Source organism: Prunus avium, chromosome 7 (genome assembly GCF_965620075.1).
Source record: "Prunus avium chromosome 7, drPruAviu1.hap1.1, whole genome shotgun sequence".
NCBI lineage: Eukaryota > Viridiplantae > Streptophyta > Magnoliopsida > Rosales > Rosaceae > Prunus > Prunus avium.
This window is the reverse complement of record NC_142290.1, coordinates 6,717,059-6,789,147: the sequence shown is the minus strand read 5'-3', so window position 1 is coordinate 6,789,147 and position 72,089 is coordinate 6,717,059. Positions and strand designations below refer to the sequence as shown.

The 72,089-nt window shown below is 38.7% G+C and overlaps 4 protein-coding genes across 7 annotated transcripts; all 4 read right to left on the bottom strand.

Annotated features, from left to right (window-relative positions):
- Window positions 1-369: 369 nt before the first annotated feature.
- LOC110761409 (Protein kinase superfamily protein) lies at window positions 370-6,230 on the bottom strand. The gene is made up of 2 exons (XM_021963875.2): window positions 5,972-6,230; window positions 370-3,134 (listed from the first exon to the last, which is right to left on the bottom strand). Exons 1-2 carry the CDS (start codon window positions 5,976-5,978, stop codon window positions 1,045-1,047), a joined length of 2,097 nt encoding a protein of 698 aa, XP_021819567.1. The 5' UTR covers window positions 5,979-6,230; the 3' UTR covers window positions 370-1,044.
- A 14,042-nt stretch (window positions 6,231-20,272) lies between these two features.
- On the bottom strand, window positions 20,273-23,950 carry LOC148292915 (uncharacterized). The gene is made up of 2 exons (XM_088244501.1): window positions 22,292-23,950; window positions 20,273-21,655 (listed from the first exon to the last, which is right to left on the bottom strand). The coding sequence occupies exons 1-2, from the start codon at window positions 23,948-23,950 to the stop codon at window positions 20,273-20,275; spliced, it is 3,042 nt and encodes a 1,013-aa protein (XP_088100627.1).
- A 16,769-nt stretch (window positions 23,951-40,719) lies between these two features.
- Window positions 40,720-43,890, bottom strand: LOC110761410 (uncharacterized). Of its 4 annotated transcripts, none has more exons than XM_021963877.2 (7): window positions 43,480-43,890; window positions 43,231-43,390; window positions 42,633-42,725; window positions 42,331-42,429; window positions 41,748-41,789; window positions 41,437-41,668; window positions 40,720-41,314 (listed from the first exon to the last, which is right to left on the bottom strand). In XM_021963877.2, the coding sequence occupies exons 2-7, from the start codon at window positions 43,357-43,359 to the stop codon at window positions 40,947-40,949; spliced, it is 963 nt and encodes a 320-aa protein (XP_021819569.1). In that variant the 5' UTR covers window positions 43,360-43,390; window positions 43,480-43,890; the 3' UTR covers window positions 40,720-40,946. The 4 variants fall into 4 exon arrangements, with proteins under 4 accessions (XP_021819569.1, XP_088100368.1, XP_088100367.1 ...); XM_088244242.1 differs by having other exon boundaries at window positions 40,720-41,275; XM_088244241.1 differs by having other exon boundaries at window positions 43,231-43,890.
- A 112-nt stretch (window positions 43,891-44,002) lies between these two features.
- On the bottom strand, window positions 44,003-48,580 carry UBC22 (ubiquitin-conjugating enzyme 22). The gene is made up of 8 exons (XM_021963880.2): window positions 48,400-48,580; window positions 46,728-46,866; window positions 46,376-46,514; window positions 45,652-45,796; window positions 45,422-45,499; window positions 45,046-45,158; window positions 44,827-44,930; window positions 44,003-44,560 (listed from the first exon to the last, which is right to left on the bottom strand). The coding sequence occupies exons 3-8, from the start codon at window positions 46,376-46,378 to the stop codon at window positions 44,194-44,196; spliced, it is 810 nt and encodes a 269-aa protein (XP_021819572.1). The 5' UTR covers window positions 46,379-46,514; window positions 46,728-46,866; window positions 48,400-48,580; the 3' UTR covers window positions 44,003-44,193.
- Window positions 48,581-72,089: the final 23,509 nt, after the last annotated feature.

Here is a 72,089-nt window from a genome sequence, read left to right as displayed (position 1 = left end):
AATTCATGTCCACAGTGACCCGATCCAACATAGAAGAATGCAAGCCCTGACAACAGCCATTCCAATAAGTTCAAGATACCATTTGGGCACACCAAGAATGGCGGCATCAGGAAAGACTCAAATGGTACTGTTGGTCATGTATGTGGTTATGGAGGTTGTCGAAAGCAATTGAATACGATGGATGCTCGTCTAGGGTTTACAGGCAAATCCACAGCAGGTAAGTGTTCAAGAAATTTAGGTTACATTTTTGCGGGAGAGTATATGGTTGTGCAAGGGAGATGACTCTATAGAGCTTAATGGATAAGGTTGAGAGGGTTCTGATTTCAAAAAGATAGTCGAAAGACCAAAAACAATAGTGGAAATTCAAGGTAGAAGCCCAACAGAACAGATAATGCATTAAAATGGGTTTTCCATACGGGCAAACCAAAACACTAATACATTTACAGAAGAGAATGATGCCCTGGACACAATGGACTACTTATGTCAACTCATATGTAGCAATTACACAAACTTTCAATGGTTTGGATCTTTACAAACAAATGGTAATAAATACATCACATATTCTCTTATAAAACAAACTCTTCAGAAGTGCAAAAATAAATGATTTTCTTTTTTTGAGGTCCCCTACTGTACTAGGGAACTGCATGCAAACATATCCATATAATTTTAAATTCTCGGTTCCACCACGGACACTCTTACCACAAAAGCTCAAAAAATTCTTGAAAATCATGCTCATCTGTGCAGATCCCCTTGAGAAGCAATCCCAAAATCATTTCCAGAGCAAGGAACAGCACAAACATCACCATAAACGAGTTTCCATGCTTGAACTTCTTCAAGCGATGCAGTCATGCCAGTCTCCGAAATTTTAAACAAGAATTCTGTTTCAATCAATGGACTCCAGATCATCACATTGGACATTTGGCATTAGGTATCAAACACTTCCAACAAAATTTCATGTCATTGCAGCCAGGAATTGTTAATGCTCCAGATGATCCAGAGGGATCATTTCTGATGGAGTGGCCCTTGAAAAGGAAAAAATAAACCTTAGCACGATGTATCAATTTCCTTCCCATGATCATCCTCATTTATATTTCTCCTCAACCTTCTTAGCCATATATCATAGTCCATGGGATACGGTGTCCCGCATAGACTATCAACATAATCGGCAAATGCTTTCAATATAGTTGACGCATCACCTAACTTCTGCTGAATCAATCTCCTAGACCAAGAAGTCTCTCTCCACTGTAGTGCCCCCTCAACCGAATCAAGATCAGGTAAAACTCCACCACAGGAAATATAAAGCATATAAACAAGGCTCTCTGCATCTGAAGCTGAGCACAGCTTTCCCTCCTGGAGAGCATAAGTTGAAGAGAAATGAAGGTTCATTGCAGGGCGGTCCCTATCTTCAAGTATAGCACGTCCCCAACCGATAAGAACAAAATAAGGTTGCCTCACAGCAGATCTGACACAAACCACGTTCTCTGGCCTGATGTCTCCATGGCGAATCCCTGCAGAAGCAGCAGTCGAAAGTGCAGATAAGCAATCATGGCAACACCTAACCGCCTCCTCCATACCAAATCTGGCCTCACTTATCAACTGAGACACTGTTTCACCAACTGGGCTGGTCACAAGAATGGGGGTGCCACACCAGGGGTGATCACAGTTCCCACCAGAGCTGGGTCGCTGACACTGACCAGGGTGAATAATCCTGCCAGAAGCACTCAACTGAGGTAGATACTTGCTAGATAGTCCTTTCTGTTTCATAATAGTCAAAATTTTGGTCTGCCTCTGAACCTGATACCACAGATTCATATCCTCCCACGCAGGCTCCAGCTGGGAAGGATGAGAACCAACATACAGAAACAGCCTTTTCTGAGGATCTTCAACTGGAGATGCAATATAATATGGATGTTCACTGTTATTCAAGACTTGATTGATCTGGTAACCTTTTTGCCAGTTAGAATCCTCCAACCATAATACAGATCCTACTTCTAGCTTCATTAACTGTTCAGTCTCAATTTTGACAGAATCATCCTGAACTTCAACAATTTCAGGGGATACACTGCGTTGCTGGAACCGAAATAGACCATTTCCATTCACCCGGGCATCCCCCAACTGCCTCTCACCCCTTCTTGCTTGGAGACGAGGACCATGATCAGCAGCTAAATCCTCTACTGAATGCTTGGGAAATCCAGCGAATTGCATGATACAATGGAAGGTGGCAAAAAGTACTTGTAAAGCACCGATATCTCCCCAGTTGGCATTTCCAAGCTTGTTCCAGATCCTATCAACCGAAGAGACTGCAATCCTAGAATGTTTTATAATCCATTCAGCAGCACATTCATAAACATTATTGACATCAAACACCAACTTATTTACATCTCCTTCAACCTTTACTACCCCACCATACTGAGAATCAACAAGAAGAATAAAAACTGAGTTTGAACTCTGAGAGTAGTTCAGTCTGCTCAAGCTTCTTGATAATAATACACGTAGAGCATAGAAAAGGGCCTCACCTAAAACAGATAGAGGGAGCTGCCTGTCACTATCCATCGCAAAGTTTCTGATATCAGGCCTTAAAAGAGCCAGTTCAAGAATCTGATCCCACTTCCCATGGGGATGTCTAGGGTTTGTAAGCAATATACCAGTAGCACAAAGACCTCCAAGCTTACCATCAGCAACTGCTTTCTCAGCCTGGTAGAATTTTAAGTTTTCATCGTATAAACAAGCAACAGAGAAAGGCATCGGCTCATCCTGACTCCAGAATGCTTCCCACAAGCCCTTCACACCGGCATGCAAAAAATCTTCAATAGCAAGATAAGCAGTTGCTTCGACAGCATCAGATGTTGAAGCATAAACGGCATTGGGCATCCTAATCACCTGCTGAAATGAAATCCCTTCCAATGCATAGTCAAACTTTTGAAGTTCTATCAACTCAAAAGGCACATCAAAGGCAGGTTTCTTCGGTTCTGATTTATTGGATATAGATTCAAACCAGTCCTCAAGTTTTGCAGTCAGCATGCTACTGTCCACAAATCTATAAAGAAATTCCTTGCGATTACGAGGCCTACTGCCAGATGATGCACTAGACCTCTTTGTCCCAGACCCAACTGATCCCTGGTCTGGGGACCCACCTGCCAAAGACAGTGTAATAATGTTGATCAGCTAATTGGGATTCTAAACAACTATATGGACATGCATCTGCATGTGCGTGTTTGTATAGCATGTTTTCACAAACACAACGACACAGTTGATATATATCTTTGAACAAAAACAACTTTAAATAATCTTTTTTTAAATGATACAATAACTGTAAATGTCCACATCATACAAAGAAAAGTACTTCCCCACAAGACTTTAGCCCTCTTCCCTCTGGCCAAACAGAGCAGACTTTCCAACCAAATTACCCTTATATCACTGCCAGTATACAGGTCATATATAGCTACTGAACTCCAACTGATAATTCGGACAATTCAAAAGTTCTAACACTGACAAGTTCAATTACTGATAGAATGGACAACCATAACCATAAAACTTCGCAAAGCCTGCAAAGAAAAAGAAATTCGGAAACTCTCGCATGAATGATTGTCACAGGAAGCCAAGGGTGAAACAATGGCAGATTCACTACCAAACCAGAGAACAGGCGGCTAGGAGGGAGTTCCAGGGGCTTAGGCACAAGAGGAAATAATCCAGTCCAATAAGCATCAGGGAGAATCTTCATAATGCAGAAACAATTATTGTTAAAGGAAAATAAATTTCATTGGAAAACTTCAATTTGTCAGATCAAGAAAGTAAGCTAATGAGTCAATGATTTTCTGATGACAAACAGCAGTAGTGAAGACAAATAAACAATAGCAGAGTTGCTTTGTTATAGAAATGATCTCACAACAAAGTTTGTCCTTGTCCAAGTTGAATATTATGGTATTTATACCATAATCACCGCCAGGGACGGAGCTGGGATGGGCTGAACTATGTAGGCTGTGGGCTTTAATGCAGTCCTGGGCTGCAGTCCTATACCTAGTTTCATGCTTGATGATCACTTACTAACTAATTGGCTATAAAAGAACAGCTGACTTGCTAAACATATAGCTTAAAATTGAACAGGTTTACCATTCCCAAGTATAGTCCACTTCTAAAAGTCCAGTGCATAAAACTGCATATTAAACCTTTTATTTGATGTTTCAGTGGTGAAGTTTATTTCCAAAGTAGCAGTTGGGTGCAAGTCTTTTCCTTTCCACAGGGATTCATTTTAGTTATTAAAGAAACAGATTAAAAAGGATATCAAGGTAGAAAACTAAAATTTTATTAGGACAATGCAAATAAAAGAAGGTAAGTTCATATCACAGAAAATCCACCCTCCTCACCCCTGAAGCTATCAAAAGTTCCTCCTACTTCTTTTCCACGAATAACCCAAAATATAGCCACCACTCCACACCTGCCTAACATTTCAACTCTCTTACCACCACCAAAATCTTTCACAAAGACAAGCATATAACATGATTCCAGACACAAATAAGTTTACTTAAATAATCTTAACCACAAAGATAAAGCAAAAGGGAAATGCGAGATAAACTGATCTGCACTTTTTACCTGACTTTTACACATAAGAAACTGATACATCAATGAGGATGAAAGCTGCATATCCCTTAATTGTGATGCAGAATTTTATTTTTTTTAAAAGTAAAGACTTGAGTTATGAAGAATTCAAAGTGTAATTCTCTGGGTACCATTCCTTGAGAATCATAATGTGTATGTGTCACTATTATATTACACTCTGCAACTGCAATCATTTGTTGTCATCAACTGCAAGGTGTCATATACATTGAGAAGTAGTTGTCAGGTTTTTCTTGTGATTCTAGATAGAGAATAACTAAATGTAACCCCAGATTATCAAAGTTTTCAAAAATTGACTATCAGTGCTTTGGTACCTTTTCTATTCTTTTTTATAAGAATCACAAGATCTATTAAAGACAAATGATGAAATATACAAACAAATTGGAGCATAAATCCATCATAAATGTTTTTGTACCCTAATTATAATCCATGTCAACACTTCGTAGCTTTTTCTGGTCAAATGTTGTACCTTGGATATTTATTCTTTGTTTCGTTTTTCTTTTTTGTTCTTGGTCAATCCTTATCAAAGATATGTAATGCTTTTTCTCTCACACCAGCCACTAATAATTTTTCTCCCTGTTGACTCGCTCAACCAGTATTATATAGCCTACATCCAAATTTCTATCCAAATTCAACCAACAGCAATATCCTTCCTCACATGGTCATCCATGTCCTCCCCTCCGGCATTAGACTCGCATGGTTCCAAATCTGCCCAAAGAATATTGGTCTCTGAGCCTGTCTCTTTCTCTCATGCATCTAAGCTATTCACCCTCTTGCATCGAATTGTGGTGACATTTTATATCTGGACCAAGTTTTTTTTTATAAAGAAAAACAAATTAAATAAATATCAAAAAATCTGTTCATTAAAAATCCTGGGAAATTATAAACCAGACCACCACAAATTGGATTAGAAGACACCAACCAAGGGAAAGAAAAAAAGAAAGGAAGCAGAACAGAAAGCCCAGGATAAATTTTTTTTGCAGAGTGCAGTTGCAACAATGTGAACCCAATTTAGACATTTCATTTATATCCTAAACTTTCAGAGAGTATAGTCAGAAATCCCAACGCAATTGCGCTCATTGTACAAGGAAACCAATAATTTATCCACCAAAGACTCAGTTGGGCATATCAATTAATTATATCAAACTTAATTTCACTTCCTTTTGGGGAAGAAGCTTTTTAATTTACTATAAAAAATAAAATTGAGCACAAACAAACACTTGAATAAGAAATTGCCTAACATAGAAACCCTAGAGTTGACAGAGAAACAAAGCAAGAGAGACAGAAAGAGAAAGAGAAAGAGTCAAATTTGATGAGCAGCGAGAGAGAGTGTGTGTGGAGGAGATCGAAGGCTGACCTTCCATTGCGCTTAGGGCTACAGTTTATACGATGTACGGACAGTCCAACGCAGCTCATTGACCAGCCATGCCTACGCCTACTCCTTCGCCGATCAACGCTGGCAGGCAAAGCAGAGACTTCTCAAATAACCAAACTCTCTCTGCTAATATTATTATTTTCTTTTACTTTTACTTTTATTTTTTACGAATATCAAGGGATTTGATTTCGGGATTGGTTTCCAGGGAATTTATTTGAGTGTTTGGTTTTGCCGGCCAAGTCTCGGATTATTTCAAACCCGCACCATGCCCTACAAGTATTTGGTTTTCCTTTTCCTTTTTATTTTGGCTTTTTATCACAAAACGTCCCTGAGGTTTGCGAAACTATCAGATTGCATCCTTGATGTTTTTTTGTGTCATTTATGGTCCTTAAGGTTAATACGTGTGCTCACAAATAGTCCTTGCCATTAGGTTCCATCTAAAAATCTGTTAAATTGATGATGTGGCACACATGTGGATCTCACATATCCAATGATATGATGCCATGTGGATTAAATAAAAAATTACATTTTAAAAAATAATTTCAAATTATAAACCATTAAAAAAACTTTAAAAAATTTAAAACCCAAAAAGAAAAACAATTCACCACCTCCTCCATTGCACCAAACCCCCACATCCAGCCTCCTTCCAACCCGCTATCCCAAATTAACACCCATAACAGCCAACCCAAACCTAAACTCCCCATCACCCACTGCCTATCTCATCTCAACAACCAAAGACCAAAATTGTATGTTGTAATTATTTATATAATACAAAAATATGGTGAAATTACATGAATTCTTGCTTGTTTGTGAATTTTCAAGGATAAAATTTTGGTACTCGATTCTATTTTGCTGCTGCCTTCTTCGGAGTCGTTGGTAAAGTCGAGGCCTTCACCGGAGGAGATGGTGGTTAGTAAGGCCAAATCTGGAGTGGGTTGGGTGGGCTTAGTGGTTGTCTGAGTTTGGAGGGGGGGGAGGGGGGTGGGGGGAGGGGAGAAGAGGGGAGTGGAGTTTAGAGTTGGTTGCTGTCAAATAAAGAGAAGAGGGAAGAGAGACAAAGAGGGAGAGAAAAGGAGGAGGGCGGGGCAGTGGTGCGGAGGGTGGGTGAGGATGGGGTGCGGCTGTTGGAGGTCTAAGAGGAAGGGGAAGACTGGTGGGGGTTGGGGTTTAGTGCGATGGAGAAGATGATGGTGATTTTGTTTTTTGGGTTTTTAATATGTTTTCATTTCTTTTAAGTTTTTTTTAAATTTTTTATAAGTTTCAAATATATTTTTTTTATTTAATCCATGTGGCATCATATCATTGGATATGTGAGACCCACATGTGCGCCACATCATCAATTTAACAGATTTTTGGACGGAACATGACGGAAGGACTATTTATCAGTACACGTATTAACCTTAAGGACCACAAATGACACAAAAAAACGTAAAGGACGCAATCTGATAGTTTTGCAAACCTCAGGGACGTTTTGTGATAAAAAGCCTTTTATTTTTATTTTTATTTTTTTCATGAAAGTGAGGGAGGGGAACGGATTTTCTCACACTCTCTACGCTTCAAGTTAAGGTCTTTTTTCATTGATCTAAGGTCCAGTTTGGGATTGCTGTCACTTTAAAAAAAAAGTTGTTTCTACTATGCTTTGAAAATAATTAGCTGTAAAGTAAAACAGCTCTATGTTTGGTAAACAATACTTTTAAAATGTTGTTAGTACAAAAAAGCAGTGTCAAAATCGTTTGGTAAATTTTAATATAAAATTGTTGTAACTATGAATAATGACTAAAATAGATAGGATCTTAAAAGTGCTTTGTACTAATCATGTGGTGGTAGTGGTAGTGATGGAGTGGAGGTGGTGGTGGTGATGAATGTGGAGTTAGTTGTTGTGGTAGTGGTGGTGGAGGAGGTGTAGGAGGTGGTGGTGTTAGCGGAGGATGAGGAGGAGGAGGATGTGGTGGTGGTGGCGGTGGCGGTGGTTGTGGAGGTAGTGAATGTGGTGGTGCAAGTGGTGGAGTTGGATGTGGAAGTGGAGGTGGTGTCATTTTTTAAAATGAATTATGGTATTTTGGGAATTAAAAAAATTCATTAAAGGTTCATCTTAGCTTCTTTTGAAAGCAGCTTTGAAAAGCAACCCAGAGCCTACTTTTAAAAGCTGCTGTCAAAAGACCACTGCTTTTAAAATAATCGGGATATTTTATTTTTACCAAACACCTTAAACTGCTTAACTTTAAAGAGAAGCAGGATTTTAGCAAAAAAAATAATCCCAAACGAGGCCTAAACCCCATTGATTCACTATTGCTTTTACAATTTCTTCTATGTAATTTTTTTTATTAGTTTTCAATTTGAGAAAATTCGTTTTTAGCTACAAGAGAAAATAGAATTTAGTAAAAAGCCAAAATATTTCTTAAAATGAAATAAAGGCCCCTTATCTTTAAAACTAAAGACATGCAAATCCAAGCCCACATCTCTTCCACAAAAGACCAAAACAGCACATGTAGCCTTGTTTCAGATTACTTTGTTTCTTTGCCATGTGAAAACTTTGTTTCTTTGCCATATGAAAACTTTGTTTGTTTTCTTGTATACATGTGAAGTGTAAGAGTGCATGTAAAAATGTGTGTACAGAACTGAAGAGTGCATGTGAAATGTACAAAAGTGTGAAAGTGTATACAAAAAAGAAAGAAATCTCTTCTCATACTTAGCAGAAAGAATGGAGTCGGCAAAGTAGTGTGTATAGCTTGTAGCTCCGAAGAAGAGAAGTACAACACCAGAGAAGAAAAAAACCTCAGTACTTCCTCCTTCAGTTTTCAATCAATAAAACTCCCTTTGTTCATATTCTTTCTCTTATTCTCCATACACTTCAAACACTGTTAAATACCACCAACAACTGATTAATATCCAGTGAATAGCAATTCTAGCAAAAGTAATTAAGTAAGTCTTTTTCTCTTTTATTTTCTTGGTTTTCTTAGTAGACTTCTTGTCCAAAATAGGGAAACATTTTTTATAATTATGTTATTATCTTGCTAAACTGACGATCAATACTTTGTTTGAGCACTTGGTCATGTTTTATATTTGCCATAACGATAATTGGATGTCTGTTAGGGAACCTCTGAGTTCAAAGGACCTCTGAGTTCTGCTCCATAGCCCTTTAAGTTGGCGTCTTTGCAGTTCCATGTTCTAGGCATGGTGTCTGATTGTTATTTTGGCCTTTAGAAACCTTGACCTAGCCCGCTGTGAAATAATGGTATCAGAGCTTTAGTTTAGCACCTTCATAATATAATTATACTAGTAAAGTACCTTGAGGACAGAAGTCAATCCACACAACTGATCCAACATTTTATAACCTATTAAAATTTTGTTAATTACCAAAATCACCAGTTAAAAACAGTAAACCCTTTGTATGTTTGGCCCTTGGTGGACACCTATTAGAATAAAAGAAAGGTTATAAGAATTAAAGAGACAAAAAGTTGAATACCAAATAGAAATTAGGAATCTAGAAGAATGAATAAAATCACCAGAAGTAGGTAATTATCCTAGAAGAAAATTAGAAGTACAGAATAGCATAATAAGGATTCAATACCATTTTGAAGTTTGTAAAGAATCCATAGAAGCGTTTTAGAAGCATTTAGGCATCTTTAAAAAAAAAAAAAAGGCAGACTTAGATAAAGTTAATTATATGATAAAGTACCTTAATCTAGAAATCAGTGAACAACAAAAGAAAAAATTAACTTTAGATAATAATATATTAGTTTGTTACTTTCCACAAAAAGAACACAAACACCTTTTACATAGCAGTAATAATCCCTTAGAAAATATCTTTTAATAGTCAAGCAAAAAGTGTAAAATTTGAACACAATAAACATAATAGAATAATTCTACAGTTATTAGCATATTTTCAGAAAAATTCTTTAAAAACAATTAGACAAAACTTAGATTATATAACATCTCAATTAGAAGATAATAATAAGAATATTCAAAGATTTCCTAGTAAGAAAGAAATCAAAGACCTCATAGCTCTTATAGATAGCAAGCCAAAACAAATAGAACTTCAATCATTAGAAATTATTGAGCAATTAAAAATAGAAGTGCAAAAGATACAACTAGTACAAAAAAACATTAATTGAACAAGTAGAAAAGTTACATAATAAAATAGATAGACTTTTAGCTTAATGACATATTCTAATAAAATTAATAATAAATATATCAAAGCATTAGAAGAAGTTGGTAAACTAGATTAGGAACCAGTAGGTCTTACAGAATTTGCAACATCTGTAGTAAGTAGTAATATCCTTATAAGACAAAATAATTTAATTATCCAATTAATTTTAAATCTAGCTGAAAAAGTAGATCAATTAGAAGAACAGATAACAGAAATCAATCAAGTAGTGCACAATACTACTTCTACACTACCCAAAGACTTAGTTGATAAATTAGAAAATTTAACCTTAGGAAATAATCCTTATAAAAGAAAAAGTATAATAAATCCATTTGATAATAGTAAATGGAACTCTTTAGAAGAAAAGGAAAAGAAATAGTTAGAACATAAGATATATACCCTAGGGAACAAGAAGCACAAGAATTTCTTAGAAAAGGTTTTGAAAAATCTTAGAAAAATAAATATAATTTATACCAATTAGGAAGATTTGAAAATAAACATAGTATTGTAAGTAGCATTAGTCAACATGAAGTAAGCTGTATAGATAAAGAAGTAACTCTCAATTTACTTAGTAACACAACAATAGAACATCTCAAAAAGTCACACTATCAACAAATTCATATGGGAACAATTATGATAGGAATATCTGGACTCACAAGAGCACAAGTAGGAACTAAAGTATTAGTATACATATATGATGACAAATGGGATAACCATCAGCAAGCAGCTATAGCCACAGCAGAGGTAGATCTTAGCACTAACCTAGCAGTTATAGGATGTATTCCTAATTATGTCATGAATATTAGAGAATTTAGTAAACATATTAAAATTAGCATAAGAACGAAAAATTATAATATTGTTGAGGCCCAAAAATTCCGCAGTTGGGCCCAAATAAATTCCTAGCCCAAAATGATATATTATTGGAAAAAGACCCGATTTGGAGTACACAAAAGTCTACCATGCACAAGCCATACCCTGCATGCCATGCCGAATAAAAATCTGTCACGCTAGGAATTGAGATTAAAATCATAAAGATGTATTTAGCTCTGCAAATCCATGTCAATTATCCTATCAAGCGTCATAATTAAAAGCATGTCAAGCGACATGCCACACCAAGCGGGAAATTATTATTTCGCACCCAAGCCACTCAAATGCCCGGGGCTTGCTTGAGTGGGTTGTGGTATGAGTGGTAACAAGTTGTTATGGGGCCCACCGATGGGTTGAGAAATGGAAGTCTCGGGTCGCTTGGGGGCCTCGGGACTCAAGCCCATTTTCTTAGGCCCGAACGTGGGTAAGCACAAGAGAGAAAATAGAACATTGCATCAACTAGAATAGCCCAACCAAAATAGCCCATCACCCTAGTAAAAAAAACAACTCATTACCTTAGATAGCCCATAAAGCCCAAATATTTGGTGAATTTAACCCACTTATTAGATGACTTGGCTTTCTATATTAAAAGGCCCATACAATTTGAATAAAAGAAGTCCAAGGCCCTCAGCACTTGGCTGAAGCAGAGGGCCACGAAGAAGCCAAAGGATCCACATGAGGAGGGGCTGCCGGGAGGTTCCACATGGAAGGAGCAAGTTCCAAGTGAAGGCATTAAAGGGACCAAGGGATATTGGCACGCAGGGAAGGATGCCATCCCTTGAACCAGCATGCACACCCATTTTCTTTCCTTCAGCAGACTTAGCCATGGAAAGAGGAAGAAAGGAGAGAAAGAAGATGGGTGAAAATGGAAGCTCTCCTCTGAAGCAGCCGTGGGAAGAAGCATTGGGCTCCCAAAAATCTCTGATTTTGTGGGATTGGGTAGAGCTGATTTTGCCACCATGAGGTAAGTCAAGAAGGAGGGGAAGAAAGGGAGAGGAAAGCTTAGCTAGATTGGGAAGAAATGGGTTTCTTGGAGAAGAACCATTCCCAGCAGCTATAAATAGGACCCCTTCTACCCAACACAACACAACCCACAACCTTCAGAGAGCAAGCTTCCTCTCTCACATGCAAACCCGGTAATTTTCGTGCTATCCTTGCCCATTTCCCCTATTTCCCCTGTTTTGGTAGATTGATAGAAGTTTTGACAGAGTCACTATCAAGCTGCTGGAAACTGCTAAGGTCACCCAAACTCTTCACCATCCTTCTCCCTCTTTATCTAACCTCCTTAGAACTCCTCTCTCTCCCCATTAGAACCTCTGTCCCTCATAGGAACCCACAGCTCTCTCTCCTAAAGTGCTAAACCTATGATAATTTTTGCTCCCATGCCATAAATCCCTCATGCCAAGCTAGAAGATTTATCTGTAATTTGTTGTTATTTTCATTGGTGAAGGTAACCAAGGAGTTCCTTAAGGCGTCATCACCCTTTCAAGACATCTTTGGGGCTTAATCTTCGAACTCAGACACAAAGGGGACACTTGCATCAAATTGCTCCCTGCAGCAGCCCAGCCCACTCGCTGCCGGAAGAAAAAGGCCCCTACAAATATGAAAGGAGAATACAAAATTTTAAGTATTAGTCTTATGTATGTAGGAAAAATTTCAAATAACTATAATGATAACTATAAATTTAATGTAGAATTCCAAATTTTAGTACAAACTTTTGGTAGTAAACATGTTAATATGATAGAGGCAAAACCAGTAGATAATAGCTTTTTAGAAGGAACAAAATGGATTTTACCCAATTTACAAGTAACAAAAAATAGACAACCTGATAAAGCACAAATTTTTGAAAATCGTATAGGTGAAGCAATAGTAAGATTTACTAATTATAAACAAATAAATGATATAGAAGACTTAGAAAGTGAATTAGAAGAAGAAATTCATATGGCATTTGATAATTTAAAAATAAATATGATTGAGCATAATTTTGATAATATATTTGATAAACTCATAGATGACATAGATAATTTAAATGAAGAAAAATATATAGAAAAATATAAGACTTATGATTTAGGATTACATAGATTATCCAATAAAGAAATGAAAGATTTAATATAAGATTAGAACATATTTTGGGAGAAAAAGAATATCAAAATATGTTAATTGAAGTAGAATGCATGCCGGTAGAAGACCAATGTAGTTCAACTAGACCATTTGTAGCTCCTGCAAGTAGAACAGACTAGCAAAATCTTAGACAAACTAATGAACCATATAGAGAAAATAATGAAGAAACTGTTAGAAGTGCTTTTCAACAAGAAAACATTTGGACTAAGTAATAATAGAATCCCTTATAAAGGAATTGAACAAATCAATTTAGTTGGAAATATATTAAACTTAGATCATGTAGACCCACAAGATTGGGAAAAAAAACTATAGAAAGATGGGAAAAATGATGTGTACATGCAGCATTAATGCTAGATTTTAGTAATAATAAAGATATGTTAGATGACTTTGAGCATACTTTAGATGGAATGGTTTTTGATTACTTCCAAGCATGGAAAACTAAAAATCCAAGAGAACATCAAGCAACAAAAGAAATGTTTAATATAGATTCTTTTGTTAAATTAATTAAATATGAATTATTAAATCATAATAGATTAGATGGTAGAAATGAACAAGAACAAATTAGAGCCATAAGAAATTTAGAACAACTACAAATTTGTGATTTACAATATATTAGTGAATATACTTCAGATTTTTTCAAGTATTTAGGAAGAACATGCAGAATTGATGATCTTAATTTATTAGATATTTATATGACAAAAATTAAAGGACCAATAGGAGAAAGAATTTGGAATGAATGGCAAAAACACCCTAGGAAACTAGATGTATCCATAGGAGCAAGAATACAACATTTATATGATATATTACGATCAGAATGTAGGAAAATAAAAGCAAAAAGATAAATTTGAAAATAGTTTTACATGAGCTGTAAAAATATAGATTTACCTAAACAATATGGATGTCATAGAAAATTTAGGCAGAAAAAGCCATATAGAAAGAGTTATAGAAAATATAGGCCTTACAAACAACAATATAAAAATTTTAGAATTCAACCTTCAAAAACTTTTAGAAGAAGAAAATATATCCCTAAACAATTTAGGGAAAGAACAAATAAACCATGGATTAGAAAATATAAAGTACCTAATAAAAATACATGTAAATGTTATCTTTGTGGTGAAGTAGGACATATTAGACCTAAGTGTCCCAAATTAGGAAAGCAACCTAGAGAAAAAAAACAATTAATTGAGCAATTTCAACTAGAAGATTATGAAGACTTAGAATCAATTTATAATATTGATGATAATTTAAGTGATAATGAAAGTATTTATAGTGTTAATGCCTTAGACTCAGAGTCAGAATCAAATTACTCTAGTAATTTTGATAGTGAATTAGATGAATATATGTGTGTGTTTGAAGAACAAAAAGAGCATGAGGAATTTAAATATGTTAATTTAGGATGGCCTCAAGAATGTAATCAATGTAAGAAAATAGTAGTAGAAAATATTACACTGAGACAATAGTTTATTGTAAACCTAGTTTTCATAATAGACCAATAGAAATAAATACAGTTGAAATGATAAATAACAATAATCAAAAGAATAATTGCCCTAGTGTAGAGAAACAAAAGACTAGTTCATTAATAACAATTAATTGTGAGTTAGAATTATCAGAAGAAAATACAATTCAAACAATAGCTATGACAGATACAGGAAACACAAAAAATATAATAAAAGAAGAGTTAGTGCCAAAACAATTTAGGCAAAAACTAGCTAGACCAGTAAATATTATATAGTTTGATACAAGACCCGTATATTTAACATACTGTATTAATAATATACCTATTAGGATAGAAAGACAACAGTTTAATTTACCCTTAACCTTTATATCCCCAGTAATATCATATCCTTTTATTTTAGGATTTAATTTCTTAAAAAGTTTACAAGGAGGATTTCTATATACACCTCCAGACATTACATTTTTTAAAGAAATGTGTTGACGCCAAAAAGTGGTTCTTTGACTTAGAGGGTCAACTTAGTAAATTTGTGTCTTCGGTAGACTTGATGCTTCGGTAGGCTGTGCGATCTGCAATAAAAGCAAGCGCACGGTAAGACCTAGGGCACCGGTGTGGTACCGGCCGAAGGCTCTCCGATGCTTAAGTAAGTTCGGGAATAGAAAGTTCAACTGACAGATCAATAGGCTTGTATGCCGTAAGTTCTTATTACCTCTATTTTGGGATAGTTGGCCTCCTTTTATAGCTCTTGGGAGGTGTGCATTTTGTTGATTATTTCGATGTGGGACTGTGGGCGTCGCTTGGGAGCGCGCCACGTGTCCCAGGAGAGGGCGTTGCCCTAATGGAGAGATCGGTAGGTAGGGTGCCGAGGGTGCCTCTGACCAAGCCCAGTTTCCTCCACGTGTCTTGTCCTTATTGGCTATTTAATTTGGGTGTAAACAGGAGTCCCCCAAGTTCTCGAGCAAGATTTCCCGGTCGGGGACTTGTATGTCCTTCGGTAATCTCTCGGTTAGTCTACCGTTCGGTAACTTGTCAGGGAGGCGCGCTGGGGCCTTGTCCTGGTGCCGATCGATTCCAAAGATTTGGCCGGAAACTCAAGAGTCGCCACTTCGAGGGTTACCGTTCGGCAGGTCATAGTACGTTTAAAGGGTCCCGAGAGATTCTTGCCGATGCCCTGTCAACTTAGGCGAGTTTGATATCTTTTCATGCGACCTTGCGCACAGTGAGGGGTGATGATGGGACAGAAAGTCGCTTCGTCTTCTGTACCCAGCGTGCTCTCAGGGATCCCATTCAGCGCTCGACACGTGGCGTGTCTTATCACGCGGAGCAGCGCCATTAATGCGTCGTTTGGAATTTCGAGGAGTACCGTTGCAACTTTCGTCCTATAAATAGAGGGAGTCTCTGAGGCAAAACTCACTTTGCATTTGTGAGTAAGGCGAGAGCTCTGTCCAGGCGATTTCTGACGAAGGCGAACGGTAACATAGGCGATTTCCGGTGTGATCAAACGGCAATACAGGCGATTTCCAGTGACAGCAAACGGCACTTAGAAGCGATTTGGGCCTTTTGCTTCCAATACACAAGGTACCGTTCGGCAACTTTGCAATTTTCATTTCTTCTTTTCATTGTGCATACGTCCTTCCATGGTTTGAACTAGACTAGAACTTTATGCAAGTGGGATGTGGTTCGGTAGTCTAGTTGCCATAGGTAGAGACGTAGGCATCGGTAGGATAGATCCGTGCATGGCCCTTAGTTTCCTTCCGTTGCTTTTGTAGATGTCTGATAGCGAGTCGGGATTCGAGAGTGAGCCTAATGCCTTTGAGGAGGAGTCTCCAGATAGGGGGAAGACTACCGATAGTGATGAGTCACCCCAAGATACCGATAGCCATAGCGGTTCTGAGGTGGAAGTGGTGGGTGAGAGGCTCAGACCTGCGCCTACCCATGGGATCGGTAAGGGGCTCATGACTAGCCAGCCCCTACCGTTGGCGATCGTTTATAGCAGCGGTCGTCAAGCTGGGTTGGGCTCGTATCCCGAGCCTGAAGAGAACGTTCGGACACCTGAGGCATCTTCCAGTCAACCTCCGGAGGCTTCCACTTCAGGCCGTGGAGAGCCTTCTGAGTCACCTTTCATGCCGAGGGTGACGATAGTAAACAGCGGCAACCCTCGGGTGCCGATGGGTGTACCGAGAGAGCAGCTCTTTGACGTAGACTACCTGCCGCCCAACAAGCTGACCTACCGAGAGCTGGCGAGGATCAGGGAGGAGTTCAAGATTCCCCAATCGGTAGGGATGAGGATCCCAAGCCCTACCGAATCTCTGAGCAATCCACAGGACGGTGAGGTTGCGTTCTTCACTGACGTCCTTCAGCAGGGCGTTAGGCTACCGTTGCAGCCCCCAGTTCAGCGAATCTTAGCCCAGATTGGATATGCCCCTGGGCAGTTCAATCCGAACTTCTGGGCTGTTTTGATGGGGGTAGTTACGGCATTCGGGCTTGCCGATGAGGAGGGGCCTTCCTACGAACAGTTCTCCCACCTGTACAGCATCACCAAATCGAAGAGTACTGATCATGGTGGCTGGGTCCAGGCGAACTGTCTCAGGGCTTCCGAAAGGGGCCATTTTCTTACGGCAGTGCCAACCTCCCAGAAGTCCTGGAGGAATCGGCGGGTTCTCCTCTCTGGCGATTGGGAATCGCCCTCAGGGGTTCCCGTTCGCTTCCATATCCCAACCACCTTTCAGATTGCCGGTAGGTTGCCACCATGCCGATCGGTAGATCAGTTTGTTCGGTTCGATGGACTAACCTCTTTCGTTATTTTTGTAGGCAAGCTGAAGCAACCGTCGGAGCTTCGGCAGATTGACAGAGTTCGGCTGCGAGTTCCCGCCGGTGACAGGGAATACCCACAATTCCTATTTACCGAGAACCTCGTCAGAGCCCGTCTTGTGAACCCTACCGAGAGTAAGTTCACTTGAGTTGTTTTTTTTTTTTTTTTGTTGTTTTTTTTTTTTGGTGCTAACTCCACCGTTCCTGCAGTGTCAGAGGCCAAGTGCTTTCGAAAGGGAAGAAGCAGAAACGGCATCCTGAGGCCTCGGCGGAGAGGGTCTCGGAGGCAGTCCCTGAGGAGCAGCCTCCGTCCGAACGGCACAGGCAACGCCATGCCGATCCCGTGAGTAGAAGGGCGCCTGTCAACGAGCCGGCGCCCGTTCCGAGCCAGGGTGCCGATGCCGCTTCGTCCAAGGCGTCCGGGAAACGGCCCGTGACGGTGGACCTGGATGCCGCCTCGACTCCCAAGCGCGTCCGGCTTGCCGATTCCCAGAGAGCCATCTTCGCGGTTGAGGACGAGGAGGGCCCTGCCGAAGCAGTGACACTTGCCTGTCCATCCAAGACAGTTCAATTTGCGAACCACATGATCCTGGGTTCGCAGATGGAGCTGTCTGAAATTGACGAGCTGCCGAAGAGGGCTCTTCGGGAAGAGGCGGGGCGTGCCTTCCGTCTCCAGGCCACGGTAACCTTCTGATTCCCCTCTTGTTTTCGTTGTTGTTATGCTTTGTTCGGTACTAACTTGTGGCTTCACTTTTCAGGCGTCGATGGACATGTGGCTGTGCATGAGGAGGGCGATCAATGCTGCCGAGCGTGCCAAACGGCTGTACGAAGATGGCCGTTCCAAGGTTGCCGAAGCAGCCAAGGCCCTCCAGGATCACGCCAACCTCATGCAGGATATGCATGCTGCCGAACGGCAGATCCAAGCGCACGAGGCGAAGCTCGCCGAAATGCGCGAGGCTCTGGATGGCACCGAGCAGGCGGCCAGGGATGCCGAAGGGGCGAAGGCGGCGGCGCGGACGGCACTGGAGGCGTCCGAGAGGTCGAAGGCAGCGGAGATAGAGGCTGCCGTTAACGAAGCCATCGGGGGATACCGTTCCTCCTCCGAGTTCACCTCCTTGGTGGATAATGAAGTGGCTTCGGAAATGGCGGACCTCATCTACCGTTTCAAACGGTTTAATCCGGGCCAGAAGCTGAACCTGAACTTCACTGCCGATCCTCCTCCCCTACCGGAAGGCATCACAGAGGAGATGATCGAGGAATATGAGGGTGAAGATGCCCCTGAGGATGCCGAAGGTCCGGACGCCGAGGATGCCCCTGACGCGACTGTTGATGCCGTGGTTGAGGCTACTGAAGACTAGGGAGGGCGTGCTGGCGAGGCTTGAGCTGTATTTTTATAATAGTAATTTTTTGTATTTTAATTGCCGTTGGCAAAATTTCCGAACATATTAATGCCGAGGCCATTTTTAATTTGAAGTAACTTGCCTTTTCAGACTTGCGTTTTTTTTTTGTTAATTGCACTTTGAATTCTTATCGATGCTTGTTACTGCCGTAGGCTAATAACTGTAGGATAATTACTGATTGGGCCGTTGGCTACTTAGGAGTAGGTTTGCTTTGGATTTAACCAAGGTGCCTTTACCTTCGGTATACAAACCAAAGCATCGGTAGGAACAAGGTCCCACAAAGCCCTTCGCCTATGGAGATGCCGTGGGCACGTCTAGGATACCGTATAGCCTTGTAGTCTTTTGCTCGATGAGAATACCGTAGGTAATTCTAGGGCATTGTACTGCCGTAGGCTTGTACACTATTAACGTGGAAAATTGACAAGCTAAGTTGGAATCGGTAGTAAGCATGTAGTGGTGTAATTTGAATTGCCGTAGGCAACGTTACTGTGGCTCATTTCAGTGAGCCCTACCGAAACAATTTTTCGAACGGAGGCCGTTAGGGTGTTACGTTCTGAACGTATAGGACCGGATAATCTCATTTTATTTATATATGCCGTAGGCAAAAATACAAACTCCTCCCTGCCGTTGGCTAGGGGGCTTTATTTAAAATAACTCTTGAGATGGTCCACATTCCACGGGTGACCGAGGGTCTTCCCATCTGTGCCTCGGAGCCTGTAAGTACCGGAGCGTAGGATGCCGATGACTTCGTAAGGTCCTTCCCAAGAAGGTCCGAGGGTTCCTTCCGTTGGGTTTTTGGTTGCGAGCGAAACCTTGCGCATGACCCAGTCCCCAACTCTGAAGGAACGCGGTTTGACCCTTGAGTCGTAGTACCGAGAGACGCGCTGTTTGTAAGCTTCATTCCGAAGGTTGGCTACCGTTCGCCGTTCTTCGATTAAATCCAGGCTCATCGCGAGTGCTGCCTCGTTAGCCTTCGGCTCGAAGCTTTCCGTTCGGTAAGAAGACTCACCGATCTCGACTGGGACGACGGCTTCCGAGCTGAACGCAAGGCTGAAGGGAGTTTCTCCCGTGGGGGTTCGGTAGGATGTTCGTATGGCCCACAGAGCTTCGGGAAGCTTCTCCGGCCAAGCGCCCTTGGCATGGTTGAGCTGCCGTTTTAAGAGCTTCTTGATGATTTTGTTTACGGCCTCAACCTGGCCGTTCGATTGAGGGTGAGCTGGCGAGGCGAAGAACAGGTTAATTTTGAGGCGAGTGCAGAACTGTCTGAAGAGTTCCGAATCGAACTGCCTGCCGTTATCAGTGATGATGGCGTAAGGAATGCCGAATCGGCAACAGATGTTGGTCCAGACAAATTCTTCAACTCTGGCTGCCGTTATGGTGGCTAAGGCTTCGGCCTCAACCCATTTCGTGAAATAGTCCACGGCAACGATTGCGTATTTGACCTGTCCTTTACCTTGCGGCATTGGCCCGATTAGGTCGAGTCCCTATTGGGCGAATGGCCATGGGCTTACGATAGGTGTGAGGGGTTCGGCAGGTAGGTGCGGAATGTTACCGAACCTCTGGCATTTGTCGCACTTCTTCACCATCGCGATTGCATCCCTGTGCATGGATGGCCAGTAGTAGCCCTGCCGAAAGGCTTTGTGGGCCAGGGATTTAGAACCGGAGTGATCGCCGCAGACACCACTGTGGATCTCCCGAAGGACATATTCGCCCTGCTCTTCGGTGATGCATTTCATGTAGGGGGTCGAGTAGCCACGTTTGTACAGGATGTCGTTGATGACAATGTACCTCGTCGATCGGTAGCGCAGCTGTCTGGCCTTGGCCTTATATGTAGGGAGGGTACCGTTCGTTAGGTAAGCATGAATAGGCGACATCCACGTATCGTTGTGCTCGATAGCGCAGATCTCAGCAGTGGCGGTGCTCGGAAGGGCCAATATCTCGACGGGGATCTTTCGACCTACTTTGTCGTTGATTGCCGAAGCCAATCTAGTGAGGGCGTCGGCATGACTGTTTTCGTTTCTTGGTATCTGCCGAATCTCGTACGCCTGGAACTTGTTTAGCAGTTGGTGTGCTGCCGTAAGATATGCCGTCATGGATGCGTCTTTAGCTGCGAAGTCGGCAGTCACCTGGTTCACTATTAGCTGCGAGTCGCTGTAGATGCTGATCTGAATTGCCCCCATGCTTCTGGCGAGCCGTAGGCCAGCCAAAAGTGCCTCGTATTCGGCTTCATTGTTGGACGTTCGGAAGCCAAACCTGATGGCGTATTCAATTTTGACTCCATCGGGAGCGGTGAGTACCAGACCTGCTCCGCATCCTTGCTGGTTTGCCGAACCGTCAACATGCAGGACCCAGAGAGGAGTTGACTGGTCGAGACGACTGCCGTTCGGTAGTCCTTCCTGTGGGGGGGTTTCCTCAGTTTCTGAAGGTTCCGAAGGTGTCAGTTCAGCGATGAAGTCTGCTACGGCTTGTCCCTTTTCGGCAGGCCTAGGTTTGAACTGCACGTCGAATTCTCCTAGCTCGATCGCCCATTTCACCAGCTTTCCGGATGTTTCTGGTTTTTGAAAAACTTGCCGAAGGGGCTGGTTGGTCAGAACGATGATGGTGTGGGCCTGAAAATAGGGCCTTAACCGCCGGGCAGAAACGACCAGAGCTAAAGCCAGCTGCTCGAGTGGGGGGTACCGAGACTCTGCCCCCTGAAGGGCCTTACTGACGTAGAAGATCGGCAGCTCTGCCTTATCTGGGATCCGTATCAGTACTGAGCTGACGGCAGTGCTGGATACCGACAGATATAGAGAGAGCGTTTCTCCAGGGAGGGGTTTCGACAGTAGCGGTGCTCGGCCCATGTAGTCCTTCAAGTCTTGAAACGCCTTATCGCATTCGGCAGTCCACTCTATATGGTGTTTGCACCCTTTCAAGGCTTTGAAGAACGGTGCACATTTGTCTGTAGCTTTGGAGATGAAGCGAGTGAGGGCTGCCACTCGTCCGGTAAGGCTCTGGATGTCCTTTTGTGTCTTCGGCACCTCCATGTTGATTATGGCTTTGATTTTATCGGGGTTTGCCTCAATACCCCTCTGGCTGATCATGAAACCGAGGAATCTTCCGGAAGATACGCCGAAGGCGCACTTCGTCGGGTTGAGTCTCATTCGGTAATCCTTCAAGATGCCGAACATGAGCGATAGGTTTTTCAAATGCTCCCCTGCCGTTCGGCTCTTTACTAGCATGTCATCTACGTAGACCTCCATGGTGCTACCGATCTGCTCAGCGAAGATTCGGTTGACCAGTCTCTGATAGGTTGCCCCCGCATTCTTTAAGCCGAACGGCATGACGTTATAGCAATAAAGGCCTTTGTCAATTATGAACGCCGTGTGTTCGCTATCGGCAGGGTGCATGAAGATCTGGTTGTACCCAGAGTATGCGTCCATGAAGCTGAGCAGTTCATGACCGGCAGTGGCGTCAACCAGCTGATCGATGCGCGGCAACGGGAAGCTATCCTTCGGACAGGCCTTATTGAGGTCGGTGTAGTCCTGGCACATTCGCCATCCGCCCTTTGCCTTCCGAACCATAACTGAGTTTGCCAGCCATTCCGGATATATGGCCTCTCGTATGAAGCCGATGGTCATGAGTTTGTCCACCTCGTTCTTCATGGCCTCATACCGTTCGGTATCATAGGATTGGTGCTTTTGCCTGACAGGTTTGAATTCTGGCGAGATGCTCAGTTTGTGGCTGATGATGTCAGGGGATATGCCTGGCATGTCGTTGTAGGACCAAGCAAAGACTTCTGAGTTCTGCCGAAGGAACTGGATGAATTCGGCACGGAGGGTGGCATTCAGCATGGTACCGATTTTCACACACCGGTCCGGTTGATTCTCGTCCAGCGCCACCGTTTCCAGATCTTCGGCAGGTTGTGCCACCGGAGTGGGCGTTTCCTCCCTTGGATCGTCCACCGGTTCATTGCCGTTCGGCAAGTCCGCGACCGTGAAGGTTTCCTTCTGCTTGTGGGGAGCTGCCGATTTCAATGCTGTGGCGTAGCAGTTCCGAGCGCTCAATTGATCGCCCCTGATTGCCCCCGTGCCGTTGCAGGTTGGGAACTTCATGAGTAGCATGTGGGGGGACAGATGGGCCTTTATTGCCGTTAGCGTCGTTCGGCCGACAATTACGTTGTACGCCGTAGGACAGTCTACCACAAGGAACTGGTCGTGGACCATGGTCCTTCGCGGTGCTGTTCCGAAGGCGATTGGCAAACTGACGCTGCCGATTGGCTGGACCAGATCTCCTGAAAAGCTAAGGAGAGGCGAGAGTTGCCGATTGACTTGGCTGTCATCAATTCCGAGTTCTTTGAATGCATCGGCGAAGATGACGTTTACCGAACTGCCATTGTCGATCAGGATTCGTCCGACATCGAACTCGGCAATGTCGGCTCGGATGATCATAGGGTCGTTGTGGGGGTAGATGATCCCTTCCTCTTCTTCTTCGGAGAAGGTGATGGGTTCCCACCTCACCTTCGGCATCTTTGTATGCCGGCTGCTTTCAATGCCGAGGACTTGGGGATATTGTGCCGCCCTGACATACTGCTTTATCGAACGGTTAGATGCTCCGGCAAGGGTTAGGCCTCCGCTGATGGTGCTGATCATGTTGATCTGCCGGTTAGCGCTCAGAACTGGCGCCTGCTGAGGCCTGGCTATGTATTGGTCTAGTTTGCCTTCCCGGATCAACCGCTCAACGATTTTCCGCAGGCTTATGCAGTCCTCGGTGTTGTGGCTATTCTGCTGATGGTATCGGCAGAATTTCCCTGTATCCCTGCCGTCCTGCCGACTGGGCTTTCGGAAGGCTGGCTTCGGGATTATCTCGTTCTCGTTCATCAGCACTGCTTCGTAGGAGGTGTTGAGCAGGGTGAACACCTCCGTCCCTTGGTGATGTGCCGTTAGTGGGGCTCGGTAGTTGTCCCTGCCGTACCTGCTCTTGTTTTTCTTGGAATGCCCCTTTTGGGAGCTTCCGGCATCTTTGCGTTTGTGATTTTCAGAGTATGCCGCAGTCTGGGTTGGTGGTGCGTACGGCGATGCCTGTGCCGTTGGCAGATGCTGCATTGGTTCGCCTTGCCGAGCCGTGGGCTCGGCCCTCGAGTTGAAGTATTCAGCCTTGGCGTGGATTGTCGCTTGCTTCATGAGTTCATCATACGTACGCCAATTGCTGCTGTGTACCAGATACCGAAAGTGTGAGGACCATAGGCCACTCTTAAAGGCGCCGTAGGCTGCCCTATCGTCGGTATCCGGTCATCTCGAGTACTCGTGGCTGAATTGTGCGGCATACTCGCGCAATGGTTCGTCATCCCTCTGCCGGATGGTATACAGATCATCGGCAGAGTACAGTCTGTCTGTCTGAATCATGAAGTGGTTCAGGAAGATTTGCTTTAGCTCGTCGAAGGAGTCGACCGTCCCTGGTTCCAAACGGTAGAACCAATTCAGAGCTGCTTCCGTGAGTGAGGAAGGGAACAGAAGGCAAAGGCCCTCGTCGCTCAGCCCTCGGCATCCCACTGCCGATTGGAAGGAATGGAGGTGTGTCAGTGGATCCTCCACCCCCGTGTAGGGTGTTATGCGGAGGGGCTGCACATCCCTATCCTGCCGTGAGTGCCTTATGCGCTCGGTGAAGGGTCCTGGCCGAAGCCTTCCCCAGTCCGGCTCCTGTGAACGAGTCCGATCGTCCTCCATCTTCTGTACCCTTTGAAGGAGGAGGCGGATGACTGGGTCTCTGTCCGGTATCTCCTCCGCCGTTTGATGCACCGATCGCGGCTGGGACCTGGCAGGGTTAACCTCCGAGAACTTCGTCGGGGTTGCCGAACGGTAGGGAGATGACCGGTTGGTGGAAGGAGTGTACTCATGGTCAGACTCTGCCGTGGATTCTAGGACTTGTATCCTCCGTATCGGAGACTTCCTCCCCATGTTCTTCAGTCGGGGGTCGTCCAAGCGGGCGTTGATCCTGATCAGCGATTGCTGCCGTTCGGAATGCCGTTCGACTTCTCGCTCTAGCAGCCGGTGTCGGCAATCGGAATAGACCTTCTTCGGTACATGGGGCTTATTTTTGGGTGCCGGGACCACCAATTGTTTAGACGGCGCAGGCGTTGCCTTTGCCACCTTCTTGCCCTTCTTCTGCCGACGAGGAGTCTGCAGGCTTTCGGACGATCGGTCTGTCGGCATGTTCTGCGTTTGCTGCTGGTTTAACAGCAGTTGCGTTTCTTCCACTCTGGTCGAGAGAAGATTATTGTGTTCTTGCATTCTAGCCATGTCCTGCCGAAGGGACACGACTTGCGCTAAAAGTTCCGCGTTTTCGGCGGATTGGATCACAGGGGGATTAGTTGCCGGTGTGTATGGGGCTGGCGCGGGGCTCACCCCGCTTGACATGCCGAACGGCATCCCCTCTCGTGGTACGAACGTAGTTTTTTCAGTGGTCCCCATATGTTCGGGATAAAGGGTCGATTTTATCGAGTTCCCACAGACGGCGCCAAACTGTTGACGCCAAAAAGTGGTTCTTTGACTTAGAGGGTCAACTTAGTAAATTTGTGTCTTCGGTAGACTTGATGCTTCGGTAGGCTGTGCGATCTGCAATAAAAGCAAGCGCACGGTAAGACCTAGGGCACCGGTGTGGTACCGGCCGAAGGCTCTCCGATGCTTAAGTAAGTTCGGGAATAGAAAGTTCAACTGACAGATCAATAGGCTTGTATGCCGTAAGTTCTGATTACCTCTATTTTGGGATAGTTGGCCTCCTTTTATAGCTCTTGGGAGGTGTGCATTTTGTTGATTATTTCGATGTGGGACTGTGGGCGTCGCTTGGGAGAGCGCCACGTGTCCCAGGAGAGGGCGTTGCCCTAATGGAGAGATCGGTAGGTAGGGTGCCGAGGGTGCCTCTGACCAAGCCCAGTTTCCTCCACGTGTCTTGTCCTTATTGGCTGTTTAATTTGGGTGTAAACAAAATGTATAACCACAACTGATCAAAACAATATATTAGAGTCTTACAATAGTATTAACATAGAAGAACAAAATTTTAAATACTATAATATGAAAGAATTAGAAGAAATAAATGAACAAAAGATAGATGAACAAAATAATTAGAATATGATGATATAATATTTAACCATGAGTATCCAATTGTAGAAAAAATAGAGCCTTTAGAGATTATACAAATAGATAGACCAAAGAATTTAGAAGAATTGTTACAATTAGCTGAACAAACTAGAATCATAGGCCCAATTACATTGGAATAAGAATAAGATATTAGCAAAATTAGACATTATTAATCCAGACTTAACAATTAAAACAACATATATGCCTTGTAATTTGTTAGATAAGCAAGAATTTGAACAACATATAAAAGAACTTTTAAACTTAAAAGTAATTAGACCTTCAAAATCTAGGCATAGATCAGCAGCCTTTGTAGTTAAAAAACACTCATAACTTAAGAGAGGTAAAGCTAGAATAGTGTATGATTATAGGAGATTAAATGATAATACTTATGAAGATAGTTATAAACTACCAAATAAAGATGAACTTATGAATAAAATTCAAGAAAGTCAATACTTTAGTAAATTTGATTGTAAATTAGGATTTTGGCAAATTAGATTAGTAGAAGAATCAATCCAATGGACAACATTTGCATGTCTAGAAGGACATTTTGAATGGCTTGTAATGTCATTTGGATTAAAAAATGCACCATCGATCTTTCAAAGAAAGATGGACCAAATCTTTAAGAAAGTATGACAATTTTTGTAGTGTATATGTAGATGATATACTTGTTCCTAATATAAAAAAAATGAACATAGAAACATTTAGAGATTATTTTGAAAGAATTTATAAATAATGGTATAATCATAAGTAGGAATAAAGTAGAATTTGAAAAACAAGATATAGAATTCTTAGGTATGTATATTAAGTCAGGAACTATACAGTTACAAGAGCACATAGCTACAAAAGTACTAGAATTTCCAGATAAACTAGAGGATAAAAAGCAATTGCAAACATTTTTAGGTTTATTAAATTATGCTAGAAGTTTTATCACTGATTTAGGAAGAAAGATTGCAGCATTGCATAGTAAAACTAGTAAAACTGGACAAAAATATTTTAATAGTGAAGACATTAAATTTGTTCAAAGCATTAAACATGATATAACTCAACTTAAACCTTTAGCATTACCATTAGATAATAATCACAAAATAGTTGAGATGGACGCATCATCAATAGGATGGGCATGAATTTTATATCAAAAGAAACATAAGGAAGAACCAAAATCTGAGGAAAACGTTTGTAGATATGCATCAGGAAAATTTAATGATATACAGGCTAGACTTCCAGGTACTGACTTAGAAATTTTAGGAGTCATTAACTCCCTTGAAGCATTTTCATTATTTTTTTTACATAATGAAATATTTACTATTAGAACAGATTGTCAGAATATTGTTTCTCACTATAATAAAATTACTACTAATAAACAAGCAACCTGAAGATGGGTCAATTTTGTTCATTCTATTACAGGGAATGGATTTAGACCGATATTTGAGCATATTAAAGGTATGGATAATACTTTAGTAGATATCTTATCCCGTATTATTCATTAATAGGTATGCAATATTTTGGACCATCATCCTTTGGCAACAAAAATAGTGGTACACCATCACAAGGTGGTAATCCATTAAACATGATTAGTCAAGCAAGACCAATAGTGAATACTTGTTTTTATAATGGAATTTTAGTACAAGAAGTTAGAAACTCTGCTTTAAAACATCATTCTCAAGCATCATTAGCAGATAAACAAAAAGTTCTTTTAGACAACTTTTGGAACATTAGAACTAATATTGAAAGCATGAGAAGAGGGCATGAAAAACTTATTAGAGCCCTTGAGTAAGAGTTCTTTAGCATATAATTATGATTATAAAAGAGCAAAACAACAACTTTTTTTTTTTTTGGGAAAAACATGAAGAACAAAAGAAAGGGTATGATACAATAGAAAAAAAATTTAGAATCATTAATTTAAGATGTCAAAATTTAAGTATGGTTATACAAGAAAAAGAGGCTAATGAGCCCAACTTACTTGAGCATAATAGAGAATTTTCCCTTGAGCGAAAAACTAAAAATTCATATTTTCTTCAAATTCTAGCTAGAGAAAGGTATAGATTTTTACCACAAGATGTTAAGAGTCATATGATTAGATTAGAGTATTGTTGCGTAGATACAGCTGCACCAAAATGGATTCAGTTGCATCCTCAACTTGTGATACTCGCAAGTGCACGAGCCGTTCGGTAGTGTAGCGTATGTAAGTGCGAGGTCGATTCCACAGGGATTGGTGATTGAATGATCCAATTTAGTTTCCCTACACAAAACAGAAATGAAAAAGAAAGGAAATAAATAAAACAAGGAAGAAAAAAATAACTAACTCAAGCAGATAAGTTCCCAAGTTCAATTAGATTAACGGATTGATTCTAGCTAAAGTATGATTAAGCCATGGTGTTTGGTCATAACCTTGTGTTCCTAATTCCCTAATTTGATCATTTGTTGTCTAACCTAAAATTAAGCATTAGGAACCCATTAAGCATAGAAGAACAATTTAAAAAACCAAGCATGTATCTAATCCCTGTTGTCGAATGTCCATACATACTCTTCCTATTCATAGTTCAATTCGAATTAAAGTATGGTGTATACTCTTAATTCAAACCAAGATAGCTAACATGCAAGCCTAAATGGTGATCAATCATTCAAACTAGCATATTAACTTATAAGCATAATGAATAAGAACATGAACCATAATTGAAACTTGGAAACTAATCAAACTTGAAAAACTAAAGAAAAGAATTTACATAATGAAAAGTAAAGTGGAACTAAGAAAAACTTAAGGAGAATTTCAGCACAAATATTTCATTACAACAATTGAAAACTAGAAAATGAAACTAAGAGAATTTGAGGGAGAGAAGGGAAGGGAGCTCTAGAGAAGTGTTTGAGAGCTCCCCCCCTTGGGGTGTGTTTCCAAGCTTAGAGAACTTCCCTATTTATAGGCCTAGGGGAAGTGAAAATCTGAATTCAATATGGCTAATGCATACAACACTTGTTTTATAAAATCTGAAATGGTTGATGCACTTGTATTAGAAAATCTAAATTGGGTGATGCACTTGTATTAGAAAATCTTGAATTGGTTGATGCACTTCACCAATAGATCCCACCAGCAGCCCTAGCTCATCTTCATGTCACCATGACCAAGCTTCCAACCAGAAATGATAGCTCATACCTAGCTCACCATGACCAAGCATCCAACCAGCACATGCTGAGGTTAGCATGACCAGCAACTTCAAGGGCTTACAACTTGGGCTTCTCTTAATCAAATTAAGACTTTAAGCACTCGAAATTGAAGTTCAGAATGTCTTCTTTCCAGACATATGTTATTTGGGCCAATCCAAGGTCGGAGGAAGAAGTTAAGGCCGAAACAAATTGCTAACTAATTTTCCGCGCTGATAAGATCCATCCTGCGCATGGTTCTGTGTTTGCTAGGTAACGGACTCCAGATTTATCCAATGGGGCTGAATTTTGGATATGTTACATTACACACCAATTGGAACAACTTTCATGAAGAATGTGGCCTCATTCGAGCTATGTAGGTTGTTGAAACAAAGCTTGCAATATAACCTACGAAACTGGACTGGCAGGGGGCTGTAGCCAAAATTGAGTTTGTCTTTAAGCTCTTCTTCCCTTTATCCAAATCAGGCTTTAACATGCATGGATTGCATCATTTCCTATCCAAAGCCATCATTGTTACCTAAAGCTGAAAGATAAACACAAAAAGGATTAAAAGCACAAGTTTAACTCAAAAACATAACCAAATCATAAGCTAGAAGGGTACAAAATGATATACAATTATGAACCGATCAAGTATGAGCAAAATACATCTATTTAGTTATATATTCAAGCTTTTCTTTTTAATTTAAAAAATAATCCACAACCTGGTATAAAAATTATTACCGAAAGCTATTCTCACTATACTATTTATTTAGCTAGTATTAACATGGTTGAATATAGAGAACTGCATTTAGAGCATAAACAAAAAACTATCACAATTACTCCAGCATTTTTAGCAGAGTATGGTTATTTAGGTCAACTTTATATTGAAAATAGTGATCATTTAGATTCATTTTCCCCGAAATTAAAAGAAGTCTTAAGTTTCTATATTCCTCTATGCAAGAGTGTAAAATTAGATTTCACCATCATACACCCAGAATGGTTTGAGAATAGCATTTACCCAGACAGAGCACAACATAGTATTATTATTTCTTATAATGAACTTATCAGTCCGGCAGAATCACGAATCCCTACCAAGCAGAACATTCAAAAATATAGAGGAGTAATTATAGCGGAGCAACAACTGTTCAATGATGATCATTTGAACCTCCTGCACCAATCCAATTTTGTCAAGACTTATTTAGAGTCTATATCCAGGAGACCAGATAACACATATGAATTCAGGATCAGCATGACAGGAGCAAAAGTATTTGATGAAATCTATGGCTAGATAGCAGAACAAATTAAAGCAGAAGACAACGACAACTCATACTAGAATAGCTTAGGAAAAGAAGAGCTACACAATATAGACAACATGATGGAAGCATGACAAAGCCATAGTAGCAAACACACGAAGACCATGTGAAGCCAAGCATCATCAACTTCATTTTCACATGGAGAGATCATCCCAGCAACATAGTAGCAGATGCAACATCAGTCCAAAAACTATCCAAGCAAGTTTTTAGCCCCATACAGCATCATCTAAAAAGAAGAAACCATTTGGTTCCATACGGCTAGCAAAAAACAAAGGATTCCTTAGGAAATCCAAAAATAAATAAAGGCATTTTTGTCCATTTTGGCTTCTTTTAAAAATATTTGTCGTTCCTTTGGCCTTTTCCAAAATGTCCCTCTGTTCTATTTATTTTTTTAGTTTTCAATTTTATGTCTGCATATAGGCTACACGCCATAGGTTGGAGAAGAATATTCTTGTTTTTCTAGTTTTCCATATAAAGCCAAAATACAAGTTCTCCAAGCATTGGTGGTCTAGGTCTAGAACCAAAACCAAAAAAATGCAAGGTCTTAACTACTGTTAACAATTATATTTTGCTGCATGTAGCAAGGGATCAATAGACAAATAAAAGAAATGAATATAGATAATTCTAAGAAAAAATTGCAAGCACTATAGTTTAAAATTGAACAACAGTAACCGAAAATGAAAAAGTAGTTCATCAACTATCTTTTTCTTTTTTTGTCAAAGTAACTCTATTCATTAAGAGTGGGAAACATTATAAAAAAATAGAAGTTCAAATTAAATGTAACTCATCATCACAAACAAATAAAGCACAAAGGCCCAACAAAAAGAAACACAACAGAAAATTAACCAATTTGAGGCCACATAAACAGATAAAGCCCATAAATACATCAAACAAAAAAACCCTAGATCAAGAAATCAGCTACAACTGCACCACCAAATGCACCGGCAATAGCTCCACCATTGTAGATGTTAGATATATGCCCTAGAAGCCAATATAAAATGGATAATTCTAAGAAAATAATATATATATATATATATATATAATAGTAAATAGGCAAGAACGTTACTTTAGATACATAATGTACACAAAGTAACAAGTCCATGGATTAAGATATAAATGGAAAGTGGTCTAAAGAAGTTAGATGCACGAGACCTTTCCATGCATATAAATATTGTATCCTAAAATGTTCCTGGTCAAAGGATCACCAATTGGACAATGGTGACCCACAAAGACTGGTACACATTACGTCTGCTCAATTGGGAGGATGACTAGTCTCAAGTCATTCGTTTAGAGACACTGAGACAGATGTGTAGGTGCTTTATAGAAGATGGAGTCCATTGAATGAGATCAACTCTAGAATTCTTGTATGGAACTCTTACTCACAAGTGTCAAACAAAAAATTCTAAGTTGTGATAATGCAAATTAATCCTTAGACCTGAGACATCACAGTTGTCTTGTGTATATGTTGTTTATCTTTGAGAGCAATATATGGTCGTATCAAAATGATGTGACTTAAAGGTGTTCCTCAGGATTCTCAGCATGTACGCAGAGACAGGTGAATGTACAACAAGGAATCTCTGCTCTTAGTAAGAAGAGAGAATACTCCAAAGATATGATTCGTGAATCATTGGCCAAAGTATTCGATGGAAATTGAAATAAGAATTTTTGCAATTTCATCAAATTGAATCATATAATCTAGAGATGTCATATTAGGGATTTTGACACAAGTTTACCATATCTCGAGAATATGACATAGAGTATTGACTTAGAGAATGATCGAATTGCATTGTAATCACAAACTGACTAGGTTCTCTAAATGAATTCTTTTTAGCTTGGGTAGCCATGACATACTGCTAGGTGTCACTCATGACTTGTGGAAGCCCTGTAAGGACTAATTATAATTAGCCTTGGCCAATAGGGAGAATTGTATGAAGGGATACAATTCGCACTTGATTCAGAGTGAATCATTCATACCCACTGCCTCGCTAATTAGAACCTATAATCGCACACCAAAAAGGAATCGATTAGAAAATTATGAAGAGAATGAATGATTTTGTGACTTGGTTTCAATATATTTGTTGTACCATAAACAAACGACAAGACTTGCCACTGAGGAGTTTGACTACCCTAGCACCTATTTTTGAACGTATTTTGGTGGGTCGAATAATCTAGTCATTTAGAATAATTTGGTGGGTCAGTTGGAGGAGATGTTTGGCCAATTTTGGGAATGTGTTAATGCTTTGCACAAAGCAAAGATGGTTAAATGTAATATTAACTCCTAATTTTTGAGATCTAGTGATGCAACGAGATATAAAGGAATAGGCAGATCAAACGATAACCCTACAAGTAACAAGCCGGAACCCACTAGCAAACTGGAATCCACTAGAGAAATTGAGTAAGCCTCAAATATATTGATTGATAATAAACTGAATAATTTAGGACGCTTGACAGGACCTGACCCAAATATCACTTTGGAATCTAAGTCGAACCATGTGCGCGTCCGACACCTGGCAGGTGCCGGGCACACTTGACCAAATTGCCCTTCTAACTAAGACTCAACAATTCTTTTAAGGTTTGACTTATGCTGAAAAATCTGCAGAGTCTCTTCTGTAAAACGGACGTTTCCCAAAAACTTTCCACCTGTAAAAGTACAATTAATATTGAAAACCAAATCCCAATCATTTAGCATGCATCAGGCAAATAACTTTGAATGGCCCTAGGCCACTTTATACCAAATAAATCATTCTGCCATCTAAAACTGGTCTCAACTCTTAGAACAACATGAATACATTATCAAGTTCCAATATAACTTAACTGAACAAATTTTCAACACTTGATCTTGTGGCTACACCTAGTAACTCTAGACTGCCTACGTACCCTTACTAAAGGATCAAGCCATACGTAGTTCTTTCTATATAAATTATAAGTAAACATAGGTAACTTAATCAAATAAAATCGAGAAACCTTCATAAGTAATTCAAATTAATCCGCTGAAACTCAAGTAACGGCTATTGATTTCAGAACAATCTTCCACTCCTCTCACATGTGCATAAATAAATAAATAAATAAGGGGGCGGATCCGTGGCACCATATTTTTGACACAATTTTTGGGCCATTAGATTACTCTACTTTTAATGGTTGTGATTAAACCTAACATGACAAAATAATATTTTTTTCTTTAATTAATATTTATACATGGAGATTAAAATTCTAATATTAATTAAGAATTCATTCTCTCTCATCTCATTAATTATCTTTAATTCATTCATTCTTTCTTCTTTCTCACTCTCCCGTCCCCTTCTCATCTCCAAAGCCACCCTCATTCTTTCTTCTTCCTCACTCTCCCGTCCCCTTCTCATCTCCAAAGCCACCCTCACCACCACCACCACTCCAACCCCTATCCTACCTAAATCACAAATCACAGGAACTCTCTCTCTCCCCTTCCTCTCCGGCAACTCCACTGCACAACCTAGGGCCAGTCGACACCTACAAAGCCATCGTATAACCCAGATTTATCCCCAGCATAGCCGCTCTCTCTTTGACCCCGTCAATCGCTAGCCCACCCCACCCAATCGTAAAAAAATAAGGTTCTCAGAAACCCAAAAAAGAACAAGTTGGCATCCTCTGACCTCCTTTGATTAAAAATACAAACACATTAATAATAAAATCCCACCAAATATTACTCTCTCCACCGATTCTTCTGCAATCTCTCTCTCTCTTCCTATACTTTGTTTTTCTGATCATTCTTTCTATCTCCATTTTGATCAGGTTCTGTGTGGGGTTTTTTCCTTTTCGTCATTGTCCAACCATCAGCCGTTTCTTGGCCACCTCCAATGGAAAGCTGATTGTGCATAGCTTCATTCAACATATCTTCTAAATCATCTATGTAGAGAGAGAGAGGAGAGAGAGAGAGAGAGAGAGAGAGAAAGAGATTACCAAGAGGTAGGTGTGCGTGAGAAAGAGGAGAGATTACCAAGAAAGAGAGAGAATGAATGAATTAAAGATAATTAATGAGATGAGAGAGAATGAATTCTTAATTAATATCAGAATTTTAATCCCTATGTATAAATATTAATTAAAGAAAAAAAATATTGTTTTGTGATGTCAGGTTTAATCTTAACCATTAAAAGTTGAGTAATCTAATGGCCTAAAAATGGTGTCAAAACTTGTGTAAAAAATATAGTGCTACAAATCCACCCCCAATAAATAAATAATATATATATAATTAACTTATAAGTAGGAAAATGATAAAATTATTAAAATAGCATTGACCACGTGAAACCTTAATGACAATATCAACAATTTAACTAAAATATGTTTCCCTCTTTCACAGGTAAAAACAAATTCATCACTTAAGAAAATAATTGTGAATTATATAAAATCCTTAAAACTTAGAAAACTCTCAATCCTTGTCTCATAAGTTGAAAACATATATTAAAACCTTCACCAATAAGTACCAAAATAAAATCATCAATTTTAGTTTAAAACATTTCAAAACTCAAATACTCTCCACCTGGGCGTACCCCCATTCATGATCGGTCAATTCCACTAATATTCCGTCAATTCCAAGTGTCATATAAGCAACACATCCTCGCAGGCCTCGGAAACACAAAGTCAACATGAGCCGCATTCCTCACAGAACTCAGGGGACACGTAGTCAGCCCGAGAACGCACATCCTCGCAGAACTCGGGGGACATGTAGTCAGCCCGATAACACATATCCTCGCACCACACGGTTCAAGCGTCCCCGAAACTCATGGGGCGTTGTCATAAATGACAAAATTGTTTTGAAGGCAACTTGGGGGGGGGGGGGGGGGGTGTACTCATGTGGTGGGTTTGAAAACCATATTCCGAAACTTATCATAAACTTTCCCTTATTCCACAAATCCATTTTCCAAATCTTTTATCAACTTTCTAAAAAATCAGTTCTCAACTACATTTAAATAATCCAATATCACTCAATCATATACTTTAATAATAATCATAATAATAATAGTAAATAATGTAAAAATATTAACCCTTAGTGATCTCATATCTTTATTAACCCAAATTAAACCAATTTTTAATCAAAACTCACTTATGCAAGAAATTCCATATTAAAAGAGTGAAGTACACTTAAAAACAAATGTCCACTCAAACCCTAATAATTATAGCTGAGACTCACGGCTCCCCTTCACAACCCACCAAACAAGTATTCAATGCTCATTTATTCCATAACTTCACTTATCAAAATAATATCAAAGAATTCTATAAGATACTATAAAACAATCTCATAATTCCAACATAATCATAATAACTCAAATAACAGTCAAGACTTGTTTATGAGGTCTTTCCGGTACTCCTCAAAGGGTGGAACTATCTCAGAAGACACACAGTCAACCAAGGGGTCAAACTACCCAAACTTGGTCAATCGGGCCCGCAGGGCCCACGACCTCCAATTTCCGATCCAAGAGTTCCTACGGGTTCAACCAAGTTTACTAAACATGTCCTTCAAGTTTGGTCCGAAAACGAAATGTCGGATCGCTCACGATCGCATGATCGGACAGTTATCGATTAACGCAACCTTTAAGTCATTGAATCGGAGCATCGGAGCATCTGGGACTTTGATTCACAGTCCGTGAATTTCTACACGATCCTAGAGATGCCTAGATCAACATATATGAAAATGGAGTCGATCCAACGGTCCGAACATATCAAACCCGAATAATGACCAATATGCGATATCCGATCGATAGTCAAACGATAACCAAATTCAAATCCGAACATACCGTCGTGCTCGGGACAACATGGGGATCATTTTAGGACTGTGTCCATAGTAATTCCGACGATCGAAAAATTTCCAAACCGCCGGTCAAGACCTATACCTACATGATCAGAACAACGAGTGGAGCAACTTTTATTCTTGGACCATGGCCAAAAAGTGGCCGAAACTTTTCCAAAACTCGAGCCGAAAACCGGCTGAAACTTTAAGCGATAAAACGAGTTCCAAACGCAAAAATCGATCATAACCAGCCCAACCACCAGCTAAGTCACGTTGAAAGGATGAGAAAGCATACCTGGATCGACAAATTTGGTGGTCGGAATCCCCGGAACGAGCTTTGAAAAATTTCAAGAAAAATTGGTTAATTTTGGTCTTTTTCCGGCGAAATACGACGGCGATGGCAGCGGGAATGGGGTGGGGCTGGAAGAGGGAAGTGTGCTAGTTCTTTTCGGATAGGTGCCACCTCGATTGGTGGCCGGATGAAGCGGTGGCGACCCAAAAACCCTAGCTGCCAAAACTTTTGGGGGGGGTGTTTCACAACGGGAGGGAGAGAAAGAGAGAGAGAAGAAAAATCTGGGTTTTTAAAAAAAACTGACTTCAAAATATTTACAATTATGCCACTAGGCTTCCGTATATCATAACTTCTTCGTTATAACTCCGATTGGAGCCCACGTGTCTACAGACTCATCTTGACGTGCTCTATGCAACGGTATTACTAAAATCTCCAAATTCTTCTCCAAACAAAAAGTCAACTTTTAAACCCATTAAAATATTCTCGGGGTAAAATTGTCTTGTACTAGAATAATTTAATAATTAAATAATAATTTAGAATTGGGTTATTACAATGCTCCAACACATTCTTTTTATGCAAGAGAAACCCTAGACTTTCTTGGAAAGTTAATGAGAAACCCTAGATTGCTAGGAAAGCTAATTAGAAAACAAAAAGGAAAATAATAAAAGTTTCCCAAAATATTCTAAAAACTTTAAATGCTGAAAAGTCCAAATAACAATAGAATTTGGCTAAAATAGCTCATACATCACAGCCTTGCACTTATCACGCTGTTCTCTTCGAAACGATAGGTCCTGGGCCCGATTCTGAGCTCGGGGACAATACTTGCAGAGATTGGGCTTTGCTGCCATGGCGACGTGCGACGTGCGGCGTGCCCCAGCTGTTCCTCGATCAACTTGGCCATGTGTTCTACATCATCTAGTATTCTCTAAAAACCAAGTTTCATGGACAATGTGTTGTTTGGATGTATTTCTATTTAAGTTTGATGGTTTTGTTAAATAATAAGTATTTTGGTTACTATTACCCTTGAGAAAGTATTAAATCATAACCCTTCATAAAGCCCAAATTTAAAATAATAACTACAAAAAACAATGGCAACAATCACCATTATTTATTGACATTTGCTGGGGTACCCCAATACCTATCATTTAACAAAACCATCAAACTTAAATAGAAATACATCCAAACAACACAATAAATGGAGACAATAAAGATATAAGACAACACATTACGTGGGGCTATTTTAGGGATCCAAAATATATTAAATTTGAAACATTAAGTCTGATTAGGTAACTTGCTTAGTTGGATCCTAGTTATTGGGTTTTACTTATAAAATTGGGGAGCATTTTTCCTCACCACATTAACCAAAGGTGTATGCTCACCAGCACCCTTAAAAGGTGACACCTGTCCCATTGTTAACCTTAGTTAACTTTTATATGATAATTAACTTTTACTTGAAAAAGGGCCCACAACCCATCTTCCCCTCTTTCCTCCTTTCCCTCTTCCCTTTTTGTTTTCTTTCTTTCCACCCCCACGACCCTTCTCTCTTCTCTCTCCCTCCCTCACTCTCTATCTCTCCCCCTTCCCTGACCTTCCTCCGACCTGTGTCACATGTCTACGACTTTCAGGGGGTTTTTATTGGTATTGCACTTTTCTGTCTTCTGCAGCCAAAAAACTCAGTTTTTATTCTTCTTCCCCTGTGTTTTGTTCTTAGTCTATTTGGTTTCCCTCTTCTGGGAAAATGCTTCTCATGGGGTCATTAATGTGTGTTTCAAGTTTCATATGTTTTATGTTTTTTTTTTTGGTTTGGTGCAACTAATGGGTCTTCTCTCTATTTATTTGAGAAGTTCATGGCAAGAAAGTGGAAAAAAATTTAGACTTTATGTTGCATTGTTTGGTTGGAACAAGCTTGGAAGTTCTATTAAATGGATAAAGTTACCAATTTCTCATTTTCCTTGGATTTTGTACTAAATTCTACTTCCTGATTTAAGTAAGAAAATATTAATTTGAAAAGGAACAACCAAATTTATTGAGTACAATTTTTCTATTACCATTTTTCTGTACCTATCTAACTTTTTGACACATGTCCTTCCACTTAACCCCAAGTTAATAGTGTTAACTTTTAATTAAATTAAAAAAATAAAAAGCTAATAATTGAAGGGTGAAAACCCCAACAGCGAAAAAAGCATCTTTTCTCTCTTCTCCCCCTTTATTTTGGATCCAGATCTATCTTCTTCCCCTGCTCATCTGGCTTATTCTTTGAAGGAGAGAGGTAGATTGAGGACAGAAGTATGAAAACAGACATAGAGAAAAGAGAAAAGGAGGCTTTGTCAACGGTGAGAAGGAGAAGGAGTTGTCGCCGGCCGGGTGGGGAGGGTGGGAGTAGGGATGGCAATTTTCCCCGCCCTAATGGGTCGGGTATGAAGGACAAAAAACGAGTATGGGGACGGGTATGGGGAAATTATCGGGTATGGTGATCAGGGAGGGGCGGGGATGATATTTTAATCCCCAACCCGAACCCGCCCCGTTAAGAATATATATATTATATAAATATATTATTAAAGAGATTTCCTATTATTATATTATTATTATAATAGGAAATCTCTTCAACTTCAACTGTGCGAATATAGAGTAATAGAAAATCAAATCAGCCAACATAGGGCTCTCTGTAAATGTAATAATAGGAAATCTTCTCTATTTATTTATTATATATATATATTATTAAAGAGATTTCAGTAATAACCCGTTCCCCAATGAAGGCAGTGATGGGGAATCCCTACTTAGAATATTACGGGTATGAATGCGGGGATGGGGGAAAAATGTTTAACGGGGATGAGGATGAGAATGACATACCCATCCCCGATTCGACCCATTGCCATCCCTAGGTGGGAGTTTTGGTGGATGGCTGGTTTGGGGTTGCTTAGGGTTGGAGGTGGGTGGGAGTTCGCTATTGGGTTTTGTTTGTGGCAATAAGATGTCTGGATATATAGAATTGGAGCATCATACAAAGAATGAAATTTGCAAAATAGCCAAGCAAGTAGAAAATCAAGCATAATCAAGCCAGTAGTTAGCTTCTCTTTTCAGCTTCCTTTTTCTAATGGTTCATTTCTTTGCATTTGCAAACCTAAGACACCTATACTTTTCACCGCTTACTGTGATTTCAAGATCTCAGAGGCATCTCCAATCTAAGAAAAACTCAAATCTGATTTCTAAACCCTAACGCACCCACTAAGTCATCAACATGGTTGCTGCCTTCGTCTCAGGGCTCAGGACGTTCCGACTGGGTGGCAATTGGCTAAGGAGCAGAGGAACTTCTTCGTTGTTGGGTTTTCTTCCTTCAATTATTAGTTTTTTTAATTAAAAGTTAACATTGTTAACTTGGGGTTAAGTGGAAGGACATATGTCAAAAGGTTAGATGGGTAACAGGTGGGCAGAAGAAAAATTGTAACAAGGAAATTGAACTCAAATTTATTATAAATTCTTGAGATATTTAGTCATATACCAATTCTTAGCACTAAAACTATAAATAAATCCTACATCATTTAATTTCTATAAACAAACCCAAAAAACACCCAAAAAATTACAGCTGGCCTTATTGAATTTAATTTTGATTATTAAATTATTTTGATGCCCTATTGAGTGTTTTGGGCTTTTTTATGAGATTTTAGGGTTGAGTTTGTTTTAAGAAATCAATGGCAGTTTTGTAATTTAAAAGAAGTTAAAAGCCTTTTTGTTATGTTGTAAATGGACTTTGGGTGTGTTTCTAAATCCATTTCATATAGGGTTTTTTTTTTTTTTTTAATTTAGGCTCTTATATTGAGTATAATAGTGAATCTCACAATGGAAAACATTGCTTTCACCCTATAAGAGTGTGCAAGTGGACGTTAATAATTGAAAGGTTGGTTCAAAGGGTATGCATCCATGACTCATAAATAGAATTGAATGAGGACTATATCCCACCAATATCCTACAAAATAGAAAGATTATAGGGAAAGCATTGGAACTAGCTGCTAAAGTAATCATCAGCACAAAGAACTCCACTAGTGTAGTGATTTGGAGCAATTGCTCCATCAGGAAAGGTCTTGTGTTCAAGTCCTAGCATCCATGTAGTGTGTGTGAGTTTAGTATGTTATCGCCACTGTCAATATAAAAGGTCCTAAAAGAAAAGGACAAAAATAAAGACAAAAAAACAAAGTAATTCATCAGTGCTTCCCCTTCCTACCAAAAGCTGGTCATTCTCTCCCAAAACATTTTTCATTCAGCCCTTAGAGAGAGAGAGAGAGAGATCCCGGAAATTTGAAATCTCCAGCCCTTGGCGTTTCACACAAAGCAAATAAGAGAGACAATTATATTACATTAACAATACAGATTTCCATTCCATAGAAGGTGCAACTCCATGTGACTCGAAAAAAGAAACACACATAATATACTGACTACGGATAAATTACCTCCACAGGCAACTTGTCAATGAGGATCATACATTCAAATGAACGGGTTAAGGAACAAACATCTTTATTTTCTTCGTGCTCGGATTGCCACCACAACCTACACTTCCCTCTCATTTGTTTTTATTTCACCTGCAGTTCTTGTCTCTTGGCTTTGGTTCTTCATTGCTGCAACTACTGGATCTGCACCAAAGTTTTCTTTCGCTTCTCCATTCTCCAGTTCATGCTTGCCATCTAACTTAGCGTTATCGCATTGAATGAGATCTGTGGCATTGTGTTTTTGTTTGGCTTCTACATTCTCCAGTTCATGCTTACTGTCTAACTTAGCGTTATCGCGTTGAATGAGATCTGTGCCATGTTTTTCGTTGGCATCTCCGTTCTCCAGTTCATGCTTACCATCTGAAATAGTACCATTGCATTGGATGATAGCTGCAGTCCAACCACGTAACTGCTCAGTGGCTGCTTCATCTGTTTATGAACTCCGAAAACTAGTTAAGACCATGTGTGCATACATGCATGTGCATAATTTTTGCATACATGTGTGCTTGTGTATGTATGGCTCAGAGTGAGAGAGAGTAAATTAGACCAACCTAGCCTTGGGATCATATGCCCCTGTGGGTGCCTGATGATGAGCGGGTTGTCGAATTCGGCAGCAAGATCCTCAGAAGGTAGTTTCAACCAATCTTTAGCTCCTATGAAGTGGACAGATTTGGCCTTGATAGTGTCTTTGTATGCAATGTCACGTATTTTTGGATCTCTGAATTTTGCTCCTGATATAGATATAAAAAACTTGAAAGGTGGATGCTCCTTCAACAGCTTTCCCTGCATTCCCAAATTTTGTAGTTCCAAATTATATATCTTGAGTCAATTAGAGAGAGAGAGAGAGAGAGGACTTATATACCTGAGCTTGGTAGCCCAACAAGAGTCCTGATAGTGTTGCACCCTGTTAAATATTTTGAGACTTTGAATTAGTAATGTCTGTGTAACCATTAACATAGGCTAATGTGTAGTGCTCTGCTAATGAAAACATAAATTTTTGATATTTTTAATGGTGTTTATTGTTCCAACATGTTCCCTAAATTTTGATGCCAAACAAAGGCAAAACACCTCAAGTGTCCCCAAAACATAACCAAGATTCCCATCTAAATTTCAGTAGGAAATTCTCTTATAATTTTCAAACAGCTGGTTTTTGCAGCTACAGAGGCAGTCATTACTTTGCATCATATGGTTCATAACTTATTTCCCATGATTTATGAGATTCAATAGATTTCTAGTCAGGGTTGGAAGATAATGATATCTCTTTAGGACAACAGAGCATGCTTTCACAGCAAAGGGTGAAATAAGCTATCAAAGTCCAAGTATTTTTATAGCTCTTGACAAGAGTTTCAAGCAATTTGAAAACCTAATTTCTTCCAAAATAAAAAATAAAAAATATACCCTGAAGGGTGAGATCATAAAAGTCTTACAGAAACATGGAGGCATACCTGAGAAAAACCAAGCAAACCATCAAAAGGACCTTTGCTTGTTATGTAGTCACATAAATAAGTGATGCATTCTTCCAAGTTTGTGTACTCTGTGTAGTCCTGATCCACAACATCATAAATAACAGATTCATTAATTATAGTCAATATCAGTAAAAGCATAAGATATATCCAGAAACTTGGTAATGAAAGGATTTAATTTTGATGGACAGAAAGAACAACTAAAAGCATGAGGAGCAAGCAATATGAGAGTTAGAGTACAAGTTATGAGGACCAGATTGGCTTCTATGTCAAAAAGGTTTTACATTGTCAAATTGAAACCACTCGTAGTAAGGTGGTGGGAAGATGCCTTCTATATCGGATTTTCCTCCAGCAGGAAATATACCATCTGGAAAATCCTGTTAAAATACCAGAAGTGATTTGATTATATTGTCAAATATCTACTAAATTACCACGAAAAAGAAAAATAATGTTGGAAACAGGTAAAGGGGAAGATTGGCTATTTCTATATAGTTCGTATCTTTAGTTTTCCGGAAAAATAATTTGGGTCGTTAAGTCTCAATGGGTGACAGTTCAGGGGGCAAAATGACAGTTTACTCAATAAAAAATTATTGATATTTAGAACATGATAGGAAAATCATGTTCAGAAAAATACTATTGTATATCCCAATAAAACATTTCCATGCACAATCTCTATGATTGATTAGTCGTGGTGAGATAAAAACAGTAAACATGCAGGTAGTAAACTTTGTCGCTTTTTTCTTAATATTTTTCATTCATAAACAAAACAAATGATAAAATTGTAAACAAAGAACTGCACAATATAATCATTAATCACCACATGATATTTTATTAAAGCAAAGCATGAGCTATAGAATTATGTTATAATTTATGCGTACATACCAAGTCAAACTGAGAGAAGATAGAAGCATCCCATTTGCTAATTTGCTTTTGCAGAAAGCTCCCACTGGTTCTAAATCCATGGAGGCAAAGTATCTTCATCTTCTTCTCCTTGTGCTGTTGGCTTTTCATTGATCTCCTGCTCTCCTCTCACCCAGCTTATCTGACCACAACAAATATCAATAAGCTAACTTATACTTAATGCACGGAGCAAGAATACAGTAGCTATCTACACGTTTTGGTTCTACCTACCTCGGAACTTAAGAACCCAATTACCACTCTCACTTGTTCATCTAGTTGCTTGCTGTTCCACGTGCACTCTGCTAAAACCTTTTTTTTTAATTTTTTTTTAGGCAAGGGTAAATACTCTAAACCACTTGAACTTTCAAGCCCCTTCTGCTAAAACATTTTGTAGTTGCCAATTGTCTAACGTTTTCTTCTTTTTTTCTGTAAGGTTTGCACAAATTTATTTATATAATGAGTTTTATATTAAAATAAAGTAAATATATGATGCATTTCTCTGTTTTGTTCTTGTTTCCATTTTCTTGTCATACTATTCCAGAAACCAAAGAGTAAAACTCCTCAGATATATTGAAGGGTAATGATTTCCCCACTCCAATTTTATCCACTTACACTCCTTTTTTAGTTATAAAATGGAGTGTAAGTGGATAAAATTGGAGTGGGGAAATCACCACTCATATTGAAACCTCATTATTCTGGCACTATCAAAGAAATGCAGGTATATGGAAATTATGTTAATGAGCACTAACAAAGATGAAGATAAAGGGAAACTGGTAAATTTAATCCATCAATTTTTTGCCCAATTCCAGTATTTCTTACACCACACATTCCCCCCAACCTCCTCCCTCATATTTTGGCTCTTCACTTTTCAACCCCACCTCTCATTCTCTCATTCAAACGAGTCACAAACTGCACAACAACAAATTCAATCATTTTTCCCCGTTTTCATAATCTCTTCAAACTTTTCTTCCTTGCATCTATTTTCTTCTTGTCTGCCTGTGCTTTTGTCAATCCACCTTCCTTCCTTATCGTTGTAGTAGTTGCTGCTGCTGATGCAGCACAGCCACTAACTCCAGTCTCCACTGGAGCAACAGCTGGTTGATCCTGACCATTTCCTCTCATCACGGTAATAGGGGCCAGTGGGGACGGAGATGCAGAGATCACTGGCAAAGCAGCACCAGGTGCTGTGTTCTTTTGATCAGCATTAAGTGCAGAGCTGTTAGTTTGGTCAACGTTCAGTGCAGTAGTCGACTCTGAAATAGCTCCTGTTTTAAACTTGGGTTTTGGCTTGGCATGGATTCCAGTATAAAGTCTGCATGGAAGACATAAAAGCACACTTGAGTTTCATAGTTATGTGTAATGGTAATGTATACAATAGTCATATCATTTAGTCTATATGGGAGATCATTCAAGTTGGTATGTGCATCTTTCATTTTCCAATCATCTGAATGTTGTGCGTTTTACACAAATCTACTCTTTGACAAGGTCTACATGTACAACCACACAAAAGTTTACATATAAACTTTCCTGCTCCATTAACCAGAACATGAAGCACATAACATGATGACCACGACTCACCTGGCATGTTTTGCATATTCTTCATAATTTTCAAGCAGCATCTTGCCCGCCTGTTCATTCAACGCTGATTCTGGAAATGGTTCAATCAATAAACATCTAACTACCTGTTATTGCAAAGCACAAAGCCGTGACAATTAGACTTGACCAGGAAAAAGAACATCTTAGCTGGATAAGCAGAAATGAAAGAAAGTCAATAATTGAATAACTAAGGGAGCTTACAATCAGAATATGTCGTAATCCAAGACTTGGATTCCAATCTTTTTTCAAGGTGTTGACACAAATCTCACCGTTAGTTGCAATATTTGGATGGAAAATCTTTGTCAGGAAGTAGCCTACAACAACCATGTCCCAGAAATTTCAAATTAAACAAAGTAATAGTTTCAACCAGATAGGGACTCAAATTAAGCATGGACATAAATATCGACTAATCCGAGAGTAATATACAAGCGTCCCATCAACAAAACTTCTCTTCAGTTGTATAGTCAAGCACACCAGTTTTTATTTACAGAATGAAGTCACAGAAATACGACATGTTCATTTAAAAACTATAGTGGTATCAGTTATGTCATTGATGATAAAACATAGCAAAACAAACCTTTAGGAGGAGAGTGTGGGAAGTCACGAGACAATAACAACTTCATGCGGAAAACACCATTCTCATAAGGAGTGCCAGCTGCAAGGCCAAGATCTTAGCTCATAAATCATACTAAAATATAGACACAGGAGTGAAAGACAATACATACTAAAATATAGATGCAGGGGTGAAAGACACTACATACAGTTCACCTCCAAAAAAATACCCAAAAAAAAAACTTATGTACATGCCTGGGCCTTCAATATCCGCATATATGATCGAAAAATCATCATCATTAACACCAACTTTAATGCCTTCAGGAGGGGATTCATCAAGATTCTTCAATTCCTTTGCAAGTTGCTTAATTACGTTTGGTGGGAGATTTTCATTAGTAGCCTGAAATTGAAACACGACCAAAGGAATTGTAAGAAGAGTTAAAAAGAAAATAAGAAGAAGAAATCATCAGTTGCAAATAAAAACAATGCATCACTCGCTCAGATAGCAATCCTTATTGATCAAAGAAGAAAGATGGACTCCACATACAGCTGACAGCTAGTCTAGAATTTACCCTTACTGTTGTTGATAGGCGAGGAGGTGGAGTTCATATATTTTTTCAATACAACTCCTAAAGCCATTGAATAAAGCAAACAAACAATGTGTGCACAACCACCATGTCATGGCTGATGTTTAAATATAAAGGAGATTAATATCTCACACACCAGGAATGGAGTTTCATGTGCACACGTACTGATGTCCAACCATCATGTACTCTCAGAAGTAAAATGAAAACAACCTCAAATTATATTTAAATAAGAAAAAGCATGGCACTTAAACATCCACCCGTCTTTGAAATTAGTCCAGCGACAATGTATGGAACATTAGTCCACATGATTACCATATTCTATTTTATAATCAATAATATCCAACAATGTAAAGTAAAGAATAGTTTTTTTATGGAGAAAGTAATAACATTACCATAAGAATAAACAAATGAAGTCCCAAAGCAAACTTTTGCTACCAAAAGAAAATCAGCAAATCAGCTGAATATGTGCCACAAAACTTTCAACTCCACGGATTAGAATGACAGAATAAGGCAAGCTGTAAGCCAAAATGTCTGTAATAACAAATTAACATTTAATATTAAAAATCAGGAATAGAAGTCAGATCAGTCATGTCATATACTTCTCACAATGAAAAATAGCACATAGAACCAGCGACAATGTATGGAACATTAGTCCACATGATTATCTTATTCTATTTTATAATCAATAATATCCAACAATGTAAAATAAAGAATAGTTTTTTATGGAGAAAGAAATAACATTACCATAAGAATAAACAAATGAAGTCCCAAAGCAAACTTTTGCTACCAAAAGAAAATCAGCAAATCAGCTGAATATGTGCCACAAAACTTTCAACTCCACGGATTAGAGTGACAGAATAAGGCAAGCTGTAAGCTGAAATGTCTGTAATAACAAATTAACATTTAATATTAAAAATCAGGAAAATAGAAGTCAGATCAGTCATATCATATACTTCTCACAGTGAAAAATAGCACATAGAACCAAGAAGCACAAACCCTTCCTACTCAAAAGTTAAACTAAGTCTTACATCAGCATATTCAAACACAATAAACAAACAATTATTTCCAAAAAAGCATTAAAAAAATGTAATCAAAACAGCTGGTAAGTAGGTAGGTAGGTAGATATCAAGATAAGTTTGAGAGGAAGTACATGATTGACACTCATGTACAAGGTATGTTGATTCCGTGACCACATCTATGCATAAATTGTTTGGCCCATGCAAGAGCTCTGGATACCAAGAACCAATCAATCAAACAATAGAGACAGTCATTTAAAGAAGCCATTTCAAAAAAATTGAATTTCATTATGTCAGCTAATAAAACGGCAATAATATGGGAAAAGTAGAGGGCTGGACTTGGACTAGTTAGAACTTCTCTGGATTTGGATGAGAAAAGAGAAGGTTTGAATTATACTGGACATAAAATTACCTCTCAAAGGCATTGTGAAACTAAATTCCCAAATCCTTATAACTAATCAATCCAATCCTGTATCTGTCCCTTAAAATAACAACTACGACTAGCTAAACTGTTATCTCAAATCATTGAAAAATACAAATCGAGTATGACTTCAGTGTAGACATGCACCAATCGTCTTCTAACCTATATTTTCTACCTTCTCACTTTCTCACTTACTCGTTTGGCACACTAGCACAGACCAGTTGGTTTCCTGATAAAAAGGTTAGTAGAGTTGATTTGAACATGAACAGCACAAATTTCCCCTACTATTATGACTTTCTAAGGGCTGTCTGAGTGTTAGATAGGGGATCAATGGACCTGCAAGAGAGATTAAGCTTGTTTTTCTCCATCAGCTATCTTCAAGAAAAAAAAAATTGAATAAACAAAGTTCTAAAGCTAATTCACGAAGTCAAAAGGAAAATCTCCAACACCAACATATTTAAACTTTCGAAACTCCTAAAAGACAAGTGATAAATAATTACACCCTGAATCCATTTAGACCTAAAGACATTAACAAGAACCAGTTAACTCACTTTAAATTAATACCCATACGAATACCATTAAAGTCAACAAAAACCAAATGCCTTATATTTCCTAGGAGAAAGGGAGAGGAGAAAGCACTATCTTTCAAGTAAAACATCCATAAAACAACCCATTTGCCTAGAAAGCAAGAAAAGCACCTCAACTGAGAAAAACCCGAAACAGATCAAACAAGAAAAGTGAACTACCAAAACCCTTATGCCCAAAAATCCCATTGTTTCCCATTTCAAAAAGACACAAATAAAGATGCAACACAGATTGATATGTACTAGTTCTTAAGAAAGAAAATCAAAATCAGAGAGGTGAATAATCGAACCCAGAACAAGAATCCAAGAAACATCAAATTGCCCAAACTTACGGTATTCACAGTCCAAAAAGACAGATTGATAATGAAAATCGAAACCAAAGAAAGGAAATTTACCCTAAATAAATCAAACCCAGATGAGAATTCGCCTTATCTCATGAAAAAAAACTCAGTCTAGTGTTGTAGATTGAGGGTACGATTGAGGGCTTTGAGGGTTGCGATGCGAAGAACAGAGAGAGAGAGAGAGAGAGAGAGAGAGAGTGTGCGTGCTCAAGAGAAAGCGATTTCTCCTTGGAATGATTGCTTGGTTGAATTTGAGGAGCGAGAATATTTTTATTTTATTATTATTATTTACATAATTCAAATTTTACTGACTTACTTTAAAAGAAAAGAAAAAAGATTATTATAAAAATTCAAATAAATCCAGGCAACGTTTAAAAATATGGAAATAAAAAAAGTACCGTTTGAAACGAGGTGTCGCTGTGCATGGTCTCCTTCATCTTCAGGGCTTATAGACGTTGGATTGTCAGTGGTAGTGGCCCAGACGCGCTCTTCTCTCATTCTCACTTCGCGCCGCCCATTTTTAATTATTCTCACAAACGTCACCCATTTTCTTAGTCTAGGGTCAATTACCTAACCAATACTGTGTGTGAGAAATTCCCTTCTTTATAGTTTAGATTATCATTTTTATACAAATAAAATAAATTTATAAATAATTTGGGGCTTGGGTTTTTTTAACGAATAATTAAGGGCTTGTTTAGGAGTGCTTTTAAGGACTAAGAGCCAGTTTGGCATTGCTATGTTGTAAAAATAATCACTATCAGATTTGTTGTCAAAATAATTAGCTGTGAGAGAAAGCAGTTTGGCAGTTGGTAAATTTTTTATTACACGTGTTATTGGTACTGATTCCCGCATAATCAGAAAATGATAGCACATCATTAGCTGCTTTGTCTCACAGCAATTTTTAACAATGAGTGATTTTCTCATAATTTACCAAACGGGCTGGGCTTCCCAAAATTTTTTAAAAATCACTTATCACCCCAAATAAGTAATACCAAACGGACACTAAAAGTGTTTTCTGACAACCAAAAGCAATTTTGATAGCATTTAGATTGTAAAAAAAATTATTAGTGTTTCATATCACGAAAGCGTTTCTTCAAGAATCACTTTTAAATGCTTTTTTGTTTTCAATAAGGGCCAGTTTGGCATTGCTGTGCTGTGAAGATAATCAATGTCAGATTTGCTGTGAGAGAAATCAGCTGTGAGAGAAAGCTGTTTGGCATTTGGTAAACTTTTTGTTAAAAGTGTTGTTGGTACGGATTTCCGTATAATCAAAAAATGATTGCCGCATAATCATTAAACCCAGCGCCTCTTCAAAATTGATTTCTGCATAATTAGAAAATGAAAGCACCTTATTAGTTGATTTCCCTAATAGCTTTCTTTCACAACAATTTTTAAATGATTTTCTCATAGTTTACCAAACGGGTTGGGTTTTCCAAAATTTTTAAAAAATCACTTATCACCCCAAATAAGTAATACCAAATAAGCACTAAGTTTTTTAACGTTCTTCTAATAAAAGCGCTTTTAAAAAAATACTTATGTTCTACATAAGCATTCCCAAACAAACTTATGCTCATTCTAGTTTTATTTGGCTTAAAAAGTTAACATAAGTTACTAACTACTCGAAAGAGATGGACACATTGCTCAAAGCCAAGTAGCCACACACATAAATTATATACTAGCCTTTTAGCCTAGTAGTATTTCTATCAATTTAGTTGGAGAATGTATCAAATTTAATTCACATGAGATGAGGATGATATATATTGTGATGAATCTGATACATAATTGTTGCTTGCTGATTTTTGTGACTTAATTTTTTAGTGAGTGTGCTAACTAATTTTGTAAATATCATATCGTTAAGAGAGAGAGAGAGGATCAACACAAGTTATCTGTTCATTCTATATCTTCTACTTTAACCTTTTTAATTTATTTTCTCAATGTGAATTTACCTATTTAAACCCTAATTTAGCTTAATTTTTCCCAAGTCTTTCAATCTAGTAGTCTGCTTTGCCTTTCTAGTTTCGCCAATGACAAAATTCTATTTTTTTTTCCTACAAAACACTAAATTCTTTACAAATGTTTTAAGAATTATCATGTATTTATTTATTTTTATCGTAGAACTGTCTTGTATTTATACATTCTCATATGGAGCGTCATCAATAAGGTAACATTAATGCCCTGAAACAATGGCTCCAAGCAAGGTGAAAGTCCACTGTTTTTAGATAAATATTTTTAAAACAAACAGTGTTAATATCAGTTTGTAGTTTTTTCTCTCAAAAAACAAAAAAATAATCAATTTGTAAGCCAATTTCTCAACAACAAGAAGGGAGCATTTTTGCTCACCATTTTAACTCAAGCCAATTTCTCACCGTCACCCTTCGAAATATTTGACACGTGTCTATTAACATAACCATAGTTGCATAAATACAAAGTAAAGAGTTAACTATGGTTGCCAAATGACACGTATTAAGTGTTGAGAATGATGATTAGGGTACACATTGGGTTAAACTGGTGAGCAAAAATATACCCCAAAAAGAAGCCATCTTTCAAACTATTATTTATTATATTACTTACGATGAAGAAAATAGATTTATTTATCTCTACGTAGCCGACAGATTTGGTTAGGCTAGTGACCGTTGAGGGGTCATATTTCAAACTAGCCGTTGACGGTGCTGCCAGCAGCAACCTGCAAAGTTATGCCTTTGCTGTTTGGAGGGTATACCATATTCCAAACTTAATTATTTTGATTTTCTACGATATGCTTTCCTAGGCTTCAACTTGTACTACTTAAATATTAATAGTTGGTATTGCACCCAACAAGAAAAAACAATTCATACTTGTACATCACTCTCTGGCCCAACAAATTGAACACACATGTCACTTTTTTTTTTCTTTTTTTTTTTGTCTGAACCACGAGATGGTCCTGGATGGGCCCAAATTATGGGTGGCACCTTTAAGCCTTAACCACAACCCAGACTAATCCCCGCTCACACCGGGTTGGCCCGAAAGGGGTGAAGTGTTGGCCAAAGTGGTGACTCCATACGATAGCAGGAATCGAACCCCTGACTTCTCTTAAGGAATGAGTGTGTCGGACCACTCACACCAACCATCTTGGTTAACAAATTGAACACACATGTCACTTTTAAGTTAGGGTTAACTACATAAACGTACCCAATTTTAGGGGTCTGTTCAAAATAGTACCCAACTTTTAAAATCATGCATGTAGATATTGTGGGAGCAAATATTTCGGCAACCGATCATGAGGCACCCCATGGACAATGAGAATATTTCTTAGGTCAACAATTGTGCCCCATTTAATTGGCCAATTGTTTAGATTTAAAATAGGAATAATACCATAAATTAGGGATTTTATTTTCATTAAATCTCTAATTGATCCAATCTCTCCATTTGAGGGAGAGAATAATTCCCTTCCATATGAAATCATTCTCTGAAAAACCCTAAAAGGCAATAGCACTATAAATACATGGCTACACCACATACACGAGGTAATTCGAAAAACCCTAGCAATTCCTCTCTCTATCTCACCTTCCACTCTCTCTCTCACACGGCTCCGGCCACACATAAGGCTCCGGCCACTCGATTCTCTCGTACTGTAGAGAAAACTCCTACCCTCTATGTTATTTTTGTATTTTCCTCAAGATCATCTAACTGACTTAGGCATCGAAGGGCCTTTGGCCGACACCCCCCAGGTGTGGTCTATTTACTCCAACCTTTTTAGTAGGTATCGAGAAGGAAGAGAGAGAAGAAAGCTCGAAGGGTGAAGAATCTCTTGCGAATATTCTCCCGTGAGAATTTTGCTCAAAACAAACACCTAATCTTACAAAAAAAACATACAAATTAGTCACTCCATTAGTCAAGCCGTTATTATATCTATTAAATGACGATGTCGCATTTGTTAGAAATATGTCCTTAAAGCCAACTAATTATGTAATAGTTAGAGTTAAGGACATCTTTGATAAAAGACATATTATGTTATCAATGGGTAAGAAAGGTTGATTTATACATTAAATCATCCTATATTATCTTTCAATATGTATAACAACCATAATCCAAGGAATACATGAGTGGATATGAGAGCTATGTAATGAGATTGCATACATGAAGACTTCTCATCATCCCTAAATCCTGAATATGTTCCTGGTCATAGGAATATTGATTGAGCGTCAATATTCCACAAAGACCAGTACACACAGTATCGTCTCTATATGTAGGGAACGGCAAGGTCTCAAGTCATTAAGTGTGGAGACACATCGATATGTGTGTAGGTGCTTATAGAAGAACAAGTACACTGAACACGATCCAACACATGAGTTACGGCATGGAAGCCTTTACTCACATGTCAAGCTGGAACTCATAAATTTCAATGGTGCAAACTAATCCTTAGACCCGAGGCATCATAGATGTTTTGTGGCTATGTTGTTAATATTTGAGGGCACTATACGGACATGCTGAATTAGGCATAGCTTAAAGGTGCTCATCAGGATTCTTAATAAAGTCATAGAAGGAAATGAATGTACAACAAGGAATCTCTATTCTCAGTAAAGGAGAGAGAATACTCCAAGATATGATTGGTAAAATCTCTGCGCAGAGTAGTGGATAAGACTTGAAAGAAGAAGTCTTCAAATCTTACCAAGATAATCATATAAAAGGAATGATTCCCATTAAGATATTGACAATCGGATTCCATGATCTAATAATGTGAATAAGGAGTATTGACATAAGAGAAGGATTCAATTGTACGATCATTCCAATTTGAATAGGCTCTTTCACAACATCTTATTTTACTCGGATAACCGTGACTTGTTGCTAGGCGACAACCATGGTTTGTGGATGTCCTAAAAGGTTTCAATTAACCTTTATTAATAGGAAGAATTAAATTGTGGAATTTAATTCGTATATCATCTCTAAGGAGTTGAGTCAACCCACTATCTTGCTAAAGGGAACCTACGGATCTGCACAACCAAAGAATGTGATTAGAGGTACAAATGAGGAGAAATGAAATGAGGAGACACAAATCAATGGTTGAAAATCAAATGTCAAAGTCAATAGTCAAAAGTCAACATGTTGACCGGAGCAATTGACCAAAGTCAAATAGTTCGACTGAGTCAATTAAGCAAGACTATAATTATAATTTAATAGTTAAATTATAATTAAAAGATTAATTATGGAATTAATATTGATATATAGAAATATTGGATTGGGCTTTTAAATATGATTTAAAAGGAAAGGGACAAAATAACCCAAAAGGCTATTGGGCCCAAGGGATAAGTGGCATAAGATGACATGACCCATAGACCAAATGGAGCCCCAAATACCCACCCAATTGCCTTTTGTGTTGTCCTATATAAGCTAAGTGTTGGAGAAAACCTAGCTAGGGTTTTTGGTTTCCTACTTTGGTTTATGAGTGATCATCTTTGTATCTCATCTTCCATAAACCAAAAATTGGTTCAATCAAGAAGTAGACTAGCATCCATACTTCTTGATTGCCCTCTCTTCATCTCTAGGAGCATTTGGTGTGGTGAGGTAGAGGACTCCAATCTTGGAGCCTTAAGGTGAAGGAGTCAAAATCAAGAGAAAGAAAAGGTCTTTCCAACAAAGCTGTTCATTCTTGAGAAATCAAGAAAAGGTCATCAAGGTTAAAGATCTATTCCCTTTTTTCATTTTCTATTTGTGTTCAAAGATACTAGGCTAATATACTTGGTTTAAAATGAAAAAGGTTTAGCTCAACTAGTATAAACAAAATGAATCCGCCATTTAGAATGTTTTTGTTGTATAGGTTGTGGCTAAAGTTCATTTCCCAAGCATTGGATGCATGTTTCCTTCAGCATTTCCCATGTGGCTTCTTTTTGCTGAAGTGGCCGTACTGACGACGTCGATGGTGATGGTGATGTAGCTTATCCAATTAGATTGACAAAATTGGGAGTGGAGAAGCAACGTTTCAAAACGCTGACTTGAGCGATGGTGTAGAGGAAGAAGTATACTTGATAGTTGGAGGCGTCTTGAATTCGAACATGGCAATGTCTTGTACTCAGGGAAATTGTTGATCATACGGTTGTACCTTTTAACCTAGGATAGTAAAGTGCTGGTGGGCCTAGATCCTTCTTCTGGGCCCTCGTTTTTTGCTCTCAATATTTGTGCATATTTTCCCTTTTGAAACTTTTCTCACCCTTAGACAAAATAATAATAATAATAATCATAATAATCTTACCTACTCTTTTATCCCTCCTGCACTAGTTTGTGAGGGTTATGTCTGGTCATGGGAGGGGATTAGACTCTTCTAGTGATGTATTGTATTATGAAGTAGAACGTGTCATCCCTTTGTTGACCTAGAAAGGAAAGTAGAGTCTCTAGTAGATTTGATGCAACTTGCCACGATCAACCTCTTAGTCGTGTTTGGAGAGTTAGGAAAGATGTCACAAGGTCATGAACTTAGTACTCCTAGTGGGGATGTTCATGCAATTTTGCGTAGTAGTAGTGGCTCAATCCCTTAATAGGATCAAGCCTTTGTTTAACATACTCAGAATAATTTATTTTGATGTGTTGTACTTTTTAAGAGCAACTTGAGCAACCTGTCACCTTGGTGGACTTTTGTGCACTCAACTTTTTTAAGGGTTTTGTCCCTATCGTCTTTTTGAGAAAGACATGTCACCTTTGTGAACTTTTAAGCACTTAACAATTTTAGGGGTTTTGTCATGATCATCTTTGTAAGAGCGACTAGCCTTTTATTTGGGCTTCGTGCTCGGCTCGCGTTCTTATTGATTTATTTTAGCCTTTAGTTTAGACTAGTGATGGGCGCACTTTGTGGGATTTTATTTTATCCTCTTAGTATGTGAACTAGCCCCTTAGGGCATGTTTGCTGGAGGGAACTAGGACAAGATTGTGCTATTTAACAGTAATCCTATCATGAACCAAACATGAGCTTATTTAAGAAGCTCACTAGCTAGAAGACCTTGACTAACATGGCTTATCTTAGTGTTGTTAATATTATGTTAACTCGCAATTGTACGGGGCAATTAGTAGTATAGCAAGACAAGTACGAGGTCGTACCCACGAAGACTGAGAAGTTAAAACTAGTTATGTACTTAGATTACCAAATTCAAGAAAGTAGGAGGTTATGTCTAAAACAGAATTTAAAACAAGAGTGGTTGTGATTGTTGAACAAAAGAAGCAAAATGAAATTGCAAACAAAAACAAGTAAACAAATGTAACAAAGAGTGGTTTTAAGAGTTGGAAAACAGATTTTGAGACTAGGGCATTCGAATCACCATAACAATTCAATTCTGGGTTATAAAGATTCAAGTAACAAGTCTAATTCAGATTCAAAGATTGATTCTAGCTAAAGTATGATTAGGCCATGGTGTTTGGTCCTAACCTTGTGTTCCTAATTCCCTAATTTGATCATTTGTTGTCTAACCTAAAATTAAGCATTAGGAACCCATTAAGCATAGAAGAACATTTTAAACAACCAAGTATGTATCTAATCCCTGTTGTCGAATGTCCATACATACTCTTCCTATTCATAGTTCAATTCGAATTAAAGCATGGTGTATACTCTTAATTCAAACCAAGATAGTTAACAAACAAGTTCTAATGGTGATCAATCATTCAAACAAGCATGTTAACTTATAAGCATAATGAATAAGAACATGAATCATGAATCAAACTTGAAACTCCAAACTTATAAACCCAGAATATTCATGTTAGGTTACATCGAAGCCCTAGTTATGGATTTAGCTACTCATAATGGAAAAGAGACTTGAACAGAAATGAGAAAACATAATGAATACAATAAGAGTAGAAAAACCCTTTTTCTGAAGTTCTTGTGGTGTCCAAGGCTTCTCCAAGTGCTTCTCCACTTCTAATGCTTCTCCAAGAGCTTCCCCACTTCTAGAAAGATGTATGAAGGATATGGAGGTGATTTGGGATGAGTTTGAGTGAGTGGTGATGGCTAAGGAAGATGAAATTCGTAGGGAAATGGAAGAGAGGTTTGCTGGAGTTGTTTTGGTGATTGTTGGAGTGTTTGGGATTTTGAGAGTGTTTGAGGATGGTTGGAGTGAATTGTGGGGGTTGTGAATCTCAGGATTTGTTGTGCATTGAATGTGGAATGGATGTGGTATTTATAGGGAGAGGGGAGTGACAAATCTGAATTCAATATGGCTAATGCATACAACACTTGCATTATAAAAGATGAATTGGTTGATGCACTTCACTAATGCATACAACACTTGCATTATAAAATCTGAATTGGTTGATGCACTTCACCAATAGATCCCACCAGCAGCCCTAGCTCATCTTCATGTCACCATGACCAAGCTTCCAACCAGAAATGATAGCTCATACCTAGCTCACCATGACCAAGCATCCAACCAGCACATGCTGAGGTCAGCATAACCAGAAACTTCAAGGGCTTACAACTTGGGCTTCTCTTAATCAAATTAGGACTTTAAGCACTCGAAATTGAAGTTCAGAATGTCTTCTTTCCAGCCATATGTCATTTGGGCCAATCCAAGGTCGGAGGAAGAAGTTAAGGCCAAAACAAATTGCTAACTCATTTTGCGCGCTGATAAAATCCATCCTGAGCATGGCTCTGTGTTTGCTAGGTAACAGACTCCATATTTATCCAATGGGGCTGAATTTTGGATATGTTATAGTACACACCCATTGGAACAACTTTCATGAAGAATGCTGCCTCATCCGAGCTATGTAGGTTGCTGAAACAAAGCTTGCAATATGACCTACGGAACTGGACTGGCAGGGGGCTGTAGCCAAAATGAGTTTGTCTTTTAAGCTCTTCTTCCATTCATCCAAATTAGGCCTTAACATGCTTGAATTGCATGAATTATGCTCTCTTGCTCTATTGGCCTACAAAACACACAAAGGGAGGGAAATAACTTAGAATTATAGGAACTAAGCAAAAGAAGTAAGTAAATTGGGCATGTATATGTATGAAATTATGAGCTTAACACACCCTTGGCCTCATTACAACCCATGTTAAAGACCTAAATTGATCTTAAATGTCATGTGGTTGAATTGCATTCATTTTTCTACTTTTAAGTGTTTGACATCCTTCTTGAGATCATATTAATGCAAGTTCTTCATATTTCTATTGCGAGTTAAGTCCCTTATGGTTTAACTCTATTCTCATGTTTATAACTGAGTGTGCATTATAGCCCTCTTCTGAGTGATTCATTTGTGAGAGGACAACTTTGGTGAGATTTGAAGTTGAACTTATGCTTTGTATGATTTTTGAAATTGTGTGAAAACTAAGATTGGGGAATTTGTTGCATTTGGCTATCACACTACTACACTTTGAGCATATTGTGTTTAGAACTTTGCCGCTTTGTAAATAATGTCTAAAAATTGAGCTTTTATTGTTAAAACGTTTAAGTCATGTGCATGAGTCATTTCTCTTCAGAAAATGTTCGGAAAAATTGTTTTAAGTTCTTTGTGTTTTTGTGTTTGTTTTTGTTTTTGGTTTTGCTTAAGGACTAACAATCTTTAAGTTTTCTAATTACTTTGTTTTACAGAGTCAGTAAAACGTTTGTGGGTATCGTATCTGTTAAACCCTCAGGAGACACAACTCCTCCTACTAGGGATGCCTAGAGGTTTAAAGGCTTGTTGCATATGCTAAATGCAATCGAGTTACCTACGAAAGTGGTTTAGTTAACTTCTAGTTTTGTTTTTAACTTTGTTTTGTGTTGTTTTGCTCGAGGACTAGCAAAATCTAGGTTTGGGGGTATTTGATCGGTTCATAATTGTATATTATTTCTTACCCTTCTAGCTTATGATTTGGTTATGTTTTTGAGTTAAACTTGTGCTTTTAATCCTTTTTGTGTTTATCTTTCAGTTAATTGAGCATTAGGTAACAATGATGGCTTTGAAGAACATAATTCATGCAATTCAAGCATGTTAAGGCCTAATTTGGATGAATTGATGAAGAGCTTAAAGACAAATTCATTATGGCTACAGCCCCCTGCCAGTCCAGTTCCGTAGGTCATATTGCAAGCTTTGTTTCAGCAACCTACATAGCTCGGATGAGGCCACATTCTTCATGAAAGTTTCTCCAATTGGTGTGTACTATAACATATCCAAAATTCAGCCCCATTGGATAAATCTGGAGTCCGTTACCTAGCAAACACAGAACCATGCTCAGGATGGATCTTATCAGCGCGGAAAATGAGTTAGCAATTTGTTTCGGCCTTAACTTCTTCCTCCGACCTTGGATTGGCCCAAATAACATATGGCTGGAAAGAAGACATTCTGAACTTCAATTTAGAGTGCTTAAAGTCCTAATTTGATTAAGAGAAGCCCAAGTTGTAAGCCCTTGAAGTTGCTGGTCATGCTGACCTCAGCATGTGCTGGTTGGATGCTTGGTCATGGTGAGCTAGGTATGAGCTATCATTTCTGGTTGGAAGCTTGGTCATGGTGACATGAAGATGAGCTAGGGCTGCTGGTGGGATTTAGTGGTGAAGTGCATCAACCAATTCAAGATTTTCTAATACAAGTGCATCACCCATTTCAGATTTTCTAATACAAGTGCATCAACCATTTCAGATTTTATAATTCAAGTGTTGTATGCATTAGTCTTATTGAATTCTGATTTTCACTTCCCCTAGGCCTATAAATAGGGAAGTTCTCTAAGCTTGTAATAACACCCCAAGGGGGGGAGCTCTCAAGCACTTCTCTAGAGCTCCCTTCCCTTATCTCCCTCAAATTCTCTTAATTTCCCTTTGTAGTTCTCAATTGTTGTAATATGATCCTTTTACTAAATCTTCAAACACTTCCCAAACACTTCTCTATTCTCTTCCAAGCATTCTCCAATTCCTCAAACACATGTCTCTTCCCTTCCAAAGTTCTCAAAGTTCTCCAATTTTCCAAACACTCTCTCTTCCAAAATCCACAAAGTTCCCAAACACAATTCCCATTCTCTTCCAAATTCCCCATGTTCTCAAACACTTCTCCCATTCCTTCATCAAATTCTCTAAACTTCTCAAACACCCTTCTCTCCCTTCCCTAAGTTCTCAAATTCTCCAAGTTCATAAACATTCTCCAAACTTCTCAAACACTTTCTCCTCCCGTCTCTACGTTCTCAAATTTTCCAAGTTTCCAAAATCCACAAAGTTCCCAAACACCACTTTCCTTTCTTCTCCAAAAAGCCTACATATTTTCAAACACTCTCCAAACACTTCTTCCATTCCTTCATCAAATTCTCAATGTTCCCAAACACTCCTCCCTTCTCTTTCTCAAACACATCTCTCCTCTCTTCCAAAAGTCTCCAAATCTCTCAAACACATGTCTCAACCTTTCCAAAATCCTCAAAGCTCTCAAACACATGTTCTTCCAAAATCCTCCAAGTTCTCAATACTTTCTTCTCCCTCTCAAAGTTCTCAACACTTTCTTCTCTTCCTCAAAGTTCTCTTAATTTCCTTAATGTTTTCGTAGTTGTAATTTATTTTTCTTGTAATGTACATTCTTTCTTCTTGTTTTGTTTCTTTTGTTTTTATTTATGTTTTGTGTAGGAAAACCCTTTGTTTTGTTAGGTTAGTTTATTTATTTACGTGGTGTGGTTAGTTAGTTTATTTCTGAGTGTTAAAAACCCATTTTTATTTCATTTCAAACATTACAAACAAAGAAAAAAAAAAGTAAAACAAAAAAAACAAAAAAAACAAAAAACAAAAAAAACATTCAAGTAAATTAAAAATAAAAACAACTTCTTCATCTTCATCTTCATCTTCATGGCATGCCTCTATTGTCTCTTACTTGCAGAATCTGCAGCAGCTCCACATGGTCCTCATTTTTTCTCTGCAGTGCTTCCACGTGCTGATTGGCACAGTAGAGCCGCTTCTGCAAGTCCGCCACCATAGCCTTCAAGGAAGTTATTTCCTCGCTCATCGCGGCACACTCCCGTGTTCTCGCCAGCAATCGCATACCCAAATTGGTAGCCGAGACCGCATGGAGAACAGTTAAATTATTGGACTCCTCCACCGCTGCTTTGTCAGACCTCTGTGCCACATGCAGATGATCTGTCGGTGTGAGCTTGCTGCCAATCATGCCTCCAAGCAGCGCTGCTCTGTTCGGCATTGCCTCAGAAAAGTTCGGTATTACCTCAGCAAAGTTTGAGGCCGTACCGTGATGATATGTGGAGTTTGGGAAGACATGGTTTTGAGGAGCCCTTATCTGCGCATTCGGTGGCGCAAGGGACAATTCAAGGTTGAGATCATCAAGGTGAGTGCATGAGGATGCCATTGTTTTGTTTTTGGATTTTTTGATGTTTTTCTCTGAATTTGCAGGAAGAAATGCGGGGTACTCTTCTACTTCACCGAGATGAGTTTAAATAGACTTATACAGACGAGGGAGCCGAAAGCACTTCGGATCTCGAGGGTGCTATCCTGTGCTCTTTTCTCTCGGATCCCTTCATTTCTGGCGCAAATTGCGAGCACGTTTTTTTTTAAAAGGGAGCATGTCTACACTTTCACTTACTTTTGCCTCCCTGTTTTCTGATGTTTGTGTTTTTGCTTTTTCAGTTTTTATTTTATTTTATTTTATTTTATTTTATTTTATTTTCAATTATTTTCTTCTTGTTTGACAGGTTTCTTAATAATGTAGTTGGAAGAAGAGACAAAATTAAAGATGCGTCTTGGACACCTGGTGCAAGAATCCCAACTCTTCTTTTAAATTATTGTTTGAATTGCGTGTTTATTTCAGTTTATTTATTTATTTTGTTTTTTATTTAATTAGGTAGTATAATTTAAAACTCATAGGATATTCTTTGAAGGAGCTAAATTTTTGGTAACTCCAGTGAGCAACCGCAGTCTATACAGTGTCTAGGAGTTCTTTAAGGCGACACCTTCGGTGTCTAAGAAGTTAGGGTTTTAAGCGGGACCATTGTGACCCCTCCAACCTTCCCGGAACCCCTGGCTGTGTTTTCTGAGGCCCTTAACTGGTCATCCTTAAGTTTTTCTCTTAAAAGAAGAAGCAGTTATTTGTGTATTTACTTAACTAAAAATAAAAAATAAAAATAAAAAAAAAATCTTGTTTGGGTCTTCGTGTTTTTGTTTGATTGTCGTTCTTTACATTTAGGGTCAATCGTTTCTTTGAGATAGCTAACGTTTTTATTTCCCAATTAAAGAAAAAAAAAAAAAAAAAAAAAAAAAACACACATACACTTTAAAATTAAATAATAAATAAAAACTGAAATCATTTCTTCTTGGCGCTCGGTGTCTCGACCATAGGAGCTTTGAGTTTGGCCCTTTGGCTGTCCTCTTCCGGGGCTTCACGCACAGCCTCTTGGGGCTCATCACTTGAGCTCCCAAAGATCGCAATCTTAGCTTGAGCGTAACTACTCTCGCGATCCGCTTGCTTGCGTTTACCCGGTCGGTCTAGGTCCTCCAGCTGCTTTCGCATGTCGCGAGAATACAACTCTACCATCTTTGATAGGTTTTTATTCTCGTCCCGCAATACTTCTAGCTGGTGTCGATTCACCTCCACTATCCTTGACCTCTCCCTTTTTAAGCTCTTTATAGCACTTTGACAATCTTCAACCATACTTCGCTCCGCCGCCAACTGAGCTTTCAGCACCTCTACCTCATGGGACTTCGCAAGTAGGCGATGACCCAAACTTGCAACACATGCTGTACTCTGCACGCTCAGTGCCAGGGCATCACTCGTGACTCGGTTGTCATCCCTTGTCCCGAACACATGTATATCTTTGGGAGTCACTAAATTTCTGCCAACTCCAATAGCAACATCGTTGTCTAGGAGTATTGAGTCATTGACAGACACAGGCCCCCGTGAGGAGCCAAAGTAGGGCATCCATACTGGTGCTGCTGCTTGGCCCCGTGTTTGAGTCGGTGGAGCTAGGTTGAGATCCAACGAAAATGGGTAGGAAGAGGCCATTTGATTTCTCACTTTTTTCTTCTTTTCTCTTTTGTGTTTCTGAGTTTGTGGTTTTGTTTTTATCCCCTTCTTTTTCCTTCTTATAGATATAGTCTTTGACAAACCCTAGCCATTGCAGCGTCTAAGCATTTCTGAATCTCCAGCATTCATCGAGTCCCACAACCTTCTCGCTTTCCAACCGTACCCAACACATTTATCTCGACGTGACCTTTCTGAACGGACGCGTTCAGTAAAGTCATCACGACTTTGTATGGCCCCGTAATTTCTGCTTGTGGAGTCTGCGGCGCCTCTATGCGTCGACACGTGGCTCCTGCTTTCTGCCCGTGACTATCCATGAGCCGACATTAGGGACCACGTGCTTTCTTTTCAGAATTCCCACTTTGCGCTCATAATTCACGTTTTATCTTCTTTTTAAAAAAAAAATAATAATAATAAAATGTGTGGGCTTCAGAATTCATTTTGGGTCGGTTTTTCACCTTGTTTGGGTTTCAAGGTGGGTTAATTTCATTGTGGGCTTTGGGCTTCAAATTTTTTTTTGGGTTTCAGAATTGTGTGATTAGGGTTTACTGTTTCATTTTTTGTTTGTTTGTTTGTTTGTTTGTTTGTTTTGTAATTTTTATTTTTGTAATTATTTTATTTGTGTATTTTAATTCTTGTGTGTTTTGTGATTTATATTTACTTTAGTACCTTTCATTTCTTGCTATGACATTGCTTGTTCCTAATTTTTAAACATTGAGGACAATGTTCATTTCTAGGTTTGGGGGTATTCGAGTTTAGCATGTAAATTTGATTTTTTTCCTTAATTTAATTTAATTTTTTTGCTTGTTTTTATTTTTATTTTATTTTGTTTGAGTCTTGCTTTTATTTTTATTTTGATTTTATTCACTTTCCGAACACATTTGATGAGATTGTGATAAATGTTTGCATGACTTAAATGAAAATTGGATTTCATTTTTTTTTAGTGTTTTTTTTCTTTATTAAAAAAAAAAAAAATTAATTTGGCATTGTTCTAACATGATATGCTTGAAACCTTCTTTAAACTTGCCATTTGTTTCATAATTTTCCAATTAAAGGATTTGCATGATCTAAAGAATTGTATGAAGCATAAATTAGACTTATATAACCAACCATATAAAGTGAGCTTTTGAGCCTTGTACTTCAATTCATGAGTGTTATATACATACTCTTATTTTCTTGTCATCAAAGTTGTTGTTTGATCTCATTATTCATTGATTTGGTTGAACACTTAAAAGTCATTCATTCTTATGCAATTTGATTTCATGACATTTAAGAAGTGATATTAAGGCCCTCTTTGGATCGTTTGTGCCTTTCAAGCTAACCTTATGCATGCTTAAGCATGATTTTCCATTGTTAACCATTTTGAGCCTACATGTAAACCTTTTCTTTCATTTACCAATTTTATTTCCTCGCCTTAGCCCGAAAAACAAATATTTACCTTTCTAAGGAACTCATGAGCTTTAATTGGGATGTGTTTTTCATACTAAGTTTGGGAATGGGTGTTACATTTCGAAGAAAAAAAAAATCACACAATTGGTGAAAGAAAAGAGAAAATTTAAGTGGTGGTTGATTGAAATTTCATTTTTGGGCCTTCAAAATAAATTGGTGTTTGTTCAATTAAAGGAAAGGAGTATCAATCAATGTAAATGAAGGTATAAGGAGTTTTGATCATGTAAAAGAAAAAATCTAATCGTGATGATTCGAAGTCTTGTAAACAATTATTTTATGCTCTTACATTGCGAGTTCCTTGGACTTTGTATTATCCATACCTTTCATTTTTTACTCACCTTACTCCCTTGGCCCAGTTACAACCTTTACTAAAGACCTAAATTGATCTTAAATGTCATGTGGTTGAATTGCATTCATTTTCTGCTTTTAAGTGTTTGGCATCCTTCTTGAGATCATATTAATGCAAGTTCTTCATCTTTCTATTTTGAGTTAAGTCTTTATGGTTTAACTCTAATCTCATGTTTATAACTGAGTGTTGCATTATAGCCCTCTTCTGAGTGATTCATTTGTGAGAGGACAACTTTGGTGAGATTTGAAGTTGAATTTGTGCTTTGTATGATTTTTGAAATTGTGTGAAAACTAAGATTGGGGAATTTGTTGCATTTGGCTATCACACTACTACACTTTGAGCATATTATGTTTTGAACTTTGCCGCTTTGTGAATAATGTCTAAAATTGAGCTTTTATTGTCAAAACGTTTAAGTCATGTGCATGAGTCATTTCTCTTCACAAAATGTTCGGAAAGATTGTTTTGAGTTTTTATTTTGATTTTGTTTTTTTTGTTTTTGTGTTTTGTGTTTTGTGTTTTGTTTTTATTTTTATGTTTGTTTTTGTTTTTGGTTTTGCTTAAGAACTAACAAATCTAATAAGTTTTCTAACCATTTTGTTTTGTAGAGTTAGAAAAACGTTTGTGGGTATCGTAACTGTTAAACCCTCAGGAGACAAAACTCCTCCTACTAGGGATGCCTAGAGGTTTAAAGGCTTGTTGCATACGCTCAATGCAATCGAGTTATCTACGAAAGTGGTCTAGTTAACTTCTTGTTTTGTTTTTAACTTTGTTTTGTGTTGTTTTGCTCGAGGACTAGCAAAATCTAGGTTTGGGGGTATTTGATCGGTTCATAATTGTATATCATTTTGTACCCTTCTAGCTTATGATTTGGTTATGTTTTTGAGTTAAACTTGTACTTTTAATCCTTTTTGTGTTTATCTTTCAGCTTTAGGGAACAATGATGGCTTTGGATAGGAAATGATGCAATCCATGCATGTTAAAGCCTGATTTGGATAAAGGGAAGAAGAGCTTAAAGACAAACTCATTTTGGCTACAGCCCCCTGCCAGTCCAGTTCCGTAGGTCATATTGCAAGCATTGTTTCAACAACCTACATAGCTCGAATGAGGCCACATTCTTCATGAAAGTTGTTCCAATTGGTGTGTACTATAACATATCCAAAATTCAGCCCCATTGGATAAATTTGGAGTCCGTTACCTAGCAAACACAGAACCATGCTCAGGATGGATCTTATCAGCGCGGAAAATGAGTTAGCAATTTGTTTCGGCCTTATCTTCTTCCTCCGACCTTGGATTGACCCAAATAACATATGGCTGGAAAGAAGACATTCTGAACTTCAATTTAGAGTGATTAAAGTCCTAATTTGATTAAGAGAAGCCCAAGTTGTAAGCCCTTGAAGTTGCTGGTCATGCTGACCTTTGCTAGGTCCATCCTGAGCATGGTTCTGTGTTTGCTAGGTAACGGACTCCAGATTTATCCAATGGGGCTGAATTTTGGATATGTTATAGTACACACCAATTGGAGCAACTTTCATGAAGAATGTGGCCTCATCCGAGCTATGTAGGTTGCTGAAACAAAGCTTGCAATATGACCTACGGAACTGGACTGGCAGGGGGCTGTAGCCATAATGAATTTGTCTTTAAGCTCTTCATCAATTCATCCAAATTAGGCCTTAACATGCTTGAATTGCATGAATTATGTTCTCCAAAGCCATCATTGTTACCTAAAGCTCAATTAACTGAAAGATAAACACAAAAAGGATTAAAAGCACAAGTTTAACTCAAAAACATAACCAAATCATAAGCTAGAAGGGTAAGAAATAATATACAATTATGAACCGATCAAATACCCCCAAACCTAGATTTTGCTAGTCCTCGAGCAAAACAACACAAAACAAAGTTAAAAACAAAACTAGAAGTTAACTAAACCACTTTCGTAGGTAACTCGATTGCATTTAGCATATGCAACAAGCCTTTAAACCTCTAGGCATCCCTAGTAGGAGGAGTTGTGTCTCCTGAGGGTTTAACAGATACGATACCCACAAACGTTTTACTGACTCTGTAAAACAAAGTAATTAGAAAACTTAAAGATTGTTAGTCCTTAAGCAAAACCAAAAACAAAAACAAACACAAAAACACAAAGAACTTAAAACAATTTTTCCGAACATTTTCTGAAGAGAAATGACTCATGCACATGACTTAAACGTTTTAACAATAAAAGCTCAATTTTTAGACATTATTTACAAAGCGGCAAAGTTCTAAACACAATATGCTCAAAGTGTAGTAGTGTGATAGCCAAATGCAACAAATTCCCCAATCTTAGTTTTCACACAATTTAAAAAATCATACAAAGCATAAGTTCAACTTCAAATCTCACCAAAGTTGTCCTCTCACAAATGAATCACTCAGAAGAGGGCTATAATGCACACTCAGTTATAAACATGAGAATAGAGTTAAACCATAAGGGACTTAACTCGCAATAGAAATATGAAGAACTTGCATTAATATGATCTCAAGAAGGATGTCAAACACTTAAAAGTAGAAAAATGAATGCAATTCAACCACATGACATTTAAGATCAATTTAGGTCTTTAACATGGGTTGTAATGGGGCCAAGGGTGTAAGGTGAGTAAGAAATGAAGGATATGGATAATACAAAGTCCAAGGAACTCGCAATGCAAGAGCATAAAATAATTGTTTACAAGACTTCGAATCATCACGATTAGATTTTTTTCTTTTACCTGATCAAAACTCCTTATACCCTTCATTTACATTGATTCACTCCTTTCCTGAACAACCACCAATTTATTTTGAAGGCCCAAAAATGAAATTTCATTCAACCACCACTTAATCACAACTTTTCTCTTTTCTTTCACCAATTGTGTGATTTTTTTTTTCTTCGAAATTCCCAAACTTAGTATGAAAAACACATCCCAATTAAAGCTCATGAGTTCTTTAGAAAGGTAAATATTTGTTTTTCAGGCTAAGGCGAGGAAATATAATTGGTTAAATGAAAGAAAAGGTTTACATGTAGGCTCAAAATGGTTAACAATGGAAAATCATGCTTAAGCATGCATAAGGTTAGCTTGAAAGGCACAAACGATCCAAAGAGGGCCTTAATATCACTTCTTAAATGTCGTGAAGTCAAATTGCATAAGAATGAATGACTTTTAAGTGTTCAACCAAATCAATAAATAATGAGATCAAACAACAACTTTGATGACAAGAAAATAAGAGTATGTATATAACACTCATGAATTGAAGTACAAGGCTCAAAAGCTCACTTTATATGGTTATATAAGTCTAATTTGTGCTTGATACAATTCTTTGGGTCATGCAAATCCTTTAATTGGAAAATTATGAAACAAATGGCAAGTGTAAAGAAGGTTTCAAACATATCATGCTAGAACAATGCCAAATTTTTTTATATTTTTTAATAAAGAAAAAAAAACACTAAAATAAAATGAAATCCAATTTTTATTTAAGTCATGCAAACATTTATCACTATCTCATCATAAGTGTTCGGAAAGTGACTCAAAACAAAAACAAAACAAAACAATACTTAAAATAAAAACAAGCAAAAAAAAAAATATATATTTTTTTTTTCAATTATTATTTTTTTTAATTTTAAGAAAAACCAAATTTACTTGCTAAACTCCAATACCCCCAAACCTAGAAATGAACATTGTCCTCAATGTTTAAAAATTAGCCACAACCAATGTCATAACAACAAATGAAGGGTATTAAAGCAAATAAAAATCACAAAACATACAAAAATAAAATAAAACAATTACAAAATAAAAATTACAAAACAAACAATCAAATAAAATAAAATAAAATAAATAAATAAATAAAAACGAAACAGTAAAACACTCAAAACAGTAAGCCCTAACAGATAGTCTTACACAAACTGAAACCCAAACAATTGAAAGCCCAACCCAAAATGAAATTAACCCAACAACGGTAAAACCCGACCCAACATGAAATCTGAAGCCCACACGTTTAAATTTAATTTTTTTCTTAAAAAGATAAAACGTGAATTATGAGCGCAAAGCGGGATTTCTAAAAAGAGGGAATGTGGTCCCTGATGTCGTTTCATGGATAGTCACGGGCAGAAAGCAGGAGCCACGTGTCGACGCATAGAGGCGCCGCAGATCCACAAGCGAAAATTACGGGCTCATGGAAAGGCGCGACAACTTTGCTGAACGCGTCCGTTCAGACAAAGCAAGTCGTGACAAATGTGTTGGAAACGGTTGGAAAGTGAGAAGGTTGTGGGACTCGAGGAACGCTGGATATTCAGAAAACGCTTAGACGCTGCAACGGCTAGGGTTTGTTTGTCAAAGACTACATCTATAAGAAGGAAAAAGAAGGGAAAAAAACAAAAAACAAAAAACACACAAACTCAGAAACACAAAAGAGAAAAGAAGCAAGAAAAAGAAAAAAAAAAGTGAGAAATCAAATGGCTTCTTCCTACCCCTTTTCGTTAGATCTCAACCTAGCTCCACCGACTCAGACACGAGGCCAAGCAGTAGCACCAGTATGGATGCCCTACTTTGCCTCCGCACGGGGGCCTGTGACTGTCAATGACTCAATACTCCTGGACAACGATGTTGCCATTGGAGTTTGCAGAAATTTAGTGACTCCCAAAGATATACGTGTGTTCGGGACAAGGGATGACAACCGGGTCACGAGTGATGCCCTGGCACTGAGCGTGCAGAGTACAGCATGTGTCGCAAGTTTGGGTCATCGCCTACTTGCGAAGTCCCATGAGGTAGAGGTGCTTAAAGCTCAGTTGGAGGCGGAGCGAAGTTTGGTTGAAGACTGTCAGAGTGCTATAAAAAGCTTGAAAAGGGAGAGGTCAAGGATTGTGGAGGTGAATCGACACCAGCTAGAAGTATTGCGAGACGAGAATAAAAATCTATCAAAGATGGTAGAGTTGTACTCTCGCGACATGAGAAAGCAACTGGAGGACCTAGACCGACCGGGTAAACGCAAGCAAGCGGATCGCGAGAGTAGTTACGCTCAAGCTAAGATTGCGATCTTTGGGAGCTCAAGTGACCTAAACCCTAAACCCTAAAGAGAAAGGATTGAAATGCTCCCCCTTGATGCGATTAGGTCGATTGCTACCAAGCACCTTCTTCTTGAACACATGGGTTGCCTCCCAAGAAGCGCCTTAGTTACTGTCTTGGCAAGACATTGTGCAATCAGCTAAGTTGATGGTACGAAGGGAAGTTGATCTACCACATGGCCAGTTTGGATGCCAGCTGAAACTCCCTCATAGAATGGCTTTAAACGTTGTCCATTTACTTTGAAAGTCGAGCCATCTTTAGGGTTTTGAATCTCCACAGCTCCATAGGGAGAAACATTGACCACGGTGAATGGGCCTTGCCATCTAGACTTCAATTTTCCTGGAAAGAGACGCAAACGTGAGTTAAACAAAAGAACTGACATACCTTTGGAGAACTCTTTCCGTTGAATGTTTCTGTCATGGTAACTCTTGGTTCGTTCTTTGTAAAGCTTTGCATTCTCATAAGACTCATGTCTAATTTCTTCCATTTCATTCAGCTGAAACTTTCTTGCATGGCCTGCCTTGTCTAGATCAAAATTTAACTTCTTGATGGCCCAAAAAGCATTGTGTTCAAGCTCCATTGGCAGGTGACAAGCTTTCCCAAACACAAGACGATAAGGGCTCATTCCAATAGGAGTCTTATATGCTGTCCTATAAGCCCATAATGCATCATTGAGCTTGGCTGCCCAATCTTTCCTTGTATTGTTCACCACCTTCTCCAGGATGTGCTTAATTTCTCTATTGCTTATTTCCACTTGACCAGAAGTTTGCGGATGATATGGTGTAGAGACTCGATGGGTGATGTTGTACTTCTTCATGAGTGCTTCGAATGGCTTGTTACAGAAGTGGCTGCCTCCATCACTAATGACAGCCCTTGGAGTACCAAACCTTGTGAAAATATTATCCTTCAAGAACTTCAGCACCACCTTATAATCATTGGTTTTGGTGGCTATGGCTTCCACCCATTTAGACACATAATCAACAGCAACAAGTATGTAAGTATAACCAAAGGAAGATGGGAATGGTCCCATGAAATCAATACCCCACACATCGAAGAGCTCCACAACAAGTATGTTATTCAATGGCATTTCATTCCTGCGACTTATGTTCCCCATCCTTTGGCACCTATCACACTTAACACAAAAATTAAATGCATCTTTAAATAGAGTGGGCCAAAAGAAACCAGATTGTAGAATTTTAAGTGCTGTTTTCTTAGCTCCAAAGTGACCTCCACAGGCCAATTCGTGGCTATGCCTAAGTATGCTTTCTTGCTCTTCTTCTGGAACACATCTTCTGATGAGTTGATCCGGGCAATGCTTGAATAAGAAAGGTTCATCCCATACATAATGTTTCACCATGGAAAAGAACTTCTTCTTATCCTGAGAAGTTAGATCATTTCTAAGAACACCACAAGCAAGATAATTAACAAAATCAGCATACCATGGCTCTTTGACTTGGGCAGCATATAGTTGTTCATCAGGGAAAGTCTCATTCAAGGGTAGCACAGCTCCTCCTTTTTCTTCAACCACAATTCTGCTCAAATGATCAGCTACCACATTCTCACATCCCTTCTTATCTCGAATCTCCAAATCGAATTCTTGCAGCAAGAGAATCCATCTAATCAAGCGTGGTTTGGCATCCTTCTTAGTGAGCAAGTATCTAAGGGCTGCATGGTCAGAATAAACAATTACTTTAGAACCAACAAGGTAAGAACGAAATTTTTCTAAAGCAAAAACTACAGCAAGCAACTCCTTCTCTGTTGTGGAGTAGTTGATTTGAGCATCATTCAAGGTCCGGCTAGCATAATGAATCACATGGGGCAGCTTGTTCTTCTTTTGACCTAAAACTGCACCAATAGCAAAGTCAGAGGCATCACACATTATTTCAAATGGTAAAGACCAATCCGGAGCTATGATAATAGGGGCTGAAGTTAGCTCCCTCTTCAAGGTAGAAAAAGCTTCCATGCAAGCTTCATTAAACTCAAAAACAGCATCCTTAGCAAGGAGATTACACAATGGCCTTGTAATGCTTGAGAAATTTTTGATGAACCTTCTATAGAATCCAGCATGACCTAGAAAGCTTCTAATTCCTTTAACAGAGGTAGGGGGTGGAAGATTTGAGATGAGGTCGATCTTGGCTTTATCCACTTCGATTCCCTTGCTTGAAATCACATGGCCTAGTACAATGCCTTGTCTCACCATGAAGTGACACTTCTCCCAATTCAAAATCAGATTTGTTTCCTGGCATCTTTTAAGCACTAGAGACAAGTGGTGAAGACAATTATCAAAAGAGGAACCAAAAACTGAAAAATCATCCATAAATACCTCAATGAATCGTTCCACCATATCTGAAAAGATTGACATCATGCATCTTTGGAAAGTTGCTGGGGCATTGCATAAACCGAATGGCATCCTTCTATAAGCAAACGTACCAAATGGGCATGTGAATGTGGTTTTCTCTTGGTCTTCCGGAGCAATGGGAATTTGATTATAACCTGAAAAACCATCAAGAAAACAATAGTAAGCATGGCCAGATAAACGTTCAAGCATTTGATCAATAAAAGGTAAGGGGAAATGATCTTTTCTAGTGGATGTGTTCAACTTCCTGTAATCAATGCAAACTCTCCAACCAGTGACAGTTCGTGTAGGAACTAGCTCATTCTTCTCATTCTTCACAACGGTGATTCCGGACTTCTTTGGAACAACTTGCACAGGGCTTACCCACTTAGAATCTGAAATTGGGTAGATGATTCCTACATCGAGTAGCTTTAAAACTTCAGCTCTAACCACCTCTTTCATGTTGGGATTTAGCCTCCTTTGGGCATCACGAGATGGTTTGCTGTCTTCTTCCATTAAAATCCGGTGCATGCACATGCTTGGACTAATTCCTTTGATGTCTGCTATGGTCCACCCAATGGCTGTTTTATGCTCTTTTAGAACTTTAATTAAG

Bases quoted from the DNA above. Each gene is read 5' to 3' on its own strand.
- UBC22 (XM_021963880.2), bottom strand. The intron at 45,500-45,651 runs GCATGTACATAA...TTGGCCTTGCAG, and splicing joins TGCGGATATTGAAGGCCCAG to CTGGCACTCCTTATGAGAAT. The intron at 44,931-45,045 runs GTAAGCTCCCTT...TTGCAATAACAG, and splicing joins GATTACGACATATTCTGATT to GTAGTTAGATGTTTATTGAT.
- LOC110761410 (XM_088244241.1), bottom strand. From the start codon at position 43,359: ATGAAAAGCCAACAGCACAAGGAGAAGAAGATGAAGATACTTTGCCTC. The intron at 42,726-43,230 runs GTATGTACGCAT...GTATTTTAACAG, and splicing joins TCTTCTCTCAGTTTGACTTG to GATTTTCCAGATGGTATATT. The intron at 42,430-42,632 runs GTAAAACCTTTT...GTTGTGGATCAG, and splicing joins AGTGGTTTCAATTTGACAAT to GACTACACAGAGTACACAAA.
- LOC148292915 (XM_088244501.1), bottom strand. From the start codon at position 23,950: ATGAAGCAAGCGACAATCCACGCCAAGGCTGAATACTTCAACTCGAGG. The intron at 21,656-22,291 runs GCCTGTCCGAAG...GAATGCGATAAG, and splicing joins ACTACACCGACCTCAATAAG to GCGTTTCAAGACTTGAAGGA.